This window comes from Phocoena sinus, chromosome 3 (assembly GCF_008692025.1).
Source record: "Phocoena sinus isolate mPhoSin1 chromosome 3, mPhoSin1.pri, whole genome shotgun sequence".
Lineage (NCBI taxonomy): Eukaryota > Metazoa > Chordata > Mammalia > Artiodactyla > Phocoenidae > Phocoena > Phocoena sinus.
Window position 1 is genome coordinate 6,987,824 of NC_045765.1, and position 62,687 is coordinate 7,050,510.

At 54.0% G+C, this 62,687-nt stretch overlaps 4 protein-coding genes, 2 non-coding genes and 1 pseudogene across 14 annotated transcripts; 4 read left to right on the forward strand and 3 right to left on the reverse strand.

Annotated features, from left to right (window-relative positions):
- Positions 1-19,974: 19,974 nt before the first annotated feature.
- On the forward strand, positions 19,975-24,514 carry SHFL (shiftless antiviral inhibitor of ribosomal frameshifting). The gene is made up of 8 exons (XM_032628916.1): positions 19,975-20,303; positions 20,771-20,894; positions 21,082-21,131; positions 22,482-22,520; positions 22,650-22,799; positions 23,280-23,383; positions 23,530-23,684; positions 24,217-24,514. Exons 1-8 carry the CDS (start codon positions 20,283-20,285, stop codon positions 24,435-24,437), a joined length of 864 nt encoding a protein of 287 aa, XP_032484807.1. The 5' UTR covers positions 19,975-20,282; the 3' UTR covers positions 24,438-24,514.
- ANGPTL6 (angiopoietin like 6) lies at positions 24,473-33,793 on the reverse strand. Of its 7 annotated transcripts, none has more exons than XM_032628910.1 (8): positions 33,713-33,748; positions 31,301-31,491; positions 28,185-28,450; positions 27,525-28,107; positions 26,526-26,703; positions 25,776-25,963; positions 25,425-25,695; positions 24,473-24,916 (listed from the first exon to the last, which is right to left on the reverse strand). In XM_032628910.1, exons 4-8 carry the CDS (start codon positions 28,098-28,100, stop codon positions 24,726-24,728), a joined length of 1,404 nt encoding a protein of 467 aa, XP_032484801.1. In that variant the 5' UTR covers positions 28,101-28,107; positions 28,185-28,450; positions 31,301-31,491; positions 33,713-33,748; the 3' UTR covers positions 24,473-24,725. The 7 variants fall into 7 exon arrangements, with proteins under 7 accessions (XP_032484801.1, XP_032484803.1, XP_032484799.1 ...); XM_032628912.1 differs by lacking the exon at positions 33,713-33,748 and adding an exon at positions 33,301-33,459 and having other exon boundaries at positions 28,185-28,330; positions 31,301-31,389; XM_032628908.1 differs by lacking the exon at positions 33,713-33,748 and adding an exon at positions 33,301-33,459.
- Positions 33,794-34,371: 578 nt separating this feature from the next.
- On the forward strand, positions 34,372-41,613 carry LOC116752180 (suppressor of SWI4 1 homolog). 2 transcript variants are annotated; one of them, XM_032628932.1, is made up of 13 exons: positions 34,372-34,469; positions 34,558-34,728; positions 35,217-35,318; positions 35,511-35,561; positions 35,669-35,839; positions 36,505-36,581; positions 36,781-36,888; positions 36,989-37,112; positions 37,205-37,283; positions 37,403-37,532; positions 37,606-37,772; positions 37,863-37,949; positions 40,281-41,613. In XM_032628932.1, the coding sequence occupies exons 1-13, from the start codon at positions 34,452-34,454 to the stop codon at positions 41,384-41,386; spliced, it is 2,391 nt and encodes a 796-aa protein (XP_032484823.1). In that variant the 5' UTR covers positions 34,372-34,451; the 3' UTR covers positions 41,387-41,613. The 2 variants fall into 2 exon arrangements, with proteins under 2 accessions (XP_032484823.1, XP_032484821.1); XM_032628930.1 differs by lacking the exons at positions 34,372-34,469; positions 34,558-34,728; positions 35,217-35,318; ... (7 more) ...; positions 37,606-37,772; positions 37,863-37,949 and adding an exon at positions 38,536-38,630.
- Positions 35,363-35,448, forward strand: LOC116752431. Its single transcript, XR_004349501.1, has one exon. It is a non-coding gene; the product is annotated as a small nucleolar RNA SNORD105 (small nucleolar RNA).
- On the forward strand, positions 36,624-36,701 carry LOC116752437. The gene has a single exon (XR_004349506.1). It is a non-coding gene; the product is annotated as a small nucleolar RNA U105B (small nucleolar RNA).
- A 79-nt stretch (positions 41,614-41,692) lies between the features above and the next one.
- EIF3G (eukaryotic translation initiation factor 3 subunit G) lies at positions 41,693-46,086 on the reverse strand. Of its 2 annotated transcripts, XM_032628999.1 has the most exons (11): positions 45,988-46,086; positions 45,802-45,848; positions 45,218-45,301; positions 45,018-45,106; positions 44,808-44,867; positions 43,715-43,819; positions 43,436-43,625; positions 42,603-42,710; positions 42,353-42,489; positions 42,160-42,266; positions 41,694-41,810 (listed from the first exon to the last, which is right to left on the reverse strand). In XM_032628999.1, exons 1-11 carry the CDS (start codon positions 46,005-46,007, stop codon positions 41,795-41,797), a joined length of 963 nt encoding a protein of 320 aa, XP_032484890.1. In that variant the 5' UTR covers positions 46,008-46,086; the 3' UTR covers positions 41,694-41,794. The 2 variants fall into 2 exon arrangements, with proteins under 2 accessions (XP_032484889.1, XP_032484890.1); XM_032628998.1 differs by having other exon boundaries at positions 41,693-42,489.
- Positions 46,087-59,419: 13,333 nt separating this feature from the next.
- LOC116751272 lies at positions 59,420-60,029 on the reverse strand (annotated as a pseudogene).
- Between the last annotated feature and the right edge of the window lie 2,658 nt (positions 60,030-62,687).

A 62,687-nucleotide genomic window follows, 5' to 3' on the forward strand; every position in this document is an offset into this window, starting at 1 on the left:
GGGCTGGACCAGGGAAGGGGCTGTGGAGATGATCAGAAATGGATTCCAGAGTTTCCAGTCTGGGGTACCAACAAGGAAGAGACAGGACTTTGCCACTGGGAGCTCACTGTCAGGGTAGGGGGAAACAAGTCTCACCAGTCCCAAGACTTTTAGGGACTAAAAGTGACCAAGACTTTGGTTTGGACCCCATTTCTTAATTGTAGTAGTAGCAGTAGTAGTAGTTATATGATAATGGTAGTAATACTATAGTAATAATAACTGACAGCTATCAAGCACTAATCAGGCATTATGTTAAATGCTTTACTTGTATTAACTCACTTAAAATTAACCAGCTGGGTTGGGAATATTACGATCCCCATTTACAGTTTAGGAAACCAAAGCACAGAGAGGTTAAACAACTTGCTCAAAGTCATAGCAGAGCCAGGACTTGAATCCAGGAAGCTGGCTCCAGAGGCTGTGTTACCCAGCCTCTAAATTCCTGCCTTCTCTCTGCAGATAATAAAAAGGGGGAAGCGACCTTTCAGCTCCGGATGGAAACAAGGTCAGGTCACCAGGATCGTGGACTGGGCAGGAGGAAGGACCCACTTGCTGGAATCCAGACTCCTTAGCAGCTCTCCCTATGTACTGAGTGGAGGGAGGGAACCAGCCACACTTGCCTCTCCATGCCTGCTCCCTCATCCCTACCTCTCCTCCTGCCCTCCCCTGCCTGTCCCCCATTCTGCCTCCTACCCCACCCTTCCATGTTTATCTACCATCCTGCTACCCCAACCCTGCCCCCCAGCTTTCCCTGTCCCAGAAAGGCGGGCTCCTGCACGGTGAACATGCACCATGACCCAGATGCCCAGGGCTAGCTCTGAACCCCATGACTCTCCCCTCTCTTCATCTTCTCCAGACATTCCAGCCCCCACCCCAGCCTGGCTCTGTCTCCCAAATACCCTCACCCAGGTCTGTCCCAGATTTTTAAAAAAATTGTATTGAGCGCCTAATTGGTGCCAGGCTCTGTTCTAGGAGCTGGGGGCACAGCTGTGAGCAAAAGGCATCTCCTCCCTGCCTGGTGGAGCTCACAGACTATCGGGGGAGAAAAACAATAACCGAATAATCACCCAGAGTCAATGCAAAATGACAACCATGATTAAATGTGGCAAAGGAGAGGTCCACGGAGCCACAGGAGGGCAAATTAGAGAATGATCTGGTGTGCGGGCTGGGGAAGGCTTCCCAGAGGGGGTGATGCATCCGCTGAAATTGCAAAGGCGACAGGATTTTTCAGGGCAAAGGTCCAGTGGCAGGCACGAGACTGACACTTCAGAGCAATCAATCAGAGGCCAGAGGGGAAGGTGAAGTGAAAGGATGAGGCCAGGTGTTTTGGTAAAGCAAAGAAGTTAAGCAAGGAAGCAACATACCAGATTTCTGTTTGCTAAAGCTGTATCCTCTTGGGGGTAGAGGAGTGACAGGCAGACACAGGAGAAGGCTACTGCCCTTGTCCAGGCAAGAGGTGATGACAGTGGGAGCGTGGGAGAGGGGCAAGGGGACAGTGGGAAGACTCTGGTGCTGTGAAATCCCCAGGTACCAGGGTCATCGAGAGGCCACAATGACCATCATGGAGGTCTCCCTGCTCACCGGCTTCTACCCCAACCAGGATGACCTCAAACAGGTAATGAGCAGGGCGGGGATGCCCTGGCAACATCCCACATTCCCCGAGTGGGTGCAGAACAGCATCTACCTGGGTCAAGACCCCCAGGTTAATGCCCCACAGTCCCTGCCCCAAGGTCAGCGGCCATGGTCACTTCTGGGGGACTCCCTGTATGACCTTAGCTAAATTCTTGCCCTGATTGTGCCTCAGTTTCCCCAACAGTGGGGCTGATTGGACAGGGGCCGGGAGCTCTGAGAGTTGCTTCACACTAACTGGAGCTCCCAGGGCTGGGTGCCTTGGAGGATCTCTGCCGACACGCATTCCTCACCCTCTGCCCCAGCTCACGAGCGACGTGGAGAGGTACGCCTTCCAGTATGAGACCAAGACGACCTCCAGCGACAGCACTGTTGTCCTCTACCTGGAGAAGGTGAGGAAGGCCAGGTGTCCTCTGCCAGAGGTCCGTGGGCAGCCGGATGGGCGGAGAAACCACAATCAGCACCCTGGTCAGTGTTGTCCGAGAGCCACGCCCTCTGAAGTCAGCTCCTCAGTATTCAGGGCCACGCGGTCAGTGGTTATGGCCAAGGCCCTGTGGTCAGTAGCCCATGCTCAGTGGCCCTGATCAGCTCAGACAGGACTTCCCTTCTCCAGCTCTCCCACGAGGCAGACACGATACTGGGCTTCCGCGTCCACAGGATGCTGCAGGCGGAGTTCCTGCAGGCTGCCCAGGTCATGGTCTACGACTACTACGAGCCTTGTGAGCAGGGGCCTTGGGGTGGAGGGATATCCCGGGAGGGTACAGAGCCTGAGACGAACTGGGCCAGAAAAAAAGGGAGGGGTGAGGGGCGGGGCCAAAAGGGGGGAATGGGCGTGGCAGAGGGGGTCCTTGGCTCCGTGGGAGGGGTGGCCAAGAGGGCGCCGGAAGGGACCCAAGGGGCGTGGTGATGAGGGGCGTGGCCTTCCTTGGTGGTTAAAGTGGGCCCGGGGAGAGGGGGGGCCCTGGAAGCGGGTGCGGCAGAGCTGAGAAGGGACTTGGCGTGGCCCGCTGGGTAAGGGTGGGCAAGAAGGGGGCAGCCTCTTTAAAGAGGAGGGCCCTGTTAAGGGGGTGGCTGGGCGGGTCAGGTGGGGCGGGGCCTGCTGGGAGCGGAGCCAGACGTGCACCCAGCCCCCAGGAGCACTGGCCCAAGCCAACCCCGGTCACTCGCCTCTTCTCACAGCCCAGAGGTGCAGCTCCTTCTACAACCTGCCCACAGAGGACGCTGCCTTGAAGAAGATCTGCCACAGAGACGTATGCAGATGTGCCGAGGGTGAGGTCATGGGGCTACGGAGGGCTGGGACTGCCAGGCTAGGGGTTCAAGAGCTTTTCATCACTTCCTGGGTGCCTTCTGGGCTGAGTTTAGACAGAGAGAGAGAGAGACAGAGAGATAGCAAGACAGAGACAAAGAGAGACAGAGAAAAGGAGACCCAGAGACAGAGAATGACACATACACTCAGGCACAGCCAAAGATCAGGCGAATCAGAGACACAGACACGGAGGGACACTCAGATGAGAGAAATAGAAAAGAAAAAGACCAAACGGAGAGACAGAGGAGGAGAGAGCACCCTACAGATCAGAAAGGCCAGACCCAGGGACCCAGCGGCTGCCGCCTGGGGCCGGATGGCGGTCAGATGGGAGGAAGGTCCCTCCGCCAGTGCAGCTAGAACAGCCGCCCCCCCCCCCAACCTTCCAGAACAGTGCCCATCCCCAAAGGACAGCGACCACCTGCAGCAGGATCAGCTCCAGGCAGCAGCCTGTGAGGTTGGCGTGGACTTTGGTGAGTGTGGGGAGGGGCAGGGGGCGGCCCACCTGCAGGCTGGACACCAACACGACACCCTCCTGGACCCCTCCCCCAGTGTACAAGGCCAGGCTGGAGTCTGTGGAGACCTCCGCCTCCAGCCCCTACATCTACTACAACATGCAGGTCCAAGCCATCATCAAGAGTGGTATGTCCAAGGTGGCAGAGGAGCGGGCGTGGGGGCCTACCCCAGGGGTCCCAATGCGGAGGAGGGCCAGGCCTATGCAAGCTCACACACTGGTTCTCCTCTCCTCCAGGCACGGACTCTGTCAAGCCCCTCACCATGAAGAAATTCGTCACTCACGCCACCTGCCATGACTCCCTGGGGCTGCAAGAACACAAGACATACCTCATCATGGGCCAGACATCAGACCTGTGGAAAGTCAAATCTGAGTGCGTGGGGGCCTCCTGCCGCCCTGGGGACTCAGGCCTGGGTCCCCTTCCCTACCCCAGTCCAGTCCTTGGTGTCAGAGTTTCTACTGCACCTGTCAACACGAGTCTTGGGTTTCAGGGCTGCCCTGAATGGAGGTGCAGGCTGTGCATGTCACAACTCCAGGGAACACCATTCATAAGGAGATGTTGTAAATGTAGTTGTAAATTTCCAACAGAGGGCAGGAAAGAGTCAGAGGAAGGGGAGCATTTTCTAATCCCCAGCAGTATGGGCTAGAGGTGGGGGGACCTGAGATGGCCTGGTGGAGTGGACGCTATAAGCTGTGGCTCTGAGAGTCTGTCAGGCAGGGCAGAGGGGCAAGTCAGAAAGGTCTCCACACCTTCAAGGCACCCGGCTCTCCTCACCATCCTGGCCACCTCTTGCCCACAGATACACCCATGTCCTGGGCAAGGAGACGTTCCTCATGCACTGGCCAGTGGATGGGGCAGTGGGCAAGAAGGAATTGCTGGACCAGCTGGAGGGGTTTTCAGAATATATGCGCACCCATGGCTGCGAGTCCTGAGACCCTGAGGCCTCTGCTGCTCTCAGGGGGTTGTCTCCAAGCATGCCCAGGTCCCTGGGCTTCACCGCAAATAAAGAGCAAGGAATATCATACTCAAACTCCAGACATGTGTTCCTGCCTCAGCATTCAGCAGGGGCCCTGCAGAACCTGCCCTGACATTGCTTGGACCTGCATCCTCCGTCTCACTCCTACTCCATTCCAATCACACTGGCCTTCTTTGTGTCCTTCCAACACCTGAGTTGATTCCCACCTCAGGGCCTTTGCACACACTGTCCCCTCCACCAGGTACACCTTCCTCCAGATATCTTTATGGATTGAACACTTCCCTTATTTGGACTCTGTTTTAATGTCACTTCCTCAAAGATACTTGCTTTGGGGACTTCCCTGGTGGTCCAGTGGTAAAGAATCCACCTTCCAACGCAGGGGATGTGGGTCCAATCCCTGGTCGGGGAACTAAGATCCCACATGCCGCGGGGCAACTAAGCCCACGTGCCTCAACTAGAGAGCCCGTGAGCCACAAAGTACAGAGCCCACGCTCTCTGGAGCCCGCGAGCCACAACTAGAGAGAGAAAAACCTGCACGCCACAAGTAGAGAGAAGCCGGCGTGCCGCAACAAAGAGCGTGCATGCCGCAACGAACATCCTGCATGCCGCAACGAAGACCTGATGCAGCCAAAAATAAAATTTAAAAAAAATTTTTTAAAAGATACTTGCTTTATAACATACCTAAAAATAGACCTCCTCCCACCACTCTCAGTAACACTTAAAAATGTATGTGATATTTACTGGTTTGATTGTTAGTTAACTGGGTATTTCTCCTGCCCCACAATATCAGCTCTTTAAGACCAGGGGCCATGTCTGGTCTTGTTCACTGCGGTACTCCCAGTTCCTAAACAGGGGCTGGTATATAGTAGGTGTTCAAGGAATGATTGTTGAATGAATGAATGTAGCACCCACGCTGCAGTTGGTCCTTATGTAAGCTTTGACCGGGAACCCCAGGCAACTGGAGAAAGGAGACAAGGGGCAGGAGAGGGTGAGTGAGTTTCATCAATGTGGCCTGGAGTGGGAGCGGGAGACTGCCGCTCCAAGGCAGCAGCCCGTGGGGGTTGAGGGAGTGCTGGAGGGACTGCAAGGCATCCAGGATGGCTTGAACTTGGGATGTCAAGGACGGGCTGAAGGTGAGAGGGAGAAAAAGAAAGATGGGGTTTTGAACACCAGGCTAGAGGGCTTGGTCATTACCAAGGGCAGTAGGGAGCCATGGACGGTGTTTGAGCAGGAGACGAATTGACCAGCTCTGAAGTGGAAAGGCCCAGTTGGCTGACGGGCAGAAACTGAGTTGATGGCAAGAAACCTGAAGAGGAGGTGGGGTTTGGGGCCACAGTATAGCATGGCAGCAGCTACCTGAATTCTAACTCTGCCTCCACCTCTTCCTGGCTGTGTGACATTAGCCCATTTACTCACCTCCTGTGCTTCGGTTTCCTCACCTCTAACATTACTTCCCTCAGAGAGTTCTTGTGAGTACCCAGCACATAGTAATTATTCAATAAACCTTCACTGGCCTAATTATCAATGAGCCAGACAAGAGGCCTTGGGGAGGGAGTAAAGCTGCTGGAATCCACACGACAATCAGAGAAGAAAGTCAGACCACAGCAACCCCTGCTCAGAACCCTCCCGGGTTCCCACTGCTCTGACACTGCAGCACGCAAGGCCCTGCAATGTGGCCCCGTCAACCTCCCTGACCCCAAGTCCCCCAGCTTCCCACTCACTCCACTCCAGCACACAGGCCGTCTTTCTTGGTTCCCAGAAACTCCAAGCTCTTTCTTGCCTCTGGGCCTTTGCATAAGCTGTTCCTTCTGCCCAAAACACTTTTCCCATGACTGCTTTCTCCTCACCCTTCAAGTCTCCCATCAGAGAGGCCTTCTCCAATCACCCTCACTAGATGAAATTGCATCCTTCCCTGAAGTTATCTCTGTCTGCAACCTGATTTTTTCCTTCCGACAAAACATCACAGTGCATAATGATAAACTAGATTCTTTACTTACATCTTTGCTGTCTGTCTCCCCTACTGGACTGGGAGCTCCAGGAGAGCAGGGAGGCTGTCTTGCTCACAGATATAATTGCAGCAGTTCAGTGAGGGCCTGGCACATAGTAGCTGTTCATTTTGCTGAATGAAGGACTGAATAAATAAAAGAATGAAAGTGAGAGAGAAGGAAAAGAGGGAGGGATAAAGGGAGAGAGAGAGGGCTTCCCTGGTGGCACACTGGTTGAGAGTCTGCCTGCCGATGCAGGGGACACGGGTTCGTGCCCCAGTCCGGGAAGATCCCACATGCCGCGGAGCGGCTGGGCCCGTGAGCCATGGCCACTGAGCCTGCGCGTCCGGAGCCTGTGTTCCGCAACGGGAGAGGCCACAACAGTGAGAGGCCCGCGTACCGCACAAAAAAAAAAAAAAAAAAAAAAAAAGGGAGAGAGAGAGATAAAAAGAAAGGAAGAGGGACTACTCTGGTGGCGCAGTGGTTAAGAATCCGCCTGCCAATGCAGGGGACACAGGTTCGAGCCCTGGTCCATGAAGATCCCACATGTCGCGGAGCAACTACGTCCGTGCGCCACAAGTACTGAGCCTGCACACCACAACTACTGAAGCTCGCATGCCTAGAGCCCGTGCTCCTCAACAAGAGAAGCCACCGCAATGAAAATCCCGTGCACTTCAACGAAGAGTAGCCCCTGCTCGCCACAACTAGAGAAAGCCCGCGCGCAGCAACGAAGACCCAACGTAGCCAAAAATAAATAATAAATAAATATTTTTTAGAAAGGGGGCTTCCCTGATGGCACAGTGGTTGAGAGTCTGCCTGCCGATGCAGGGGACACGGGTTCGTGCCCCGGTCCAGGAAGATCCCACATGCCGCGGAGCGGCTGGGCCCGTGAGCCATGGCCTCTGAGCCTGCGCGTCCGGAGCCTGTGCTCCGCAACAGGAGAGGCCACAACAGTGAGAGGTCCGTGTACCGCAAAAAAAAAAAAAAAAAAAAAAGGAAGAGAGTGATGGAGGGAGGGAAGGAGGAAGGAAGGAATGTAGAAAGGATGAAAGGAAAGATGTCAGGGAGGCTCTGGCTTGTCTTTTTTTATATATATAAATTTATTTATTTATTTTGGCTGCTTTGGGTCGTCGTTATTGCACCCGGGCTTTCTCTAGTTACGGCAAGCAGGAGCTACTCTTCGTTGTAGTGCGTGGTCTTCTCATTGTGGTGGTTTCTCTTGTTGCGGAGCACGGGCTCTAGGCGCGCGGGCTTCAGTAGTTGTGGCACGCAGGCTCAGTAGTTGTGGCTTGTGGGCTCTAGAGCACAGGCTCAGTAGTTGTGGCTCATGGGCTTAGTTGCTCCGCGGCATGTGGGATCTTCCCGGACCAGGGCTCGAACCCGTGTCCCCTTCATTGGCAGGTGGATTCTTAACCACTGTGCCACCAGGGAAGCCCTCTGGCTTGTTTTTGTACAGACCTTGATCTAAGAATGTTTTTTTACATTTTAGAAGGATTTTTAAAAAACAAAGAAGGATGTTTGACAGATACTGTACATGACCTGCAATGACTGAAATATTTATTATCTGGTCCTTTATGGGAAAAAAAAGTGTGCCTACCCCTGAATTAGTGCATTGGTTATCTATTGCTATGAAACAAATTACCCCCAAACTTAGGAGCTTAAACCACTAAATATTTATTATTTCACAATTTCTGTTAGGGAGCAACTTAGCTGCATAGTTTTGGTGCAGCAGTCTTTCATGAGGTTATAATCAAGATGTCAGCTGGACACAACATTGTTGACTATTGCATTTTGGGGGGGGGGGCTACACCACAGGGCTTGTGTGATCTTAGTTACCCGACCAGGGGTTGAACCCATGCCCCCTGCAGTGGAAGCACAGAGTCTTAACCGCTGTACCACCAGGGAAGTCCCTGGACACAACACTGTAAATCAACTATACTCCAATAAAAAAATTTTAAAAACAACAACAGTGTAAATCAACTATACTCCAATTAAAAAAAAAAAAAAGATGTCAGCTAGGGCTGCCATCATCTGAAGGTTTGATGGGCTGGAGAAGCCATCTCCAAAGTAGCTCACTCATACAACTGGCAAGTTGGCGATGGTTGTTAGTGGGAGGTCTCAGTTCCTCACCGTGTGGAACTCTCCTCAAGTCTCCCCAAAATATGGCAGCTGGCTTTCCCCAGAGTGAGTGATCCAAGAGAAAAAGCACAGGGGAAGCCACAGTGCCTTTTGCGACCTAGCCTCAGAAATCACTCACCATCATTTCTGCAACCTCCTATCAGTCACATGAGGACGCACTAGTCAGTGTGGGTGAGGGCTACACATGGCATGAGAAGCAACAGGCAGGGGTCACTGTAGGCCATCTTGCAGGCTGCCAACCACAAATAGTAAGTGGCAGAGCTTGGGATTTGAACCCAAACAATCTGGATCCAGAGTCTGTGCCCTCACCGCCACATACAGATGTCCTTCAATGGCAAAGGGTGGGAAAATTTTTTAAATAGACTTCATTGTTTAGGTCAGTTTTAGATTTACAGAAAAATTGAGACTATAGTACATGTATGAGAAACTTCTCATATACCCCTGCACAGTTTCCCCTCCTATAAACATCATCATCAGTATATTTGTTATAATTAGTAAACCAATATGGATACATTATTATTACATGAAGTCCACAGTTTAGATTTCCTTGGTTTTCACCTAATATCCTTTTTCTCTTCCAAGATCTCATCGAGGACATCATATTATATTTAGATGTCGTGTCTCCTTAGGCTTGACTTAACTGTGGCAATTTCTCAGACTTCTCCTTGTTTTTGATGTCCTTGACAGTTCTGAGGACTGGTCATGAATACTGTAGGATGACACTTTATTGGGATCTACCTGATGTTTTCCCAGGATTAGGCTTATCGGGTTACAGGCTGAGGGAGGTATATCACAGAAGTAAAATGCCATTTATTTTATTTTATTTTTTGGCTGTGCCGCGTGGCTTGTGGGATCTTTGTTCCCTGACCAGGGATCAAATCCCAGGCCCCCTGCAGTGGAAGTGCAGAGTCCTAACCACTGGTCCGCCAAGGAATTCCCCTAAAATGCCGTTTTAATCATATCATATCAAGGGTGTATATGATCAACGTGGTTTATGACTATTGATGTTGCTTTGATCAACCTGCTGAAGTACAGTTTATCAGGTTTCTCAACTGCAAAATTATTATCCCTGCTCCCTTTTCCATAATGTACTCTTTGAAAGGAAGTCTCTGTGCAGAGTCCATACAAAAGGGGCTGGGAGTTAAACTCCCCTTCCTCCAGGGCAGAGCATCTACACGGATTATGTGGAATTCACCGTGAGAAATTTGTCTCTTCTCCCCCCACTTATTAATTTATTCAATCCTTTATTTCTATCCGTATGGATTCATAAATAGTTATTTTATACTTCGGGTTATAATCCAATACTACTTGATTTTCATGAGCAAATCTCTCCAGTTTGACCATTGGGAGCTCTTGCAGTTGGCTGCTAGAAAATACATTTAAACTTTCATGGGCATTTACTAAATTAGATCCTAAGAGTTTGGGCAGTTTAGATTTCCACTCCACCATAGATTGAAGTTTTTATTTTTTGTGGAGGTGAAATTCACAGAACACACCATTAGCCATTTCAAAGTAGACAATTCAGTGGCGCTTGGTATCTTTACAATATGTGGAGTCTCCACCTCTCTCGAGTTTCGAAACTTTTTCATCACCCCAGAAGAACACCCTGTACCCATTATGTAATCATCCCCAACTTGCTCCTACCTCCCATCCACTGGTAACCACGAACCTGCTTTCTGTCTCCATGGATTTGCCCGTTCTGGATACATCATAAAAAAGGATTCATGCAATATGTGACTTTTGATGTCTGGCTTCTTTCAGTTAGCATAATGTTTTCAAGATTCCTCAAAGTTAATAGCATGTGACAGTTCTTTGTTTCTTTTATGGCTGAATAATATCCCACTGTGTGTGGGAGATACCACATTTTGGAGGTGGATTCTTTTTAATTCATTTTTTTAAATTTTTGGCTGAGTGGGGTCTTTGCTGCTGTGCGCGGGCTTTCTCTAGTTGCGGCGAGCGGGGGCTACTCTTCGTTGCGGTGTGCGGGCTTCTCATTGCGGTGGCTTCTTTTGTTGCGGAGCACGGGCTCTAGGCGCGCGGGCTTCAGTGGTTGTGGCGCACGGGCTTAGTTGCTCCGCGGCATGTGGGATCTTCCCAGACCAGGGCTCGAATCTGTGTCCCCTGCATTGGCAGGCGGATTCTTAACCACTGCACCACCAGGGAAGTCCTAAGCATAGCTTTTATATGCACTGGGAAACGAAAAAATTCATGTGACTCACTTTATTGTGATATTTGCTTTACTGCAGTGATCCTGAACCAAACCTGTAATATCTCCGAGGTATGCCTGTAATCCAAAAGAAGGCAGGAGAGGAAAAAAAAAAATAGAGAAGAATAAAGAAACAAAGGAGACCAACAGAAATAAACAATAAAATGGTAGGGAATTCCCTGGCGGTCCAGTGGCTAGGACTCAGTACCTTCAATGCCAGGGCCTGGGTTCGATGTCTGGTTGGGGCACTAAGATCCTATATGCTGCTCAGCACGGCCAAAATAATAATAATAATAATGATAAAATGGTAGACCTAAATTCAACCAAATCAAACTTTGAGATGATGACAGTCCCAGCAAACATCACGATTGCCACCTTGTGAGAAACCTTGACACAAAGGCACTTTGTTAAGTGATGCCCAGATTCCTGACTCAAGGAAACCACAAGATAATAGAGGTTTGTTGTTTCAGCCATTAAATATGGGGACAACTTGTTACGCAGCACTAGATAGCTAATACAGTGGCTACATTTGGAAAAGAGTGTGCCACCACATGGGTCCTGTCCAACATCTCTGGGCTGTTTAAGACCTCTCAATGAACCTATCTCCCTCCTTACTCTCCTCAGAGACCTGGTTTCACTGCCCTGCTCAAGCATGGCCAAGTTATATCGGTCACCCGATGGCCCATAATGAGTAGGTGAAGAAGGGAGGATTTGATCCCAGGACTGTCTCACTCCAGATCTTGAGTGCTTGGTCATGCATCTTGCTTCTCTAGATATGGTAGGAGACAAAAATGAGACATGTCTTAAGAATAATAACCAGTGGTCCAGTGGTTGGGACTCTGCACTTTCACTGCTGAGGGCCTGGGTTCAATCCCTGGTCGGGGAACTAGAATCCCACAAGCCATGCGGCACAGCCGAAAAACAAATGATAATCATAGTTTCCTTCTTGCTCTCCACATACCCGCCACTGTCTCCATTGTCTTGCAGCCACTAACAATAAACTTTCACATGACTCTCTGCCATTACAATGTCAGCTCCTTGCAGGAAAGGAATTTGTGTCTGTTTTCCTTGCTCCCAGAGCAATGCCAGGTGCTCAGCATTTATTGAATAGACAAGAACCAGTGTCTTCTCACTGCCTGGGCACCTCTACTAGGTCTGGGGTGGACACTGGAAAGTTGCCTTTTAGTAAGTCCCCAGTGAGGCCCTGATGCTCTGGAGAGTTTGAGAACTCCTAGTTCAGTTCTTCCCCCCTTCCCCACCCAACCTCAGGGCCAATAGCTTCTCATGCCACACATACCACCTCCTTGTGGAATACTGCCCACATGCTCCCTCCTCCCCCAACCTGGACATCTATAGGGAACGTTATGATTGCTTATTTTTTACTGGTGCCCCTGAGGCATCCTTGAAGGCAGAGTAGGTATATTCTGTGTCTCATTCTCTCACTTAATCCTACAATAGGCATGAGTGCTATGATCCCATTTTACAGATGAGCCAACAAAGGGCTTAAGTGGGGTCAGCCATGGGCAGAGAGGTATCTTGGGACTCTGGTCTTGAGATGGGCTGGGACCTGGGACCCTTTGCTGCAGTGCTTAAATCTGGACAAACCTCGAGCAACAAAATACAAAGAAACTATATGGGACGAAAAATAACTGCGTGCATGAGCAGTTGGGGAAAGTTATGGACAAAAAGATAGAAAAGACGAAAAAGACTCAACTGCCACTTCTGAAGAGCCTGGACCAAAAACAGGACATTGGGAGCAAAAGCGGGGTACTGAGCATGCCCCCTGCACACAACACCACCAAAGGGGTGGGCAAAACACCTAAGCCACCCCTCCAGCTCGACCCCTGGACACACCCTCACCCTCACTGCATATAAGAACAAGCGTCCCCCCTTCAGGGAGCAAGCAAGCAAGGGGACCTGTTGTTTGTTCTCGCTGCCCCGGCTGCTGCAGCAGGGGCCCCAATAAAGCCTTGCGTGAATTTTTTGTCTGGCCTCTAGTCCGTTTCTATTGATTGGGGAAGGCCAAGACCACTGGTCAGTATCAGTCTGAACCTGCATCTTGTAACAAGAGTCGAAACAAACATTTATTGAGCACCTATTACGTGAAGGCTCTGATCTAAGCACTTCACACACATGAATGCTTTTCTTCTCCCAGCAACTCTAGGAGATGAGGACTGTTTTCTTCCCATTTCCTAAATGACAAAAGGAAGGCACCCAAAGGGTGCATGTCTTCCTTGAGTACCTGGCAACAAAGTTTCTCTTTTGATTCTGAACTCTGTTTGGAAATCGGGATGTTTTTAAGTTACTGTTTTTCTTCAAATATCACCATCGTGAAGTCAGATAGAAAAATAAGTAGCTCAAAGGAAAAAGATCTTGAAGAATATATTGGGTTAGCCAAAAAGTTCATTTGGGTGTTCCCGTAAGATGTTATGGAAAAACCTGAAGAAACTTTTTGGCCAATCCAATACATCAAATTTAATGAGGCTTATCCTAGGTGCAGGGCAATGAGGAGTTACCATCCCTTCCTTTATTATTTTTGTTGTTGTTGTTGTTTTTAATCATACATGAAGATCTAGCAAAAAGATTCCCCAAAAGGCAGGCATATGGGAAAGAAAATGTGATGCCCCATCCAAATCCCCCCTCCCCCGCAAGGAACCAGAACTGTCCATGGTTTGCTTGCCCACCCTGTGTCCTCTTTCCTGCAGTTTATGGTCACCTCTATGGCCACAGGCAAAACTATAACTTAAGGTTTTATTTTCCTATGTATATAAAGACTTCCTCTTTCTAAAACAAATATTTCTTAGTGTTTAACTTTTTTTTTAAGAACAAGCACACTTAATTTTTGCAATCAGAAAAAAAAAAGGCAGAGTGTCCTGTGTTTTTAGGGGGGGCTATCCACAAATTTGAAATTTCAAAATGTGAAATATAAAGAAATGAAGTCACCTGGCCACCCCAGCTCCCAGAGCTAAGGGGACCTCATGAACTTTCCCGATACTTTCCCTGTGAACTTTCCAGAACGTGGGATCAATAATTAACTGTGGAAAAATAGTAATAATAATAATTAACTGTGGGTATTTCTGCTGCCAGGAGCAGACACGGGGCCACCAGGCCCAGGGCTGGAGCAGAGAACAGTTTTCCCACAGTTAATGCCTTAGGAAAAGCAACATAACCAAGGTGGTGTGGTCATAAAAATAGCTACATGCTCCTTGGAGGGTTACTATGTTTTGCATCCTCTAAATCCCATAAGAATATAATGCAAGCCATATATGTAATTTAAAATTTTCTAGCCGTCACATTAAAAAGGCAAAACAAAACCAGTGAAATTAATTATAATAATTTTATTTAGCCCAATATATCCAAAATACCATTTCAACATGAAATCAGTACAAAAAGTCAATGATGTGTTATTTCACATAAATCTTCAAAATCCAGCGTGCATTTGACGCTGATGGCACATCTGATTAGGACCTGCCACGTTTCAAGAGCTCAAATGCCACATGTGACCAGTGGCTACCCTTTCAGACAGCCCAGTTCTAAATGGTTTATCTATATTAACTTATGGAACCTTCACAATAACTCTATTCCCATTTCAGAGATGGGGAAACTGAGGCCCAGAAAGGCAAAGAAATTGCTCAAAGAGCTAGGAATGGACTCAAACCCAGACTATCTGGTTCCAACGTGTGCCCTCTTGACCTCTATACTTCTCATCGTCAATTCCAGCTGGAAGGAGCATTGCGGTCAGCTGGCCTGAGTTCAAGTCCTGACTGTGCCACCTATAAGCCAGGTGCCTGCATGATTTGCTTAATTGCTCTGAAATGCAGATTCCTCATCTGAAAAAGGGACACTGGCACCTAGCCAGAAGGCTGAGGGATGACTTGATAGCCTAAAGCCTGGAGGACACCCCACAGAGAGCCTGGCGCCCAGCTGGCCCCTGGGTACGCTCAGGCTCTTTTAGCCGCTGCGATTTCTCCACTCACCAAGTTCATTTGAGCAGAGTCCCAAACAAGCTACCCAACTTTTGCACATAATGCATTCTTGGAAACATGTTTGAATGTGACTTCACAAAACTTGAACAATAGATTTCTGCGCTGTAAAGGACATTCCATTTACTAAGGACTGCACAGATTATGAAATCCCAAATTACTTCTCACCTCTTAGGTGTCATTGTCAAAGATAGATATCCAGGGTTTCGTACATGTTATTTTAAAACGTAATTGGATTTGTCTTATTGTGTATTTTCTTGGTTCTCATTACAAAAGTTATGGATGCTTGTTGCAAAAAAAAAAAAACCCAAAAATTTGATTGTTAGAGAAATATGCCATGTGGAAAGTAAAGGTGTTGTGGAGATCCACATGCAGAAATGCACACAAATGGTTTGTGTGTGTGCCCAGGGAGGGTCATCAGCGAGGCCCCAGATGTCAAAGCATCAGAATACGAAAGTTGAAAGAGACAATTAAAATAGCACACAATCTTCTGAAATTTCATGGGCGCGGACACACACACAGGAATAATGAACTACGAGGATGAAAAAATTTTTTCTGTTATTAATAATAAAAAAACAAATACTGATCAACCATGCTAGAGAAAAGATAAATTATCTTTGTATTCTCTCTATAGAAAACATTACAAATCACTGTCATATGAAGAGTCAATTAAAGAGTACATAGCCATAGGACTTCCCTGGCGGCGCAGTGGTTAAGAATCTGCCTGCCAACGCAGGGGACATGGGTTCAAGCCCTGGTCTGGGAAGATCCCACATGCCGTGGAGCAACTAAGTCCGTGTGCCACTACTACTGGGCCTGCGCTCTAGAGCCCACGCGCTACGACTACTGAAGCCCGCACACCTAGAGCCCGTGCTCCTCAACAAGAGAAGCCACCGCAATGAGAAGCCTGCGCACCACAACGAAGAGTAGCCCCCACTCACCGCAACTAAAGAAATCCCACGCGCAGCAACTAAGACCCAACGCAGCGAAAAATTAAAAATATAAATAAATAAATGTATAAAAAAGAAGAGTACATATCCATAAAATGTGGGGGAAAAGTTTGGAGAGGCATGTCTGATAGCTAATTAATAAAAATATTTTGTTATTTAAAAAAATAGCACACAATGCTTTAGTAAGTGTTGCCGAGTTGCCCTCTCCAAAGGTTCTACCAAGGGATGCCCTTTCCAACCAACGGTTTGGAGATTTCCCATTTCCCAACATCTCCAATTCTGGGCATCCCCAAATTTCTTCATTTGGTTAAACTGAGGGGGGACTTCCCTGGCGGTCCAGTGGTTAAGACTCCTTGCTTCCACTGTAGTTGGCACGGGTTCTATCCCTAGTCAGGGAACTAAGACCCTGCATGCCACGCAGCATGGTCTAATTAATTAATTAATTAAACTGAGGGGGAAATTGACTAGGTTGCAAAAAGTACACACATGCTTCAATCAGGTCCATTTCCTCCACAATTAAACCTATGGTCACCCAGCATATGCCTCAAAAGGTTCAACTAAAGATCAAGATTTGCTGCTTTGGGCATGAGCTTCCCCTCCCTCCACTCTCCCCCCTGCTCGCTAAGCCGGAGCCATGGTGGCCTATAGATTTCTGCAATAGACCCTGCCCCATCCCACCTCAGGGCCTTTGCACTTGCTGCTCTTTCTGCCCTGCACCTCTTCACCTAGTTAGTTCCTATTCATCCTTTGGAGGGCCCCCCTTGAGCAGGTTCTTGAACCTGTCTTCCCTTTTGTAATAATATTACCCCCATTATAGGATTGCTATGAGGATCAAATGAGATACATAGTTCAAAACACTTGACACAGTGTTTCAGAAAGTGTTAAGATTTCAGTTCATTGGGACTTCTCTGAAGGTCCAGTGGTTAGGACTCAGAGCTTTCCTGCTGTGACCCACAGTTCAATCCCTGGTCAGGGAACTAAGATCCTGCAAGCCACGTGGAGCGGTCAAAAAAAAATTCAGTTCAAGAGGCACCTCCTCCATGAAGCCCTCCCTGACCACCCTACCCAGTTCAGGGTCCCACGTGTTGTCCTTTCTCATGGATCTCTCAATTTCTCTTTTTTGGTACATATCATAAATATAATTAAATAACTACTTGTGATATCATGTGCTTCATGTTTCTCTTTCCCATTAAGACCATGACTCCAGAAGGGCAGAAATGGTGCCAGACACCACGCCTGCCGGATAGGAGACACCTGATGCATGTCTGTCAAATTAATGAATGGATGGATCAAATGGGCTCCATCTTTGACTCAATTATACTAAAGTGTCAGAGGCTACACTTCTTATCACTGTTATCAGCACATCCATTTTCTCCCTTTCCACACCTTTTTATAAAGACAAAGGATAAAATGCAGAAATGTTCACACCACTCACTACAACCAAGCTACATCTGGCCAGACAGACCAAGATGGCCACAAAGCTCAAACAGAACTGTTGGTGGGTAGGTAGCGCCCCCATGTGTTCTCTGGGAATCTGTTTTTCTGATCATCTACAAATGCCAAAATTGAATACTCAGGTTGTATCTTTATTTGTCCTTCTGAATTGACTCTCACCCTTCTCCCCCTGCCCTGTGCCCTGACAGGCTAACTGCATGACTGGCTCCCTTACCTTCCTTGCCTGCTGGTGCAGCCAGTGAGAGGCTCCAGCAGGAGATGGGAGGGGAGGAGGGGAGAGAGGGCAGGGTCTTTATTCCCCTCTCCCTAAACATGGTCTGGATCTAGTGACTCAATTTTAACGCACAGGCTGTGGCGGCAGAAGTGATGCTACATGACTTTCAAGGTGAGGTCTTGGAGATATACAATTTCCACCTGGCTCTCCTTCTCTTGGGTTGCTTGCTCTGTGGAGGCCAGCTGCCAGGTTGGGCGTATCAAGCACAAACAGCCCAAGTAGGGAGGAATTGAGGCATCCCTCCAACAATCAGCACCCACCTGCCAGTCATGTGAGTGAGCCACCACAGAAGCAAGATCCTCCAGCCCCAGTCAAACTTTCAGATGGCTGCAGCCCCAGTCAACACCTTGACTACGACCTTATGGAAACCCTGAGCCAGAAAGCTCAGTAAAGCCATTGCTGGATTCCCGACCCACAAAAACCGTATGAACTGATAAGTGTTTATTGTTTTAAGCCAGAACATTTGGGGATAATTTGTTATGCAGCAACAGAGAACTACAACACCTGGTAACAAGAGTCCCAGGCTCCCACCTCTACCTGGAACTCTCTTCTCCCACATCCTTCAGGTCTCCACTCAGATGTTACTTCCTGCAGGCTTCCCTAAACTCCCTTTACCCATCTCCCTGCCCCAGTTCATTTTTCATCCTGGCATGTATTCTCTCCTATCCTATTACATATTTGTTTCTTGTCTGTCTCCCCCACTAGAATGCTAGCTTTACGTGGGCAGGGATCTTTGTTTTCTTTGATGCTGCGTCCACAGTGGAACAGTGCCTGGCACAGAGTAAGCTCTCACTGTGGTGGCCATTAGGATGAGAATCTAGCAGACCTGAGTTGTGCAGGGGCTGGATCAGACTCCCACCTGTTTCCTGCCTGCTCTGTGCCCACCCTGACCAAGGGGTGGGACGTAGCTGTGACCTCCCCCTCCACTGGGTAAGTAGTAATTGGCAACTATACTGGGAGAGCCCCTCCACGTCTCCCCACTTCCCTCAGGATAAAATCCCAGGTCCTCTGCGCTGCCTATACCACCCCCCGTTCCCTGCCTGAAATCCCACCACTCAGCACAAAGAACCATGAACTGTTTACATGCATCCCAGGGAGGGGTGCATAGACCCCACAAACAAAACTTTGGGGTTCAGGTAGAAAACATTAGAACATTTTTTTAATCGTTTTTTTAAAGTTTGCTAAGGAATATCATTATGTAATAAATACATTATTATAAAGTGATCTACAGAATCTCTTAGTATAACTGTATTTGTATATAATTTATAAACAAATATCCCTCTGGGGGTTGAGCTTCAACATTTTTACTGATAGAGGTGCATGTTGAAAAACAGTTTCAGGGGCTTCCCTGGTGGCGCAGTGGTTGAGAGTCCGCCTGCCGACGTAGGGGACGTGGGTTCGTGCCCCGGTCCGAGAGGATCCCACGTGCCGCGGAGCGACTGGGTCCGTGGGCCGTGGCCGCTGAGCCTTTGCGTCCGGAGCCTGTGCTCCGCAACGGGAGAGCCCACAACAGTGAGAGGCCCGCGTACCACAAAAAAAAAAAAAAAAAAAAAATAGAAAGAAAGAAAAACAGTTTTAGGAGTCATTTATCCTAATGCAATTTTGCCACCCCCAGAGGACATTTGGCAACGTCTGGAGACATTTTCAGCTGTCATGACTGGGGCAGGGGTGCCACTGGCATCTAGTGGGTTGAGGCCAGGGATGCTGCTAAACATCCTACGATGCACACGGCAGGCCCCCACCACAGAGAACCATCCAGCCCAAAATGCCAATATTGCTGAGGTTGAGAAGCCCTGGCCTAAAGCGCTAGACTCTCTTGATTCTGGGGGTTTTGCACGGCTAGCTGCTTCCTTCCCCCACTCCATTCTTCACCTGCTGAGACTTCACACTTCCAGGACTCCTCCAAGAAGACATTTCTGATGCGGCAAGGCTGGGACAGAGCCCCTCCCCCGCTTGCTGGGTTAAAATTGTCCTGGCCCCCCCCCCCGGGGTTCTCAATCTTACGTTTTACAGTGCAAATCCCCTGGAACCCCTAGACAGCCCGATTCTGCAGAACGGCTAGGGACCAGGAATCAGTATTTTTAGCAAGCACCTCCTCCTTCCCGCCAACTGCCTGCCCCTTCATATTTTGCACATAGTAGGTGGCCCAGGGACTAGTTGAATGTCTACAGCATGCCAGGAGCTACTAAGTGCTCTACCCGGGGACTCGAATCCTGGCACACGCACGCGCGCGGACACGCGCGCACACACACACACACACTCCAGGATGTAGCCACTATCATCATCCCCATCTTACAGAGGAGTAAACTGAGGTTCAGAGAGGGGACGTGGCGAGGTAAGAGGCTCAAAGTGAGAAAGGGGTCCAGGTCCTAATTAGCGCCTGATTCCTGGGGGAGAGGAGGGGACAGAGCGATGGACTGGGGGAGCACGAGCTAGCGGGGGCCGGGAAACACACCGCGGCCTTCAGATGCGGCCCCGCCCCCACGAGGGACGTGAAGACGCGGACCCCGCGCAGCGTGGGGACATGTGACCGACTGCAGAGGCCGCGCCGCCTCCCCCGCCCGAGGTCTGCGCGCTCCGCCGCAGGGTGCAGATCGGGGGCGCCCGCCTGGGTTTGGGGCGCAAGAGCAGAGGTGGAGCCAGGGCGGAGCCAGCGCGCCCCGTCCCCCCTCTTTCCAATCGAAAGCGAAACGGAGGGCTGGAAAGGAAGGGCGGAGCCGGCCTGGAGGCCCCGCCCCCTGCCCTGAGAGGCAGCTGGACAGACGGGCGCGCCCAGGTAGGGGGGCGCTGAGCTCCCAGTGCGGACCGTCGCGGGGACCGGCGCCGCCACCATGTCTCAGGAAGGTGTGGAGGTAGGAGAAGGCTACAACTGGGCCGGGGGCCCGCGAGAGATGCTGGGGAGGAGCCGGGGGACGCGGAGGGGGCTTCGCAGTTCCTGGGGACTCCATCCGAAACCTAGACCTTCCCCCAGGCTGGCACTCGTCCCCCTCAGAAAGGAGAGTGACCGCCACATGCCCCAGAGCGAAATGCGGCCTCCTCGAGGAAAAGCGGGGGCTGCTGGGTCAAGGGTCAGAGGCCAGGGGTTACCTGGCCGGCCTCCTCCCTTAGCCTGGGACGTTCGCCTTAGTCCGCTCCCTCCCCCAGTGCCCTGTGGGGACTTTGGCTTTTTCCAGGAAATGCAGTAGAGGGATTGGGGGGGTGGGGTGCGGAGGCTAAAACCAAGGGTCAAGTTCAGGCCGTGAAAAAGGATGCCTAGGGATGGGGGAGGGGCAATCGCGCCTCTCCTTCCTCCATCTGAGCCCCTGTCTCCCCACCCCAGCTGGAGAAGAGCGTCCGGCGCCTCCGGGAGAAGTTTCATGGGAAGGTATCCTCCAAGAAGGCGGGGACTCTGATGAGGAAGTTTGGCAGCGACCATACCGGAGTGGGGCGCTCCATCGTGTACGGTGAGCAGGCGGGGGTCCTGCCTGCAGGGGGTTCCGCTGGGGAGCGGGGAGGGGGTGTGGTCTCTGCTGAGGGTAGGAAGAGGCGATGAGATAATCTCTTTGGGGGGTGGTCTGTATCGGGTTCGGGCCCTGAAACTCCCACAAGATCTTTCAAAGGCCTTTCACTTACACTTACTCTCCCCACCAGGGGTAAAGCAGAAAGATGGACAGGAACTGAGTAATGACCTGGATGCCCAGGTAAACTGCGCCCTCCCCTCAAAAGATGTGGTAAGGGGAGGGAGAACAGAAGGGTCAGGCTCATCCATGGTGAGCCCCCTCTGTGCCTTGACAGTCCACAACTCATGGTCTAGCCTCATTCACTTATGCACCTCTCAGTCGTGTATCTGGCCAGGGAGCCTGCACACAGTAGATGCTCATTACATGCTGACTGTATTAAATGGAAGAGAGAGACAAGAAACTAAGCAGTGAAACGAATCAGGATTGTCGTTATAGAGGAGCCAAAGAGATCAGGGAAAGCTTCCTGGAGGAGGTGGTACCAAGTTCTTCAAGACTAAGGAGGAGTGACCTCTGGGAAGGGGAGGGGTTGGAGAGGGTCTTCCTGGAAGAGGGGTGGCATGACAAAAGGAACATACAGACAGGCTGGGATGAGCAGGAGAACAGAGAGGAGAGAGGGGCAGGGGAGCCCATGTGAATGAATGAATGAATGAATGAAAGGCTTTGCATGGCCACTTTGCCCCTTAGATGGCTTTGGTGGCTGGCGTACCGGTTGGCCTGCCTGAAACACCCAGCACAGAGTTGTTAAAGAGTATAATAAAGTACGTATTATACCCTTAACATTTATATACATATAATGAGTATGATAAAAATAGCAAAGAGTATCATTGATTGAGCACTTCCCCTGTGGCAGGACTCCAGGAATATTACCTGTTGACTTACTTCATTGCCACAGGTCCTGTGAGACAGGTCCTATTACTTATCACGTTCATTTTACAGATGAGAAAATTGAGACACAGGGTGATGACGTCACTCACCCGGTTCCTGCTGAATGCAGGTGGCAGCTGGGATTTGAACCCAGGCCACCAAGAGTCAGAACCTGGGCTCTTAGATGTCCCTCATTAGGAGGAGTGGCTTGGCCACACCCCCACAGCTGGAAGTGATGAAGCCAGGGTTTCAACCTGCATCCATCTGAATCCGGAGCTCAAGCACTTAACCTAAAGCAGCATGGCCTCAAAGAGGTGACCTCTCACAATGCCAGCAAGTGTGTGGCATTCATTGGCAGGAAGGGAGCATGGGGTCCGCCATGCTCACTCAGGGTAATCTCAGGCAAGCCCTCTCCCGGCGCTGGGCCTCAGTATCCCCGTGTGAGCAATGGGGATGACAGGTGTGCCCACCTCCCAGGGTTGCTATAAGGACCACTGAGGTCACACATCCTGCCCTCAGGAAGTGCATGCTGCTCAATCAACTCCTCCTGAGTTAGGGACACTCTACTCTTATATGGGGCCAGAACCCTCCCCGTGCAGAAGCCCCACCCCCAGAAAAGAGGCGTGAACCACATCTCCAGTTTCTGCCCCTGGTGTTTCCACCCAGGACCCCCCAGAGGACATGAAGCAGGACCGGGACATCCAGGTGAGTCCAGGATGTGGGACAGGGAGGTAAGCAGGGAGGACATCCATTGGGGTGTTCATAGGTGAGGAGGAGGGACATTGTAGGGGCAGGAAGGGGAGAAGAGGGCTGACCACCCTCTCCATTCTGCAGGCGGTGGCGACCTCGCTCCTGCCACTAACAGAAGCCAACCTACGCATGTTCCAACGTGCCCAGGAAGACCTCATCCCTGCCGTGGACCGGCAGTTCGCCTGCTCCTCCTGTGACCATGTCTGGTGGCGCCGCGTGCCCCAGCGGAAGGAGGTGATAACCCAACCTCTGACCTTGGTTCTGTCCCGGCTCCACTCCAAAGCCCCACTCTCAGTGTCCAAACCTCTGACCCAAGAACATCAGCCTCTGAGAGCCCAACCCCGGACCTGCAACCTCAGAGATCAACCCCAATCTCAGACCCTAACCCCAACCCACTGAGCTGGACTTTTCAACTTGACATTCAACTTGAGAAGCTCAACTCTTATGCCGGAGCCTGACCTCTGACTACACAGTTTGACAGCTACCACAGAAATCAAACCTGACTCCCAAACCACAACCCCAAATCTGGCTTCTGAACCCCCTGACCAGTGGTATGCTTCTGGTAAATGCCTAATAACCGGCTCTCGTGGGGCAGAGGCACCCCCAGATTTACAGTGTTTGCCAATTTCCATAGTGTAAATCTCGATCTGGCTAACATCAGGCTATCACTGCTCACCTCTGACAGCGAGCCTGCCCCTCTCTCCGCACCCCCAGGTGTCCAGATGCAGGAAATGCCGGAAGCGCTACGAGCCGGTGCCCAGTGATAAGATGTGGGGCGTGGCTGAGTTCCACTGCCCGAGATGTCGGCACAACTTCCGGTGAGGGCACAACTTCCGGTGAGGGCGCTGACCCCACCCCCACCTCCCATCCTCGGCCCTGCCCCACCCCAGCCCTGCCCCACCCTGCCCTGGCCCCACCCTGGCCCAGCTGGCCCTTGGACCCTCACGGCCCTGCCCGCCCCCAGGGGCTGGGCACAGATGGGGTCCCGGTCCCCCTGCTACGGGTGCGGCTTCCCCGTGGATCTGACACGGATCCTCCCTCCACGCTGGGACCGGGACACAGATCGCCGCAGCACCCACACCCACTCCTGCTCAGCTGAGGACTGCTACAATCGGCGAGGTGAGGGCCTGGCGTGTCCCCATGGCCCACCCCCCCATTCCGGGCATACATCTCTGAGCCTTTAAGAACCAAGGTCTCTGCCTGCTTCTTCCGCATACCTCCTAAGGCCTCAGTCCTGGAGGCCTTTTCATCTCCCACTGCAACGGCCCCTCCTTCCACATCTTCCACAGGCCTCCAGCCTCCTCACCTCCGGGTCACTCAGGACCCCTGCCCCTCCTAACACCCACCTCCCATGGCGTCATCCACCTTCCATGTCTCCTCACATAAAGTTCTGTGGTTTCACTCTGGTGGCCCACACCCCAGTGTCCTGTGGACTCTGCCCCTGTGGTCTCTGTGTTCTTGGCTCCTGTTGTGTCCTCTGTAGTCTCAGGTGATGCCCATGTCCCTGGGTCTCCTGTGGCTTCAACACCTGTGACTTTCACCTCTGAATTTCCTGTAGCTCTGGCCCCAGAGCCTGTAGCCTCAGCCCCTCCCCTCCCCAGAGCCCCCCGTGGCCTCAAGCCCCACGACCTCAGAACCTCTCCCTCCCCAGAGCCCCACGTGCCTGGGACGTCCTGCGCACACCCCAAGAGTCGGAAGCAGAACCACCTGCCTAAAGTCCTGCACCCCAGCAACCTCCACATCAGCAGTGGCTCCACTGTGGCCACCTGCCTGAGCCAGGGGGGACTCCTGGAAGACCTGGACAACCTCATTCTGGAGGACCTGAAGGAGGAGGAGGAAGAGGAGGAGGACGAGGGCGGGCACGGGGAGTGACCCCTGCCAGGTGCAGATGCAAACCAGACACGGTCTGTGCATATTTTGTGTTGTTATAAAATACGAGCTCAAACGGAGATCTAAATGCCCTTGGGGAGCCGTCTGGGTCCAAGATGCTGGCAGGGGGATTCCTGGGTCCTGTTTTCAGGGTCCTGGGGAGCAGATCCACAACGAGAAGAGGTCTGTGGGACGCGGCACACACTGAGTCACAAAGGAGGTGTGGCCAGGACAACTTGGGCTCCTGCGGACACACATCCCCTGTGACCTGGGGGACAGATGAACAGATGGTCACAGCCTCAGGGGCCTGATCAGCATGGCAGCCTTCTTGAGAGAGTAAGCCCCACCACGAAACTCGGCCCAGTAAACGCCGTCCTGGTAACGGCTACGGTAGTGGCCACCACGATGCCACACACCATTGAGGTTGGAGTGGGCACAGGCATGATACCACCAGCCTCCCCGCTGGTACAGGGCGCAGTTACCTGAGGGAAGAGAGAATCCATGTCTTCTCACCAGAATAAAAGCCTCCACCAGCACCTCATTAGTACAAGGCTTTTGCCAGGCATCCTCTGTCCCCATACCTTCTTCAGAGTAATAGCCTTAATTCCTTCCTTATCCCCTTACCAAAGTATAAGTCACATTTTCGCCATCCTTTCTGCAAACTAGGAGCTTTACCTCTCATTCCTTTATCAGGGAAAACAACCTTCTCTACTTCCTTTCTAGAATAAGAGTCCTAGTTCTCATACCTCCCCCTATTCCCCCCACCCCCCACCACCACCTTTCACAAAGGCAGGAGTCCTGACTCTTACTGCCTCATCAGAGAATGAATCTGGACTCCGCACCCCCTCACCAGAATAAGAGTCCTGTCCTCCACTCTCCTGTTTATCCTGATCCTTACCAGAGGAAAGTCTTACCCCACCCCCTTTCATTTCCTCACTAACAGTCTCCTACTCCCTCCCCACCACCACCACCAGAATGAGAGCTCTTTACCAGAATAGGAGTCTCGGTCCCTATCCACGGTGCTGAAAGGCTTGTCATTGTGCCAGGATAGAGAGTCTCCAGCATCTCCGTGGTAATGGCCAAGCCGTAGGCGGTAGTGGTCACTCTCAGGCTCCAGGGAAAAACCATCATAGTGGGCACGTGCCCCGCGACCTCCCCAGTCCTCGAGGAGCACCAGTAGCTCATGGTCCCCATGGCTGGTCAGCTGATGCACAGGTTCAAGGCCCAGCCAGTATTCCCCATCAGGCTGCCCAAAGCCCACCTGGCAGGGCAGGAAAGTCAGGGAGTCAGCAGCAGGTCCCCTTCCCCTGCCCAGCCTTGCCCCCACCCACCTGTGCTCACCTTGTAGTGCTGCCAGGTAGTGAAGAAGTTGACGGAGCCATCTTGCCGCCTCTGAATCACAGTCCAGCCTCCACCTTCCAGCTGTTGCTCACACCATGCTGACAACACATGCCGGCCCACTCGTAGCTCATACACTCCGCTCTGTCCATGGCCTGCCTGGCGGGCCTCTGCACAATCCCGCCATGGGCCTGCGGGCACAGGGATATGGGACAGGCACAACCTGGACCAGTCAACCCTTTACTGGAGTAAGAGTCCTGATTCTCACTGGTCCCCTTACCAGAACAGTCGAACTGCCTCTCCTATCCCCTCTCCAGAATAAGAGCCCCAATACCCCTTTTCTTACCTAAATAAGACTCTAAGTCATTCTTCTCTCACTAAAGCAAATGTGGAGCCTGGGATTCTTAAATTCTCCTTCTATGGTCTCCTCATCAGAATAGAGGTCTTGAACATGGCCCTCTGAATTCCCTCAAATTCTCACCAAAGTGAGAATTCAAAGTCCTGAATCCCCTGCCCTCTTGTCAAAGTAAGAGTACCTCTCTTATTTTCACACCATAGTAAGAATTTTGGTGTTTATCAAAGTAAGAGCCATATCTCCCTGCTCCATTATCAGGATAAAAGCATCATTTCCTCCAGGCCCCCCAGCATGAGAGGAATCTGGCATTAAAGTCCTGACTCATATTTCCCTCTATTCATGCTGCACGGGGAATCTCCTGGCTCCTCACACCCCCAACAGCCCCGCCCTTGTCTTACCTGCTGGCTTGGTAGGGACAGCAGGGTGCCCTGAGGGCACAGGAGAGGCCAAGGGCCCCTGCTGTCTCAGGGTCTGGTCTCTCTGGGATTCTGGGGCTGAGTTCATCCTCCTGCTGGTGTCATTGGTGCCACCTACCAGACTGACTGGAACCACAGGCACCAGGGGCGGTGGCAGGACCTGGGGTAACCAAGAGAGTTAGATGTGATTGCACTAACCCTTATCCCAGGACGCTCTGGGCTCGTAAATCTCCTAGCACCCAGATGGGAAGATCAAGCAGGGGCGTGTGTTGATCTTCCCAAGCCTAGCTCTAGTAGTCAAGAAGAAACAGAGCTGGGCTTAAACTCCTGGTCTGGTGTTAATAGCTTAACCGATCTGTGCCTTCAAACTTTTCGGTGAAGTAGGGATAATATGAGTACATCCAATATTATTAACTTACTGAATCCTCCCAACAACCCTGTAAGTTAGGTACTGTCACAAAGCAACAATTGCTTATTCAAAACCTAAGGTGAGACATAGTCCAGAATTTAGAATAATATAGCAGGAGTTAGAAACAGTAATGCAGGGTCTACCTTTATATTACCTAACACCCCCAACGAGGTCTTTGGTCTTTATCACATATTAATAATATGCTTGATTATAGGATCCTATGGGTATTCATATTAGGTAGATAAGTAAAGACTTGAAGTAGCTACCAGTTGCGTTTTGACCCAAATGAGTTACTGGGGAAGAGGTAGGGGTCCGTTTTTGGAGCTTTTTGTATTTCGGAACTGAGAATCGTGGGGTTGGGACTTCCCTGGCGGTCCAGTGGTTAAGATTCGGTGCTTCCACTGCAGGGGGCACGGGTTCGATCCCTGGTCGGGGAACGAAGATCCCGCATGCCCCGCAGCGGGGCCAAAAAAAAAAAAAAAAAAAGGGCATGGGGTTTCAGGGGGCCCATCTACTGAAGATGCTCACAAGAAGTGGCTGCTATTTGGGAAGGGAGATAGTTTCAGAGTTACCTGCTGCTGCCCGCCCGCACTCCCCGGGCACAGGCGTTCCAGGCGGGAGATGAGGCCACTCTGCTGGCTGACCAGCTGTGCCAGCTCGCGGAACTTGACGTCCAGCTGGTGGAAGCGGGCGGCTGCGCGCTGCGCCTCGGCCGAGGCGTTCAGCACACGCTCCCCAAGCAGCGCCAGCGCGGCGGCAGGCTCCGCCCCCAGGCCTAGCCCCGCCCCCGGGCCCGCCTCGTGCTGCAGCTGCGCGCGCAGCTGGCCCAGGCGCGCGCTGAGGCCACGGCTCTCCTTGCGCAGCGCGCGCACCTCGCCGGCTACAGCGCCGTCGGCCGTCGCCAGCCGCTGAAGTTCGCGCAGCAGCTCCTCGTGGCGGCCCACTCGCACGCGCAGTGCCGCCACGTCGCTGGCGTTCACGGCCTCCGGAGTTGGGCGCGGAGCCGCCGGCCCGCTCCAGCACACGGCACCTGTGAACTTCTGCGGGGGCAGCACGAAGGTGTAGGTGCAGCGCGGGGCGGCTGCGCGCTCCCACCAAGCGTCCAGCAAGAGCAGCAGCTGCATCGTGAGCAGCCGGGGTGCCGACATGGCGGACCTGCAGGCAGAGGGTGAACGGGAAGGAGGGGGCCCCGGAACCCAGGCTCGACCCCCGACACACAAGCTGGGCCATACCTATGTGGTCCCACGTGGGAATGCACAGGTGTACACCTGCGTAGATCAGGGTCCACACACGCCCGCCTCCATCCCTTTCCCAGTCCCGAGGCTGGAGATACGCCAATAGAATCCAGCTCTGGCCTCCCCACTGAGTTCCAGGCGCCCTGCGGGTCAGTGTGTCTCGTCCATTCATTCAGCAAGCATTCTCTGAGTGCTAACTGTGTGCTGGCCTCAGTTCTACGCGCTGGGAATACAGTTGGGAACAAAACACAAAAATCCCTGCCCTGGTGAGCAAGGACCAAATAAACTTAGAATTAATTGAGTGTATTAGACAGCCCTAGGTACTAAAGATAAAAGGTACTTTTAGTAAAAGACAGAGGGGAATTCCCTGGGTGTCCAGTGGTTAAGACTCCCGGCTTCCATTGCAAAGGGCCGGGGTTCGATCCCTAGTCTGGGAACTAAGATCCCGCAACCTGCACGGCGCGGCCAAAGAAACAAACAACTACAAAAAAAAAAAAAACAACCAGTAAAAGACAGAGATTTGGGGATATGTGCAGGGGCAATTTGAGAGGAGGGAAGACTGGAAGAGGTGACAGTTTTGAACAAAGACCTAAAAGAGGTGAGGGAGGAAACCATGGGGGTATCTGGGAGAAAAGAGGTCCCTGGCAGGGGGAATAGAAAGTGCAAAGGCCCTGAGGTTGGACCATGCCTGATGTATTAAAGGAACCTGGAGGAGACTGGAGCAGAAGCCATGGGGAAACAGGTGGCGGGGGGGTGGGGTGGGGGGGGGGCGGGTGAGGGGAGATGAGCAGAAAGTCTCACTAACTCAGTCTAGTAGCGGACACCCTATTTCCCATGTCCTCAGACCAAAACTCCAGAGTCATTCATGTCTCTTCATGGCAGATGGAACCCATCAGCCAGGCCTATCAGCTGTTGTGTTTAGACCCTGAATTCCTCCACATTCCCCCCCATTCTCACTCCCTCCCATGATCCCAGCTCAATACACCATCTGGATTTCCTTAGAGCAGCTGCCTGCCAGGTCTCCAGGCTTCCATCCTCAACCTCTGCTCTGTTTCTCCCACAGTGGCCAGAGGATACCCGTGAACACCCAAGTCAGGTCACGTCCCTCCTCCTCTGCTCAGGACCTCTGTGGCTTCCTCCTCACTCCGAGGAAAAGCCCAAGTCCTCCCTGCAGCCCACAAGGCCCTGCATGCTCTGCCCAGGCCCCTCCCTGCCCTCCCCTCCTCCCATTCACCCTCCCACCCACCGCGCTCACTCTGCTTCAGGCACCCTGGCCTGGCTGTTCCTCAGACACACAAGGGACCCTCCAGCCTCAGAGCCTTTGCACTTGCTGTTTCCGCAGCCTGGAATATTCTTCCCTGAATTTATCACAGCTCCCTGTCTCTCCTTATTCAGGTCTCAGCTCAGTTGTCTCCTCCTCAGAAGCCCTCTTTGAGGGACTTCCCTGGTGGCACAGTGGTTAAGAATCTGCCTGCCAATGCAGCGGACACGGGTTCAGTCTCTGGTCTGGGAAGATCCCACATGCCTCAGAGCAACGAAGCCCGTGTGCCACAGCTACTGAGCCTGTGCTCTAGAGCGTGGGAGCCACAACTACCGAGCCCGCGTGCCACAACTACTGAAGCCCATGCTCCTGGAGCCCGTGCTCTGCAACAAAAGAAGCCACCGCAATGAGAAGCCCGCGCACCACAACGAAGAGTAGCCCCCGCTCACCGCAACTAGATAAAGCCCGCATGCAGCAAAGACGACCCAACACAGCCAAAAATAAATTTAAAAAAAAAGAAGAAGCCCTCTTTGACTACCCCATTTAGAGTTGCCCCTGCTTGGGCACGCCCTAGCACAGTCCATCTATTTCATTTTAGCATTTATCACTCTGCAATCGCCTTGTCTGTTTGCCATTGTTTATGATCTGAATTCCTCCACCAAAACATAAGCTCCCAGAGGCTGAGCCTGGGTTTTGTTCACTGCTCTGTCCGCAGTGCCTAAAACAGTGCCAGGCGTCACACACACCCCGCAACACCCACATGCCCCAGGTCTGCCCACACACCCCGCCCCCGCCAGGTGTTCCCTGGCTCCCACAGGTGAGCTGTATACTTGTGGCCACCAACCCGCGGCCCTGCAGGATCCACACGCGGGCCTCCATTGTCTTCATTCCTGGGGTTCACACACTTGCAGGCTGTCTGATGGGGAAACACATCCCTCCCACATGCACATGCCAACATTAAGAAAATGTTCTACATGTCCACATGCTGGCCCTGTCCGCGCCAAGATCCACCATATTCCAAACCCACACATCCTGGTGGCCACACAGGCGCATGTCCTGCAGGCTTCATTGTCACACACATTGCCTTGTTCACACACTCTACAAGCATTCCTTGAGCACCTGTTGTGTGTCAGGAGCTGTTCCAGGAGATGGGGACACAGCTGTGACCAACACAGACAAAACCCCTGCCCTTGTGGAGCAGGTTGGGAAAACAGATGTAAGTGCTTAGTAGAAAAACAGGGAAGGGGGTGGGAGACCTGGACTGCGGGTGCATTTTAAATAGAGGAGTCAGACATTACTGAGAAGATGACACTTGAGTGAAGACCTGAAGGAAGAGAGAGAAAGGGAAGAGCATTCAGGCAGAGGGAACAGCAAGTGCAAAGGCCCTGAGGTTGAACCTTACTTGATATTCCCAAGAAATAGCAGGGAAGCCTGTAAGGCTGCAACAGAATGAGTGAGGCGGAGAGCAGGAGGAAGTGATGGGGGCAAAGTGTGCAGGGCCTTGTGAACCTTGAGGAGGATTTGGGGTTTTACTCTGAGTCATGTGGGAATCATGGAGGGTTCTGTGCTGGAGAAAGGCATATTCACTACTGTACTCACACCCCAAGCACTAGCTACCAAGGGCAGAGCAGGGTCCTCTCATTGCCGCCCGCCGCCCAAAGACATCAGGCCCTCCACAACAGGGATGGACCAAACCCGTTTGAACTAGAGTGTGTGTAACACCCACTGCCTTCCAGGATCTCAGCCTGGAGTAAAGAGGAGGTCTGGGGAGTCCCCCAGCCAAACCAAGGCCCAGGTTTCCCAACAGACAGATTCAGCCTCCACCTGCCCTCCCACCCTCCTGCGCTCTCACCTCTCACGACCAAGACCCTGAGTTCAGCAAGGCCCGCAGCAGACACAAGAAGTCCGAGGAGGAGCTGAAGGTCCAGCAGGGCCTCTGAACTGGAGAAGGGGAGAGGCTGGTGGGAGAGCAGGCGGGAGGAGGCTTGGTAACCACCCAGAGCCTGGGACTAGAGCGGTGATGCTGAGCCCAGGAGCTCCAAACTGTAAATATTTAGCATTTCCCATGTGAGAACTGAGGCAGAATTGCCAGACCCTCCTGCCCAGGCCACCAGAGCCTGATAACACAGTTCAGTGCCCTGGACATTCCCCCCACAGCACAGCACAGAGCATGGGAGGCTGCAGGCCCAGGGAGGCTGGGTGGATCCCAGCCTCAGACATAGACAGGCAGACACACACACACACACACACACACACACACACACTCACACACACCACAGAGAACAACAGTAGCGAATATCAGCGGCACCTGCAGCCTGTCAGGCATGACTCTAAACTCTACATTTTGTATCTCATTTAATCCTAGCAACCAGAGCTGGTTTCTGTATGTAACCACATTTTACAGCAGAGAACGGAGCCTCAGAGAGGGTGAGCAACTTGCCTGTAGTCACACAGCCAAAGAAAGGATCGGCAATGGTATTCGGCCCAGGTAACATGGCTCCAAAACTCACACACATATACCACAACAGTCATACACACACCTCTGTGTGTGCACATAACAGTAGAGCACAAAGACACACGGATACCCAATGAGACATGCAAACCACTGCACAAAGCAGCAAAGATAGACAGATGGAATCTGTGTGTGTATATGTGTATGTGTGTGTGTCTGTGGATTTTCCCGGCACAGACAATTACAACAACATAACTGGAGGGAATTCCCTGGGGGTCCAGTGGTTAGGACTCAGCGCTTTCACTGCTGGGGCCCAGGTTCGATCCCTAGTCTGGGAACTAAGATCCCACAAGCCGCGTGGTGCAGTCAAAAAAAATAAATAAATAAAGACACAACTGGAAATAGCACAGATTTAGGAAGCAACTATGTGTTCAAAATGTGGTCACAGGACTTCCCTGGTGGTGCAGTGGTTAAGAATCCGCCTGCCAATGCGGGGGACATGGGTTCGAGCCCTGGTCCAGGAAGATGCCACAGAGCAACTACGCCCGTGCGCCACAACAAGTGAGCCTGTGCTCTAGAGCCCTCGAGCCACAGCTACTGATCCCACGTGCCACAACTACTGAAGCCTGCGCACCTAGAGCCCGTGCTCCACAACAAGAGAAGCCATCACAATGAGAAGCCCGTTCACCGCAACAAAGAGTAGCTCCCACTCGCTGCATCTAGAGAAAGCCTGCGTGCAGCAACGAAGACCCAACGCAGCCAAAAATTAATTAATTAATTAATAATAATAATAATCTACCTGCCAATGCATGGGATACAGGTTCGATCCCTGGTCCAGGCAGATCCCACGTGCCGTGGAGCAACTAAGCCCGTGCGCCACAACTACTGAGCCTGCGCTCTAGAGACCGCGAGCCACAGCTACTGAGCCCACGTGCCACAACTACTAAAGCCCGTGCACCTAGAGCCCGTGCTCCGCAACAAAGAGAAGCCACCACCATGAGAAGCCCGCGAAACGCAACAAAGAGTAGCCCCCGCTCACGCAACTAGACAAAGCCCACACGCAGCAACGAAGACCCAACGCAGCCAAAAATAAATAAATTAATTTAAAAAACAACAACAAAAACTAAAAACAAAATACGGTCACACACGCACACACCACGACTTAAAGGAAAATACCCCGTGGGCTGAGCGTGTCTGTAAATTTGCATCAAGCATGTACACACCCAGGTACACATGGTCACACGCTGGCAAGCGCAGAGACACAAACCAGGCACACGGCGAGCCCCTGATACCCGCCCACAGCCCAGCGCAAGTTTCCATTTATCTCCCACACACACTCTCACATCCTCACACAGGTCAGGTCCTGCAGGGCCGAAAACAGACAGAACAAAGTGACTCACGTAGAGCCCCCACCAGGCTAGGGTCTCCGACTTGTAAGAAGGCCTCCCCGACTAGCAGTCTCCTCCCATTTCCTACAGTCCTGAACTCGTAACCCGAGTGGCCTCCCGGGCTGAAGGAGGAAATGGTCGTCCCAGATCTGAGAGAGGCTGCCAGGCTGGGCTCCCGGCCTGGGCTGGCGCCCCCCCCCACACCCCGCCACGCTGGGCCCCCTCCAGCTTCCCCCACTGGCAGCAGAGAGAGAAGAAACCTCCTAAGTCAAGGAGAGGGGATGACAGGAGGGAGAGAGAGTCAGAGAGACAGAGAAGGAGAAACGTCTGGGAGATCGGGAGAGAGATGGGAGATGGGGATAGAGATGAGAAGAGAGAAATGGGGATAGGGACAGACAGAGAGAGGAGAAAGATGGAAACTTACAGATGATGGAGACAATTTTGGGCAAGTTCAAAGCTGGGGAGAGGGAGACAGAGACAAATGGAACAGGGAGAGAGATGTTAGGGGATCTCTTCCCCCCACCCGAAGGTTCTGGGGAAGAAGCCAGAGGCCTGAGGCCAAGGCTGGGGCTTTGAGCGGAAACTGGGAGGGGGTGAATTATTCACGAAGCTACCGCCTTGCTCTGAATTTCCAGAAGGTGATGTGGAATTTCCATCCCTCAGCCCGTCCGCAGACAGGGCCCCCGCGGGGGACAGCTGGTCCTCAGGACCTGGGGCCTAAATGAGTACCTGCCAAGGTGCTATCCCCTTTTCGGGTCCCCAAGTGCCTGGCGCCAGTGTGCCAAGTACTGTGCATACATCATCGCTCTTAATTCGCGGGTCAGAGAGGAAATGATGATCATCCTCACTTTGGGATACTTTAGGAGCCTTGGAGTGGAGAACGTGTGCCTCAAAATCGCACAGCTGGTGGAAATGGCCGAGGCGGGATTCGAACCCATGGCTCATTTCGAACCGTGCCCCCCCCCCCCCCCGGTTTCCACAGAGACAGGCACCAGGTGTCTCCATAGCAACCCCTCCGAGGTTTCCCGCGACCTGGTGCGCAAGCCCATGTGGTGACGTCATCACGCAGCGGCGCCTCACGTAGTCGCCTCGCCGGCGCCGGAAGTGAGCTGTGCGGCGCCGGAAGCAGCCAGCAGAAGAGGCCTCGAGGAAGAGACGGTGGCATGGGGCAGTCGGGGCGGGTGAGGCGCGGCGGCCGGGAAAGCGGGCAGCGCGGGTGGGGTCCCGGCGGTGGCCGCAGTGCTCACCTCTTGCCTCTCGCCCCCGCAGTCCCGGCACCAGAAGCGGGCGCGCGCCCAGGCGCACCTCCGCAACCTCGAGGCCTATGCCGCACAGCCGCACTCTTTCGTGTTCTCTCGGGGCCGCGCGGGTCGCAGCGTACGGCAGCTCAGCCTGGACTTGCGGCGGGTCATGGAGCCGCTCACCGCCACCCGCCTGCAGGTCTGCATCGCCCAGCCCATCTCCACCCGCTGTGGGCCCCGTCTTCTGTGGGGATGGCTCCATCCTCGAAACCGCGCGAGGCCTCAGTCTCCCTGGCTGGAGAAAGGAGCCCTTATGGGGACCATCGTAGCTGCCTCTCAGGGCTTTGAGTGGCAGCAGCGAGGGCGAGCAGATGAACCGCGCGCAGCTTGCCTGGGTGCCTAGGACTGGTGGTTAAGAGGGGACTCAGGAATCAGCAAAGCTGGCTTCTCTCAAAAGCCTCGATCAAGTTACTTAACCTGTCTGGGCCTCAGCCGGCTGTCGAGGGACAGAGGCGGTGCTCAGATTCAAGTCTGACTGGCTCTAGAGGCCAAGAGCATTCCACTCTTCTCTCCTCCCCCCTTCTTCCAAGGGTTAAATGCAAGAAAGGGCATAACAGCTTAAGCGTATAGGCTTTGTTCAGTAAGGGGATATCAGTGATCACCCCTTTTTCTTTTTGTCGTTTCCAGATTCGGAAGAAAAACTCTCTGAAAGATTGTGTGGCAGTGGCTGGGCCCCTTGGGGTCACACACTTCCTGATCTTGAGCAAAACGGAGACCAGTGTCTACTTTGTGAGTGGATGCTCTCACCCCTCACTCCCCCACCCCCTCCTCCTCCCCCAGCTCTCATGATGACCCCTTGTGCCTCTGAGCTGCCGTGATTCTGGCTTCAAAGTAAACGCTCTGAAGAGATGGGCAGAGGTTCCCATTCCCCCTGCTCTCTAGTTGGACACCTTGACCCTCACTGATCCTTTTTTTCTGTAGAAGCTGATACGCCTCCCGGGAGGCCCTACCTTAACCTTCCGGATCAACAAGGTAAGGACTAGAGGTGGTATGAGGCCTCCGAGGGGTAGGAGCTGGGTTTGGGGATTGCCCCAGCCACGTGTGCTTGGCAGTTATCCACTCGTCACCCTGTCCTGCAGTACACCTTGGTGCGTGATGTGGTTTCTTCGCTGCGACGTCACCGCATGCACGAGCAGCAGTTTGCCCACCCTCCTCTCCTGGTGCTCAACAGCTTCGGCCCCCACGGCATGCACGTGAAGCTCATGGCCACCATGTTCCAGAACCTGTTCCCCTCCATCAACGTGCACAAGGTGGGCTGGGCCAGGCAACAGTTAACCACGCACAGGCCCTTGGGTTGATTGCCCAGTCTTCACCTCCTAGCATGGAGGCTGAGAGCTCCGGGTTCTGAGGTCGAATCCCACTCATGGCGTTCTGTGACACTGCGCGAGAGGCTCCCCCCGTGAGCTGCCATCCCATCTGGCAGGTGGAAAACTATGCCCGTAGTGCCTTATTTCCTAAATGCGCGTTGAGTGCCGGTCTGAGTAGAGTAGCGTGTGTTGTGGCTCCATTTCACAGAGGGGGAAACTGAGGCTGACAGGTGAGGTCACTAGTCTCAGGTCAGATGCGAGGGAGGAGGCGGGACCAGGTTTTAAACTTTGTCTGGCAGCAGGGCCCCTGCTTCTAATCCGTGGCACCAATGGATCTCAGATTAGCCTTGTTAGATGCCAGTCAGCAGGAAGTCCGGTGTCGACAGCCTCAGTGGGCCTCGGACCCAGGATTTCTAGCCAGCGTCCAGGTAGCCCGTGGACACCAATTGCAGCCCCATCCATCCCTGCAGTGCTCTCAGCACTCTGTGCCCTTCTACTGTGAGGTTTCAGGAGTGCAGCCATAGCCGGGGCTTGGCGTGGGCTCCAGCACACAGTGGGGCCTGGGTGCAGCTCACGCGGTGCCATGCCTTCTCTTCTCTCCCTTCCAGGTGAACCTGAACACCATCAAGCGCTGCCTTCTCATCAACTACAACCCTGACTCCCAGGAGCTGGATTTCCGCCATTAGTGAGTCTGGGGTGGGGTGGGGTGGGGTGGCGGGTGTGGCCCCGCGCTGCAGCTGATGACAGCACTGCTGCTGAGCCTCTGATTGCTTAGTTTCAAAGGACACGCCCCGATGGACCGTGGAAAGGGTTGGTGGGGGGTGGAGCTGGCCCGCGACCCCATGGCTTCTGACCCCTGTTCTCCCTCGCTCTGACCCCCGCAGTAGCATCAGGGTTGTCCCTGTGGGTGCAAGTCGTGGGATGAAGAAACTTCTTCAGGAGAAGTTCCCCAACATGAGTCGCTTACAGGACGTCAGTGAGCTGCTGGCCACGTGAGGAGGGCTCAGGGTGGGGGCAGGGGGCCACCGCACGCCAGCGGGCCCCAGAGCTGTCCCAGGATTCCCTGCTGAGCCCCGTGTGTGCCCCACACAGGGGCGCAGGGCTGTCCGAGAGTGAAGCGGAGCCGGACGGCGAGCACAACATCACGGTGCTGCCCCAGGCCGTGGCAGGGCGCGGCAACATGCAGGCCCAGCAGAGCGCTGTGCGGCTCACCGAGGTGAGGCCCCGCCCAGGCAGGCCCGGTGGCTTCCCCCAGTCTCAAGGAGGGACTGACACACACTCCCCCAACCCCCTCCCCCATTCCTCCAGATCGGGCCTCGGATGACACTGCAGCTCATCAAGATCCAGGAGGGTGTAGGAGAAGGGAATGTGCTGTTCCACAGTTTTGGTGAGGACGGGGCTGGAGGGGCACCGGGGTCTGAGGCCTGATCGAAGGTGGGTCTCAAGGTGCTGGGGGGCTCACCTGGATCTTGGTGAAGGCCTCAGTGGCTGTCTCTTCCCATTTAGTGCACAAAACAGAGGAGGAACTGCAGGCCACCCTGGCAGCCAAGGAGGAGAAGCTGCGGCTCAAGGCCCAGAGGCAGGACCAGCAGGCCCAGAACGTTCAGCGCAAGCGAGAGCAGCGAGAGGCCCACAGGTGTGTGGTCGCCAGGCGGATAAGGCGGGGTCCTGGGCGCAGGCTGCCACGTTGACCAGTGTTCCTCCTCCAGGAAGAAGAGCCTGGCGGGCATGAAGCGGGCACGGGCAGAGGCTGATGGGGACAGCGATGCAGAGGACCCCGGGGCCCCTGCAGAGGCAGAGGGGGTCAGCCAGCAAGAGGAAGAGGAGGATGAGGCCGAGTATTTCCGCCAGGCTGTGGGCGAGGAGCCTGATGAGGGTGTGTGGCAGGCAGGGGTCAGTGTAGCTGGGCACCATGGGCTTGTCTGTCCCTGTGCCCTGGTGGCCCTGACACAGTCTCTTCCCACAGACATGTTCCCAAAGGCAGCCAAGTGGAGGCGGCCTGCCGGGCCCCCAGGCAAGAAGCGACGGGTAAAGGAACGGAAGCCTGACCGAGGCAGTGACCGGAGGCCTCCAAAGGCCAAGGGCAGACACCCGGGGGCCCAGGCCAAGGTGGGACCCAGAGGGGCTGCCCGGGACCACAGGCGAGGCCGACCGTGGCCACCTAAGAGAGTAGCCTGAGGCCAAGCCTGGGCGGCAGGTGGAATGCCCCAGATTGGGGCCTGAGAAGTGCTGCCCTGGGCTCCCCACCTCCTGGGCCTCCAGGTGCAGCCCTCGGTTTCCTTTCATAAAGGAGAACTGTTTTCCTAATCTCCGCCTCTAATAAACTGATTTCTCATGAGTCTTAGTCTGCGCTTGAAATGGGGGGCCTGGTTTCTGCCCGAAGCCTGGGCCCATTTCCCCGACCCTGGGCAGTGGGAAGTGCAGGGCCTTGTTTCACAGGCAAGGGTGATGGGCAGATTTGACCCTGCTTTGGTGCCTTGGGGTCCTGGGCCCCTAGCAAGGGCCCCCACAAGCAGATGGGCCAGCTCTGGAGGATTGTGTGTCATGAGGAAGGAAACCGGGGGTGGAAGTGAGGCGTGTGCCCAGACCAGCTCTGCAGGCTGAAGGAGGTGCTGCTGGCAAGGGGAGGGGCCAGCAGCGCTGCTGGTAGCTCAGCAAAGGACCGTGTGCAGCACAGCACACGGGCTGCAGACCCAGAGGCAGGCCATGCGGGCCACGGCCACCACCACCTCAGGTGAGGAGCCAGCACTGCTGGGATGGTTGAGCCAGGCACACATCCAGGGCCATGGGGGTGGAGGCGGCCGGCTCCTGGAGGGCAGAGGGGAGAAGGGGTTTAGAATCACGTCTGGACCGACTTCCTCCCAGGGCGGGGGGATGGGATAGGAAGGCAGAAGTGAGAGTGGGGTAGCCGACCGGGTCAGGGAAGGGGTACATGCACCTCGCACAGAGCTCCTGGCCAGCCTGCTGGACCAACTGGGAACAGGCCAATTCTCAGGTTGGAAAGTTGAGGCTGAGTGGGGCGTGTAAAGGGTCAACTGCAGAGCTCAGCTTCCCCCCACACTGCTCAGTCCCAGGTGCTGTTCTGGGCACTGGGAAGCCAGTAGCAGGGCACTGCCCCACCCTCAGGAGGGAACATTCTGGGGATTTTTCTTACAGTGATCGGATGGAGTGACAAGCTGTGGCAAAAATATAAGCAGGGTAGGGGACCAAGGGTGCAGTCACAACGTTAGGGTGATCTCAGGTCCTCTCTCAGGACCAGACCAGGAGGAGGTGAGTGGGACAGCCTTAAGGATGCCTGTTGCCTGTGACAGCCAGTGCAAAGGCCCTGAGGCAGGCTGTGCCTTAAGGAACAGCCAGGACACTACGGTCCCAGGGAGCTGGGAGTGGGAAATGAGAGAGCCGGTGGGGTGGGAGGGATAGCTCCTGCAGGGCCTTGTGCGAAAAGGTGAGCGCTGGCTTTTCTTCCATGTGAGGAGGAAGCCGGGGAGGGCTGGGAGGATAGGGATGTGACCTGTCTCAGGTGCCCTTTGGAGGATGTGAGAGAACAGATGGGTGAGGGCCAGAGCAGGGAGACCCGAGTGCAGCCAACAGGTAGATGGTGGGGGCTGGACTTGGGTGACACTAAGGGGGTGACAGACTGACAGATCGGACTGGGAGTTGTGTAGTGGGGTGGGACACTCCCCTGGGCTCCCTCTCCTCCACCGCAGGCCCCAATGGCTCTGGGTGGTCACTGCCAGGTTACATGCGTCCCTGGTTCTTTTCCTTTACTTTTATTATTATTTATTTATTTGGCTGCATTGGGTCTTCATTGCTGCGTGCGGGCTTTCTCTAGTTGCGGCGAGTGGGGGCCACTCTTCGTTGCGGTGGGCGGGCTTCTCATTGCGGTGGCTTCTCTTGTTGCAGAGCACCAGCTCTAGGCACACAGGCTCAGTAGTTGTGGCTCGCAGGCTCTAGAGCGCAGGCTCAGTAGTTGTGCACAGGCTTAGTTGCTCAGTGGCATGTGGGATCTCCCCAGACCAGGGCTCGAACCTGTGTCCCCTGCATTGGCAGGTGGATTCTTAACCACTGCGCCACCAGGGAAGCCCGCGTTCCTGCTTCTTGCTCCAGCTGGTTCTTGATGGTGCGGGACACAGAGAGAGGCTGAATGAAGGACTCTGTGCTTCTATCCGCTCTGGGCCTCTGGGCCTCTTCGTACAGATTCCCTCTGTACGAAGGAGCTGTGGTTGGCCCCCCGCTCCTGGGTGTGGAAAAGTACTCAGCGGAGTATGCCCCGCAAAGGGCTCCCGGCGCACAGCCGGTGTGGGTGTCACAGTGTTTCCGACTCTGAAGGCGGCGGGAACCATGGTCAGGGACAGGGCTGATGCAGCAACGCTCTCTGCCCCAGGTCCCACATACTGCCCAGCCAACTTCTCAGCAGCTGCTGACCACATCCTCAGCGGTTTCCAGGAAGACTTTCTGTGGCCCATGCTGGTGGCTGTGTTTCTGGTGGCCTTGGCTGGCAACAGCCTGGCCCTGTACCGCTTCTGCACCCAGGACCATCGCCCTTGGCACCCAGCCGTGATCTTCTCAGCCCAGCTGGCAGTCAGCGACCTGCTCTATGCCCTGACGCTGCCCCCGCTGGCCGCCTACTTCTACCCACCCAAACACTGGAGCTACGGGGAGACTGCCTGCCGCCTGGAGCGCTTCCTCTTCACCTGCAACCTGCTGGGCGGCGTCATCTTCATCACCTGCATCAGCCTCAACCGCTACCTGGGCATTGCCCACCCCTTCTTCACCCACAGCCAACTGCGGCCCAAGCACGCCTGGGCCATCAGCGCCGCTGGCTGGGCACTGGCGGCCCTGCTGGCCGCACCCATGCTCAGCTTCTCCCACCTGAGTGGGCCACAGCAGGAAGGCAAGTGCACTGTGGACAGGCCCGATGCCTGCATCAAGTGCCTGGGGACAGCGGATGACAAGCAGCTTGAGGCCTACAGGGTCTACAGCCTGGCGCTCGTGGCTCTGGGCTGCGGCCTGCCGCTGCTGCTCAGCCTGGTGGCCTACGGCGCCCTCGGGCAGGCCGTGCTGCAGAGCCACGGCATGACAGCGGCCAACAAGATGCGCGTCATGGTGCTGGTGGCCAGTGGCATTGCCCTCTACGCTAGTTCCTACGTGCCCTACTACGTCACAGGGGTGCTCAACGTGTATGCCCGGCAGCGCTGGAGAGCCCTCTGCCCAGGCTTTGCAAGTGTGGCCCAGGCAAAGGCGGCGCTGGGCTGGAGGACGTACGTGGCCCATCAGGTAACACGGGGCCTCGTTCCCCTGGCCATCTGCATACACCCGCTGCTCTACATGGCTGTGGTGCCCAGCCTGGACTGCTGCCGCCGACGCTGCCCTGGCTGCGGGCAGGGGCAGGCCCCAGAGAACACGGAGTGCTCCGGCCAAGCCCTGCCCCTCAATGTCACAGCCACCCCCAAAACCTCGGGGCCCCAGTCCCCTGAGTTGAGCCCGTGACCTGGCCCATCTTCAGCCCCCTCCTCATCACGAGACACTGGGACCCAGCAGCAGAATGGAGGCTGAGAGCACAGCACGCCCCTGGCTCTGATCCCCCAAGAGGCCCTGAGCCAAAACTTCCTCCCCAAGGAAAGGCCTGCAGTGGGACCAGGGAGCGCCCAAGCCAGAGCAGCAGGAATTGCCACCCGCAGCAGTAACCCCGGGCAGGGCCAGGGAGCAAACCCACAACGGGATGGGGGGGTGGGGGGGGCCTGGCCCCGCCCACCACAGTGTGAGTGACATCTGCGAATAAACGGAACAGCACAGGGTGATGGAGATCTTTTATTGCCCTCGGAGGCCCCTGCTTCCGGAGGCTGCCCTCTGTCACTGAAGGATCCCGGGGCTGGGGGCCGAGCGGCAGCAGCCGGCTTAGTTGGTTGATGGCCTAGAGAGAGAAACACGAGGTGGCTGAGGATGGGAAGTATGGGGGCTTCCGACCCCTAAGGGAATCCCAAGAGCACACCCTACACCCACACCACAGGGAACCCAACGGGGATGAGGGGGACAGGGCAGGATGAGACTGGGTGGCGGCGCAGAGCACACGACGAGCCAGACCGGCGGGAAGGCCCCGCCGCGCATGGGCTGTGCGCCCCTCCGTGAGAGGAGAAGGACAGTAAATGACCTGCGCCCCAGGACAGCCTTTGTGGCTGTTAACCTGGCCTGGGGCCTGCAGTCAGCCTGAGCGTCTGTGGGCCGCGACGCCGTAGGGGGGCGGGGGAAGGCAGGGGTCTCACTTGGCCCACTCGACGTTGAGGATGAGGTGGTCGTAGCCGAAGCCGGACACCCCGGCAATGGCGCGAGCGGCGTCCTCGCGGCGGTGGAAGCTGATGAAGGCAAAGCCCTGGGGGAGGGGGTGGGGTCAGGGACGCTCAAGGCACAACTGGGACCTATGGAGGACCCCTCCCCACCCCCTGGCCGCCAGCCCACCTTGGACTGGCCGGTGGTCTTGTCCTTTGCCAGGTAGATGCGGGAGATGGAGCCGAAGGGCCGGAAGAGCTCCTGCAGGTCGGTCTCACGAGTGTCCTCGGACAGGTTGGTGACGCGGATGGTGGCGTTGTCGTCGGCTGGGCGGGCAAGGAGAGGCATCTGTAAGGGGCCGGCCCCGCCCGCGGGATAATCACAGGGTGCAGGGAGGTGCCCGCCCGCCGGCCCAGTGCCAGGGTGCTCGCCACCTCACCTCTGCGGTTGGGCTGCATGGATTCCCCGCGGCGGCTGGCTCCATCCCGCAGGCTCGGAGGTACATACTTCCCCGTCTTGTTCTGAGTGGCCTGCACAGGCTCCAGCTCTGGAGACCAAAAGCAAGGCCCAGTCAGGCCTCCCCGGCACAGACCTGCCCCAGGATGCTGGCGGCTCCAGCCACGGCCCCGCCCAAGCACCACTGTCAAACCACAGGTGATCGGTTGATTCTTTCAAGGCCTCGTGGTCACGACTTAAAGGTCACATGCAGGAAGCTGACACCATCTCAACACCCGGCCGGCAGCACAGAAAGAGCGAGAGAACCCACAGGGGTTGACAGCAATGTCCAGCCTCACAACACATGGGAAGACAGGTACACAGGGTTAGGGACAGGCCCCAGGTACCTGCCCCCGGTCAGGCGACAAGTGGCTGCTCACCTGGGTGAGTCTGCTCCTTGGTGTGGGCATACAAACACGGCGCACCCAAGTCAGGAAACTCACAGACACATCCGGGGAACAACCGTCTCCCCACCACTCATGGTGTATGTAGTCACACACGTGGCCGTGCCCACGAGCGGCTCTCACGGCCCCCAGTGAGAAGAGTCAGGTGACATCACCAGCAGTCAGAGCACCCACCTGCCAGTCTCTCTCACACAAACAAACGTGGCCTGTGGTCACAGCCTTGCAGTGCGGACGCTGTTGTGTGGGAGACGACAGCCCCAGCAGTGGCGGTCCCATTCAGACGCCAGGTGACGACCCACGACTCTCCCAGAGGCGCACACAATCCCCGTCCTCCACCCCACAGCCTGCCAGCCGCATCCCCGGGCCCTGGCACCTCCGGGCAGCTTCTCCTTCTCGCCAGTGGACAGGCCCAGCTGCTCGGCCAGCTCCTTCTGCATGGGCCCCAGAGTGTCTTTGTAGGGGCAGCGGGTGGTCCAGTGGTCGCCCTTGCAGATGCGGCAGGACACGATCTTCTGGCCCTTGAGCTTGTTCATCGGGTCCTCCTCTTCCTGGCAGTTCAGATCCTGGTGGGGCAGGTCAGAGCAGCTCAGACTGGGCTGGCACAACCCCGACACCACCACCGCCCTGGCCACCAGCCTCTTGGCCCACTTACCTCTTTGCTGGTGATGAATGTCATGGATACATCATCGCTGACGGTGGTGGTGGCCACATTGGGCCCTGGTGGGTCAAACTCTGAGTTCCCAAACTTCTTCCAGTTCTGAGCTCAGGGCGGGATAGGGGACAGGTTAGGGCAAGGACAAATGCGACCCCCTCCACTGGCACCCTAGACTTACAAGCGCCACCTCCAGGGTGTCTGAGCCTTGAACCCCACTCACCACCCTCCCCAAATGCTCCTCAAAGCAGTGGTGATGACAGTTCCTGTTCCCTGAGTGCCTGCCAGGCCCTAGCTTCCCACCAGCTCCAGGAGGCAAGGGCAGCTCTCAGCCCCATGTTCCAGATGAGAGAACTGAGGCTCAGGGGGGAAACAGCTCCACAGCCAACAGCTCCTGGTGGGGGCCGTGCAGGTAGCGGACCAGCCCCCACCATGAAGTGATGCTCAGGGGTGTGCAGGGTCACCCAGACTTCCAGGGGCCTTGAGCTAATTAAACAACCTGAACCTCAACTTCCTCCCCTATAAAAAAGGGACCACAATGCTCCCCACACCTCCCCGGAACGCTCCGGGGACTGAATGAGAAAATACTTCCTGCAAAGCACCTGGGTCTAACACAGAGAAAGTACGCTGGGAATTGTGCCAAATGTATTTATCGCTATCACTTCTTCTGCTGTGACAGCCACCTGAGGGGAAGGCTTGGCTCTGTTCCTCCTGGTGGACAACCCAAGAGGAATAAGAATCAAGCCCACCCACTGCTGCACCTGCTGGACTTTTCAGGGCCCCCCACAGACTGCAAACAGGCCTCAGTTCTGCTCCAGTAAAACAAGTACAAACAGTTAAACCCCACTTCTAAAAATAAAGGTACTGGGGAAAAGCATTCCTATTTTTCTCTGAGTCAACCCTGGAGGTGCCCCCAAGACAGGGGAAGAAGGGTCTTACCTTCCTCCCCCTTCTTTTTTTTTTTTATTCTTTTCTATTTTTGGCCGCACTACGCGGCATGTGGGCTCTTAGTTCCCCGACCGGTGATTGAAGCCAGGCGTCCTGCAGTGGACGCGCAGAGCCCTAACCGCTGGACTGCCAGGGAAGTCCTTACCTTCCTTCTTGCCACAGCCTTTGAGGCCTTCCGGGTCTCAATTCTGAAGGTGCGAACAATCTGTAGACAGAAAGGGAGACGTGTGGGCTTCCAGCTCCTCAAGGTTCCTGGGGCCAGGGGATCTTCCTCATCAATGCACCCAACACACATCATTCTCTCCTTGTCCAAGTGCCCCCAAGCAAAGGGCACCCACCTCTTCCCCAGCCTCACCTTGAACTTCTTGCCATCCTCATCTATCTTGTACTCAGTCAGTGTCTTGATGTTTCCATTGATGACCTCCTTGGGAGACGGCAGTGGAGCTGAGAGAGGGGAAGACACAAGAGGAACTGAGCCCTGGGGAACGGGGACCAGGCAGGAAGGCGGCTGGGGAGAAGAGGCAGCCCAGGGACGGAGAGGAGTCTGTCACTCACCTCCCGGCAATAGTTCAGGCTCTGGGCTGGTATCCCCGGTGGCCAGAGGGATCCCCTTGAGGAGCTCGCTGGTGACACATTTGTCTGTGAAAGGGAGTGTAAGGAACAGGGATTAGATAGAGAGGCAAGAGCTCCCAAACCGAAATGGAGGGAGCTTTGGGATGATGTCCGCACCAAGAGTTGAGAAAGGCGGGACCAAGGGCAGACGACTGGCCAGGAAGTGTCCTGGGATAGCCGTCCAGGGACACGAAGCTGGCTGTAGCAACTTCCAGCAATGGCAAGCATAGGGGATCCCTGGCACCCGGGCGCTAGTACAAAGGCAGGAGGGAGGCTGTTACAACTTCCTCCCCGGAGAATGGGAGCAGCTGTGCTGGGACCAAGGATTTGGGCGGTGGCATGGGAGGAAGAGGTGAACGTCTGGAATTGGAGATAGGCTGGCCCGGATAAGGATGGCGCGGGGCAGGGGCTGGCCGTGAGGGGAGATGCAGGGTCAGACGGCGGTGCCAGGGTGGGGGACTGGAACAGGCAGCAGTGACGGCCTGGAGGGCTGGCTGTGGTGATCGGGGGCGACAGGGCAGACTCACCGTCCTCTCCCTCCTCTTCCACCTGATCGGCCCAACTGGGCTTCGAACTGCGGGGACAAGTTGGCCAGGAGGAGGGCTGGGTGAGGCGCGGCCCGGCTCCCGCGGCCTCGGCGCACCCAGGATCCATAATACCCCCTAGAACGCCCAGTCCGCCTCCCAAGCCTCCCTCCATGACCCCTGACTCACTCAAAGTCTCCGGTCGGCATTGGAACACCTTCTCCACGCAGCCCAAGCCTGGGCCAAAGACCGGAAGTGAGAGGAGCACGAGACTTCCGATTCCGCTGCCTAGAGCAGCCCAACCGCTGTGCCCCACAGCGCCCCCGTACGGACGGAGGTAGAGGCGCCGGCTGTGTGAGAGGCTGGGCGCTGGTACCCTGCTAGGTAGCTAAATAGGAGCGTATCTCATTTACGTTTTTTAAAAAATTAAAAATTAATAATAACAACAAAGCTCAGTTATTGAGCTTTCACTGTTTGCAGGAACTGTGGGGAGAAATTATTATTTCCATTTTGCAGCTGAAGAAACCAAGGCTCGTCTTCCTTGTCTGGAAAGAGATTTCCTGATTCAAATTATCAAGATGTCGTGGCTCCCTCAACCATTCTTCCTCCTTTAGTAACTTTTTTTTCAGCTGCGCCACGGGTGTTACAGGATCTTAGTTCCCCAACCAGGGATCAAAACCGGGTCCCCTGAAGTGGAAGCGCAGAGTCCTAACCACTGGACCACCAGGGAGTTCACAGTAACATTCTTGGCTCCCTGGAATGATCTTTTCCATTTACTTGTTTACTGTCCAGCTCTCCCTCTAGAGCATGCATTCTCAATGGGAGTGATATGGCTCCCAAGAGGGCCAAAACTAATTCTTGGGTGGGGAAAACAAAACAAAACAGAACAAAAAAACCTTAGACATGACAATGGCTTGTGGCCCTCCAAAGCCAACCCTCCCTGACAAAATCTTATTCCTAAACATTTAATTTCTGCTGTTAGGGAGAAATTAAATGTAATTAGATTAAAACTGCTTTAAATTAAAGATAATTCTATTTTTCTCCTATAGAGAGGCAATAATGAAAAAAATAGTAAAAACTGCTGTAGACTGCTGCAGAAAGCAGACATCTGCCTGTTTCATTCATCTCTGGGTCCCCAGCACCCACAGGGTGTCTGAACTTAGTGCTCAATTAATGGGCATTTGGGATGGGGTAGGAACCATATTATAAAGGACTTTTAAAACTAGACTAAAGAGCATAGGCTGCGGGGTGTGGGTGAGGTCACTGACATGTTTTGAGTGGTGACCCAATGTGACCAGATTTTCTTGTGAGAAAGGTTATTTTGGAAGCCTGTAGAGGATAGAGTGGAAAGGAATAAATTAGCAGGAGTCCAGGAAGGAGGCTGGGAAAGTAAGTAAGTAAAGAGGATGGTTGGGAATTCCCTGGCATGCAGTGGTTAGGACTTCAAGCTTCCATTGCAGAGGTCACAGGTTCGATCCCTAGTTGTAGAACTAAGCCATGCAGCGCCACCAAAAAAAAAAAAAAAAAAAGACAGACAGAAAGAGAGTGTCCACACAGAAGAAACTATTATAAAGTTTGTACAGAGAGCCTATAAACATTGTGCAAACTCACTCAAGTTTACTCCAAGGAATGCAAAATCCAAACAATGTAGCAGATGGGCAAAACGGTAAAAGATGTATCTTACCCAATGTTAGCAAAGATGTAGAGAAAAAGACACTCCCACACTTTGTTATTCCGTGAAATTATGCAAATTCTTTGGATGGAATATTGACAACATCTGCTAAAACTTAAATGCACATATGTATTTTCCTTTGAACTAGCTAATAACTCAACCTGTGAGAAAAACTTGTAAATGTATGCAAAGATGTGAGAATAAGCTATCTGGGCAGTATTGTTTATGATAACAAAAACTAGCAACGCCTATCTGTCCGTTCATGGGGTTGTTTAAATAGATTAAGACATGCTATGCTGTAATCTATTAAATGCTATGCAGTCTTTAAGGAAGTAGATCCCTTTGTGGTCATGTTTAAAAATATATCTGAGGGGGCTTCCCTGGTGGTGCAGTGGTTGAGAGTCTGCCTTCCAATGCAGGGGACACGGGTTGGAGCCCTGGTCTGGGAAGATCCCACATGCCGCGGAGCAACTGGGCCCGTGAGCCACAACTACTGAGCCTGCGCGTCTGGAGCCTGTGCTCTGCAACAAGAGAGGCCGAGGTAGTGAGAGGCCCGCGCACCGCGATGAAGAGTGGCCCCCACTCGCCGCAACTAGAGAAAGCCCTCGCACAGAAACGAAGACCCAACACAGCCAAAAATAAATAAATAAATTTATTTAAAAAAAATATATATATATATATCTGAGGGACTTCCCTGGTGGTCAAGCGGTTAAGACTCCACGCTTCCAGTGCGGGGCACACACGTTCGATCCCTGGTCAGGGAATTAAGATCCCACATGCCAGCACAGTGCGGCCAAAATATATATATATATATATATATATATATATATATATATATATATATATATATATATGGTAAGGAGAGAAAGCAAGATATAAAATGGCAAATGCTATAGGAAACAATTTTGTAAATTTTGTAAATCTTTAATAGCACATATATATGTAAATATATGCAAACTATTTTTGGAAAAGTAATATCAAACTGTTGCTAAGGGATGCTTTGAGAGGAAGCCATTAGGAAAGAAAAGCTTATTTTCGGATTTTTCTGTTGTATTTAAAATTTTTATCATGTGATGTTTTTTGGTTTAAATACAAACATATACATAACTATAAAATTATACTTCGTATATTAATATATAGCACACATTCATGTAATACATGCGAGATGTAACATATAAATGTATTTTAATATGTTTTTCATATCCAGGAACTTGCACTTCTTCTTCCAGGACTGGCCCAAGGAAATACACATCCAAGTGCACTAAATCATCTGTAAGAAAGTGTCCAGCACAGTGTGGCTTAAAGGATTGGAAAATTGAAAGCTGCACAACCATCATGATTAAGGGATTAGCTAAATGTCGCCCCACTCATATGAGCACCACCCCTTGAGGGAAAACTGTGCCCGTTTCTGGCTGCCCGGAAGGACGTTAACCACTAAACACTGATGCTTCTGGGTGTTTCAGTTTGGCCTCATCTTTACAGGCATACTTCGTTTCATTGCGCTTTGCAGAATTTTTTTTACCAGTTGAACGTTTGTGGGAACCCTGTGTTGTCAGATAATGGTTAGCATTTTTAGCAATATTTTTAAATTAAGGGTTTTTAAAAATATTTATTTGGCTGCATCAGGTCTTAGTTGCGGCACACGGGATCTTCCTCGCTGCGGCACACGGGATCTTCCTCGCTGCGGTGCGCGGGCTTCTCTCTAGTTGTGGCACAAGGGCTCTAAAGCACATGGGCTCAGTAGTTGTGGCGCCAGGCCTTAACTGTCCCATACATAGCATGTGGGACAACCAGGGATCGAACCTGCGTGCCTTGTATTGGAAGGCAGATTTCTAACCACTAGATCACCAGGGAAGTCCCTAAGATTTTTTTTTTTAGACATAATGCTATCGTGGACTTAATAGACTACAGTACAGTGTAAATGTGACTTTTATATGTACTGGAAAACCAAAGAAAAAATGGCGACTCATGATATTCTCTTTATTGATTGATCCATTGATTTTTTTTTTTTTTTTTTTTTTTTTTTGCAGTACGCGGGCCTCTCACTGTTGTGGCCTCTCCCGTTGCAGAGCACGGGCTCCGGACGCGCAGGCTCAGCGGCCATGGCTCACGGGCCCAGCCGCTCCACGGCATGTGGGATCTTCCCGGACCGGGGCACGAACCCGTGTCCCCTGCATCGGCAGGCAGACTCTCAACCACTGCGCCACCAGGGAAGCCCCCATTGATTGATTTTGATATTTGCTTTACTGCAGTGGTTCACGACCAAATCTGCAATATCTCTGAGGTATGCATGTACTTCCTTTTCAGTATTCTTTCTGTATGGAATACTTTTTCTTTTCTCTTTCTTTTTTATTTTCTTTTTTTGGCTGCACCGTGCGGCATGCGGGATCTTAGTTCCCCGACCAAGGATCGAACCCGTGCCCCCTGAAGTGGAAGCGTGGAGTCTTAACCACTGGACCACCAGGGAAGTCCCTGGAGCACTTTTTCTTAAACATCAAGTGTGTATTATTTTTTTCTAAAAATCAGGAATTTTCCAAGGAATAATAAAAGGGGGCCCAGGGAAGCATAGGGCAGTGGGGAGAAGCCTGAGTCCAAGACTGAATGGAAAAACGTCCCCGAGCCCTTCTTTTGGTCCTTTTCATGGCACAGACATTCTTTCCACATCCAGAATCTCCACAGGACAGCAGCCAAGACAAGGGCAGAAGCAACCCCTGCAAAAGGCATAAGGAGGAGAGTGTGGACATGCAGGGTGTGCCATCCCTTGGAAATTCAGCAGCAGCTTCGGGGGTTCACTGGATGTCACACGTGGAATTCCACTTCTCAGTATTCTTCATAAGAGCCACAAATACACGTCCACAAAAGGCCACGCATTAGAGTATGTACATAGCAGATTTATTCACAATGGCCAAAACTGGGAACAATTTGTATTAGTTTCTGCCATAACAAAATACCACAGATTGAATGGCTTATAAACAACAGAATTTTATTTTCTCACAGTTCTGGAGGCTGGGGATCTGAGATCAAAATGTCGTTCTGAGGCCTCTCTCCCTGGCTTGTGGATGGCTGTTTTCGCCCTGTGCCTTCACATCCTCCTTATAAGGACACCAGTCATATTGGTTTGGGCCCACCCTAATGACCTCATTTTACTTATATATATATATATATATATATATATATTTTTTTTTTTTTTTTTTTTTTTTTTTTTTTTTGCGGGCCTCTCACTGCCGTGGCTCCTCCCATCGCGGAGCACAGGCTCCGGACGCACAGGCTCAGCGGCCATGGCCCACGGCTCCAGCCGCTCTGCGGCATGTGGGATCTTCCCGGACCGGGACACGAACCCACGTCCCCTACATCGGCAGGTGGACTCTCAACCACTGCGCCACCAGGGAAGCCCTACTTATCTATTTTTTAAAATATAGTTAAGTACAGTTGATTTACAGTATTATGTTAATTTCAGGTGTACAGCAAAGAGAGAGGGAGAGAGGGAGGAAGAGAGGGAGAGGGGCAGAGGAGGGGGGCTCCCTCCCCCTCCCATCCTCTCCCCACTGCTTTCTCTTCTTTCTGCTTCAACAACCACCAGGCGCCTTTTAGATCAGCCCTGAAGTCAACGTTGATGCTTGGACGGCCTGACCTCCCCGCTGACCTCCAGCCCGGGACCACCGCTGGGAGTTGAAGTCTGTGGGGCCCTGGGCGGCGGGCTGCACAGGCACCTCCTCCGATGCCCAATCTCTCCTCATTTACGAGGCAGCTGCCAGCTACCCTCCCTGACTCCCCAAGAATTTGAACCTTTTTAATATGTGTCGATAATGCCATGAGCTACTATTTAACTTTTCCACGAGGACCCATCTCCCGAAATGCAGTGGTTTTCAGCCTTGGCTGCACTAGAGAGCCCCCAGGGAAGGGAGAGAAGTCTCTTCCTCTCTCCCTCTCCGTCTCCCTTTGGGGTGATGCCTGATGAGCTCAGATGCGCAGATGGCCCCCCCATCCCCTCTCTGTGCCTTGCAATCCGGCTGGGCCTTCTCGCTGTGGCCCGGGCACGGCCTTGATATTCAGACATCGGGTCCTGCATGGACACTTGTGTTTGGTCCATACCGCGTGTGGCTGCAGTCTGTGCTTCTCCCGTTTCGCATCTTCAGTAGATGGGGGCTGTGCATGGGCCCTTCATCCTCCCCGCAGACACCACTGGTGCTCGCTCGGCCTTGCGGGGGATGCGGGGGAGCACGGGGGACAGTCCTGGGTCCCCACCTTCTTGGGCTGCACACAGGCCACTTTGGTCCTGTGGGGGCTGGGGGCTCCCAGGAGAACCCCACCGCAGAACCGGAGAGGTGGCCCCCGAGAAGGTGGCGTACGCCTGGGGCCGGGCCTCATCAGTGAGCCACGGGCCACCTGCAGCAACAGGTGTCTCACCGTCCAGGGGCTGGGTGTTTGGGCGCCGTGGGGTTGAGCTGCTGTCTGCACGGCAGCCGAGTTTGTATTGTTGAGCCCGGGGAGGCCCCTTGGTGACTCCTGGAGAGCCTGGCCGCATTTCTTCCTGCCCTTGGCCTTAGAGCCCATCACGGTTCATGCCCTTTCTGGTTCCAAAAGGACCTGTGTTAATAAAGACCACGTGTTAGGACAGCACCAAAGTGTCTAGCGGGATTGGCTGTGCCCGCTAGTGGCCTGAGAGCCCTGCCCGCCTGCAGAGACTTGGCCCGGGGCCCGCGGGGAGGGCGTGGCCCACGGTCCCCAGCGCCTTCCGTCTCTGGGTTCCAGGAGAACTGCGTGATCCTCAGGGAGCTGGTGAGGCTGCAGGCCCTGAAGTCCCACCTGCTGGGGTTCCGCACGCATGCCGACTCCGTGCTGGAGATGAACGTGGACAAGACCAGCCAGGTGGTGGCCACTGTCCTAGGTAACCCCGCCTCCCCCTGAGTCCCAGTGGGACGGGGTCAGGCGGACCTTGACCGGACACGGTGCTGCCTGAGACCCCACTGTGTCAGCCCTTGGGGGTCACCTTCCCGGACCCTTCATTCTTCCTTGAGGGGCTGGGGGGCCGCCCCAGGGACGTAGCCAAGCCTCTCCCCTCTGCCCACAGGTGAGCTGACCCAGAAGCTGAAGCCCCTCGGGGAGCCAGGAGCAGTGGCCGTGATCCTGGAGCTAAAGAAGGCCGAGTGCCAGAGGCGGGGCCTGCACTTTGACGGGGCCCAGCAACGCCTGGGACCTGCGCTACTACATGAACCAGGGGGAGGAGACGCGCTACCACGTGGACCAGTACCTGTTCAGTGAGTCCTTCCCCATGCAGGTGGTCACGCGTGGGCTGCTGGGCGTCTCCCAGGAGCTGCTGGGGCTGACCTTCGACCTGGAGGAGGGCGCCAACGTGTGGCACGAAGGCGTGAGGCTCTACACGGTCCGGGATGCGGCCTCAGGCAAGGTCCTCCATCGGCAAGTTCTACCTGGACCTCTACCCTTGGTGCGTGCGTGGGGGAACCTGTCGGCCGTGGGCTGGGGCTCCTCTGCGGAAGCTGGGCCTCACCCCGCGTCCCTCCCCAGGGAAGGGAAGTCCGAGTTTGTATTGTTTGTTTGTTTGTTTAATATTTATTTATTTGGCTGCATCGGGTCTTAGTTGCGGGACACAGTCTTCTCTCTAGTGGTGGCACGCAGGCTCCAGAGCGCCCGGACTTGGTTGCCCCTCGGCACGTGGGATCTCAGTTCTCGGATCAGGGATCAAACCCGTGTCTCCAATACTCGGTCTCCAGTTTTGAGCTCTCTTTCTCCTTTCTTGATTGAGCTGGCCTCTGAAAGGTTGGAAATAGATTCATTGGTGGTTTGTGTAAGGTTGCTGATTTGAGGCATAGCTGAAGGTTCCTTTGCGGTTGGCTGGGGCGATTTATGGGGAATATTTGAGGGGTTGGCTGGGGAAGAGGACACCATACTGGCTGTCGAAGTGGACAGAGGCGAAGTCGCTCTGGAAGCATGAGTTGTCTGCAGGCCATCCGCTATGTCTTCTGCCTGTACCTTCCTCGTCAACTTTGAAGGTCGGGTGAATATGCCCTTTAAAGGCTCACACTGGAAATACCGAATTCCTGCCACTGAACCATCGTTCTTGCCTGTGGGTTCATCTAAAATGATCCCGGCCCATTGGCCTGGTGCAAACTGGGTTTCTCCCAGGAACTGGATAAATCCAGGCTTATTCCCATTCACCCAAACTCACTCCCCAACTCGAAAATCACCCACAAACTCCTCTTGTGTCTCAGCAGACGGCCTGCTTCAGCCTGCAGCCGGGCTGCCTGCAGCAGGATGGGAGCCACCAGATCGCCATCGCGGCCACGGTGGCCAAGTTCACCAAGCCCACGCGACCCGCCCTCCCCGCTGCAGCACAGTGAGCTGGAGACCTACTTCCACGAGTTCCGGCACGTGATGCACCAGCTCTGCTCCCAGGTGGGTGCGGGCGCGGGGCTGCAGGCAGGGGGCGGGGAGGGCCCAGGGCGCGTGTGGTCCTCAGGCAGGCCCTCGCCAAGGGATTCTTCCGCTGATGTCACCCCTCATGTGGCAACGCCCTTAGGGTCAGCTTCCATCGTCAAACCCCACGCACTGGTGCATAAACAATGGAAATGTATGTCCTCGAGGCTCTGGAGGCTGGAAGACCCAGATCAAGGTGTCAGGGCTAGTTCCCTACATGTTAAATACATGTACTCAAGAGTTACCTTTAAAAAAGACAAAAGAAAGGAACGTTGCCTGCAAGTCTGGTGACAGCCGGTGATGAGAACCAGAGGGAAGGCTCTGGGGCCAGGAGCACCGCACCCTGTGAGGCCCTGGGGCTGCTGCCAGTCTCGATGGAGGCTCAGCAAGTCCCAGTGACTTCCCCACAGGGGGCCCCCAGCTGAGTGGCCAGGCCCAGGACCCACTGCTCTCTCAGTCTTCCTGCGGTCAGCCCCTCGTCCTGAGAGCGATGTTCTCACAGGCTGCACCGGAGCGCGTGGGGACAGTTTACTGAGCTGTGAAGCCGTCACTACTGCCATGTTTTGGACCATTTCCATCACCCCAAAAATGTCCCTCATGCCGTTAGCTATCACTCCTTCCCCTCGCCAGCCCCTGACAACCAGGAACCCACTCTCTGACTCTGGATCTACCTGTTCTGGACGTTTCCCATCAGTGGAGTCGCACACTGTGTGTCCTTCTGTGTCTGGCTTCTCTCGCTGAGCATCGTGTCCTCAAGGTCCATCCACGTGGCAGCGAGTGTCAGGGCTTCACCCCTCTGCGTGGCTGAGGGACGTCCCCGTGTGTGGAGGGACCTCTTATTACTAGTATGTTTATGAACAGAAGGTTTTGACTTTGAAGTTCAGTCTACTAACTGTTTTCTTGCACCTTTTGTGTCCTATGGAAGAAATCCTTCTCTAACCCGAGGCACTAAGAGTTTCTTCTAAATTTTCTGCCTAGAAGTTTTGTAGTCAAGCTTTTCATTTTTTTGTTGTCCACTGTGGTGGAGTGTTGTCTGTGGTGTGAGGCTGGGGGTCACCCTCTGTCACCACGTTGTCACCACCGATCCCCACGCGGCCACATGTGATATGCGTTTCTGTTTAGAGACACCTGGTCTGATAGCAGTTGTTGATTCACTCACTGCGGGGTTGTAACCCTCGCCTAAAGGAAACTCATCTAACAAACGCACTGTCCCCGTGAGCACGTCACCACCCTCCTGCACTTGGGACACCGGCCAACACTTCAGCTCTATGCTCGGAGCCGTGTTGAGCAGGGAAATCACCCTGAAAACACAAAAATGCAAACATCGGGGCATTCAGCAGACCGAGAGAAGGACGCTTGTTTGCAGTTGGGGCTGGAACCGGAAGTTGGGGGTCGAGTGACCCAGGAGTGAGGAGGCAGCGTCTGCCCTGCTCCCTGGGGCCTGGGAAGGACATGCCGGGGTCACTGGGCTCATGTGGACCCACACCTGCTGGGCCTGGGTTCCAGCCGCACTGCGTCAGGCGCCCTGTCTTCAGGAAGAATTTCAGGTACAAGAGGAACAACGAGCACCTGCCAACGGCCGCCATCCAGATCCTCTGTGTCTGCGCCTTTGCCTCCTGGGCGCGGGGCTTTGGCTGGAGACTGTTGGCTCCGTGGGTGGGGAGGAGGCGCGGTGACCCGCAGGACGGCTGGCTCTCTGCCTCACTGTGTCCCGGGCAGGTCTGGGGTCCAGGGTAGGGCCCTCCTGCAGCTCCACAGGCCGCTTTGCAGGCTGAGTTCGCCACGGGGAGTGGGGCTTTGTGGAGGCACCTTCGCAGATGCTGGAGAACGGGGCGTGGGTGGTGGAGCCGCTGCTCAGGATGTCCCAGCACCACTGCACGGGCAGCGCCGTCCCCCAGGAGCTGCTGGACAAGCTCACCAAGTCCAGCAGGCCAACCCAGGTGCGGCCAGGCCGAGGGAAGGGAAGGGGGCTCCCGGACTGCCCGGCTGGAAAGCGTGGCCTGGACACAGAGCCAGCGCCCAGCCCCGTCTCCTTCCTCCTGCACGGAGGCTGGGGGGCGATGGGAGGCTGACGAGCGTGGCGTCCGCCTTCACCCCCTCCCTCCTCTCTGGGCTGAGCCCTGCGGCCCCGTGGGGTCCCAGTGGGCCCAGTCCCCCAGGACCCGTCCCTTCAGGTCCTCCCAGCTGCCTGATACCCCTCTGCCCTCAGCGTGGACCCCAGAGACCTCAGCTCTTCCCACCCCTGGTCCAGCCGGACGGGGTCCCTGCGGCGCCCTGGACAGGCAGGCGATGGGCAGCCCGGCCCCTCCCGGGTGGCAGCCCCGTGGGGTGGGGAGGGGGCCGGGCACGGTGAGCCACCCATGGTCGAGCGCGTCACCTCGGTGGGGGGCGTGTGGCGCCGTGGCTGCACGCGTCTTGACCTCTGGGATCAGACCCAGCTCTGCCACCAACCAGCTGGGTCCCCGGAGGCCGGTCACTGGACCCCGTTGTCCCTGTTCACCCTCTGCAACGTGCGTGCCCCGAGGACCCCCACAGGTGGTCGTGAGCGCTGACCGAGTCGGTTTGTGTGGAGGACAGAGAACAGTGAGGCCAGCAGATGAGGAAAGAGCTTGTCACTCGCGGTTCTGGGCAGGGGCCCGCCTCGTCACCTAGGGCCTCCCGGGAGCACGAGGGTTCAGCAGCAAGGAGGGGAGGGGTGGCTGGGGACTGGAGCCTGAGGTGTGGGTCCCCGGTAGGATCAGCTCAGGATCGGCTAGAATGACCCGGGGCTCCGGGCCTACCTGGTGTGACGAGCGCAGAGGGACGGTGGCCCCGAGTGTGGGAGCCCCGTACAGAAGGGGCTGGGGTGCAGCCCTGCGCTGGCTGGTTTGCGTCAAAAGTCAAAGACACGGTTAACACTTAACGCGGGTATCAGGCTCAACCCAGGGTTCAGCCACAGTTCTTGTTACTCAACACAAATGCTGTCCTGCTTTGGCCGGTTCTGTGCCTTGTGGTGGAGGAAAGGAAACCGGGACTCCGAGGACTGTGGGACTCCAGTCTCCAGGATGGGCCGAGGGCGGGGGCCCCGAAGTCCTCCGGAGCGGCAGGCGCACGGAGCTTCGAGGCTGGGGGAGGCGAGGGTGTGGACCGTGGGGCTGCGCAGACTGCCTTGGCACCTGAGAACCACTGGCCGGAGGGACCACGGGACGCCCGTGAAGGGGGGACGCCCAGGAGAGGCGGCCTGCTGGCGCGGGGCGGGGTCCTGAGTGCCGCCCCGCCCTCCCAGGGCGCCCTGTGCTCCTGCCCAGCAGTGGCCGGTGGGGCCGTGAGGCTGCAGGGAGGCCAGTGCCCGGCACGGCGCCTGCTGCCCACAGAGGCCCGGTGTCCCTCGGGCTGCTTCTGAGCCAGGCGTGCCCGACGAGCCCCTCCTCCTGGCAGAGCCAGGGGACACGCTCCCCCAGCGCCCCTCCTTTCCTCTGACAGGCACGTCTGCTCAGCCCGGGAGCGGGAGCGGGGCGGGCGCGCTGAGTCCTGGGCTGGGCAGGGCGCGCAGCCTGGGCAGGTCCTCGAGGCGCCCCGCCTGCTGCTGGCCCGGCAGGGGCCCCGGGGAACCGGCACCTTCTCCTGCACCCCACGTCGCTCCCTTCCCCAGGCTGGTCCATTTCTACCTGTTTCTGCAAACCAGATAGACCCTGAAGGGGCAGAAACTTAGCTCCGTTGAAATGGCTGAAGCTTAGACTGCCACCTTGGGGTAACTCCTGAGGAGGGTCCTAACAGTTAGGACCCGAGGCCCTTTCTCTCCCATCTCCCTCCTCTCATCCGCCTTTTCTCCCTTAACCCCCCTCCGTGCCCCCGTCCCCCGATCTCACGGCCGTCTTCTTCCTTCAGAAAATCAGGAGCATCAAGAAGAAGCTGAGTCTCCTGTGCATCGATTTCAACAAGAACCTGAACGGGGACACGACCTTCCTGCCATTCACGCGCGAGGAGTTGGGTGCGTGCGGGCCCCGCGCGGGGGTGGAGAGGCGTCCGTGTGCCCCTGACCCCCGGGAGGGCCTTCTTCTCCTGAGGTGCTCAGACTGTTTGGGTCCCAAGGTTCTGGATCCTTCCTAGGGGAATGTGGCCGTCTGTCTACCGAGATTCTGCCCCGAAAGGGAGTTGTCCCTCGAGACTCCGCCCCACCCTGCTCTCTGTGATGTTTCTTTAATCTCACAGGGTCCTCCCCCACCTGACCCGGCGTGGGGTCTTGAAGGGCTGGGGCTTGGGCAGCTTTTTCAGCTTCTGCCCTCATCCCCGAATGCTTTATTTTGAAAACTGCCCACCTGTAGGGAAGTGGCAAGAATAGTACCAGGGAGATCCCGTGTGCTCCTCGGGCCCGGCCTCCCTATGTGGATGCCATGTGTGCTGTTCCTGCGCCGGGGCCTCCGGACACATCGCCAGGAGCAAGGGCGCCTCCTGAGTCCCCGGGTGCAGTCCCCCCCTCGGGAAGCGTGAAGCTGTCCCCCAGCCGTCCCGATGGCGGTCTTTTTAAAAAATTAATTAATTTATGTATTTTTGGCTGCGTTGGGTCTTCGTTGCTGCACGCGGGCTTTCTCTAGTTGCGGCGAGCAGGGGCTGCTCTTCGTTGTGGTGCACGGGCTTCTCATTGCGGTGGCTTCTTTTGTTTCGGAGCACGGGCTCTAGGTGTCCGGGCTTCAGTAGTTTTGGCACGTGGGCTCAGTAGTTGCGAATTCCAGGATCTAGAGCACAGTCTCAGTAGTTGTGGTGCACGGGCTTAGTTGCTCTGCAGCACGTGGGATCTTCCCGGACCAGGGCTCGAGACCCTGTCCCCTGCATTGGCAGGAGGATTCTTTGCTTTGTTTGTTTTTTGTAACCAAAACATTAATCCCAAGGATTCTCACACAACATGTTACAAATGACAGCATGAAAAAAAAAAAATCTTGTACAGTAACTCAAAAGTTCAGCTCTACAATGGACCCTTAAACGGGCAGGACATTGGTATCTTGAATAGTCTCAAATTTCCAAATAATATTACAAAGAGCTATGTATTCATGTACAGCAATCACAGAGGGGACTTATGACCTAACTCAAAGGTAAACTAACTTCCTTGAAACTTCTTAGATTCTAAACTCACTGGACAACCTCTTCTCCAGTGTGAAGACTAGTGGAATTCTTAAACCTCTAATCTAAGGTAAGGGTGCGGCTTTCATTTCTACCTGCTGGCTTGTGTTCACAGCACCTTTTAAAGACTGCTTGCTTAACTACAGCTGCATACCATATCCCAGCTACAGAAAGTCTTTTCAGTGTTTGCCAGTTTTGTTTCCATCATATTAAACATCACACTTGAGCTGGGCAGGAGTTAGAGTTTTATTATCAGTCTAGGCAAGACCAAAAATTCAAAGCAAATTCAATTTTGCTTAAGGGAACATTGTAAAGAAACAATTCTTCATATTACATGCCTCATATGATCCATTTCAAACCATAGAGAATTACACCTTTATGTGTCACTGTTCCAAGAGACAAACAAATGTGAACAGCTAAAACATTTTAAAAGTGCACCAAGCTTCGGAAGTCTCAAACGAAACTTGAATTTTCTGTACCTACTCCTGTCAAATGAAGTTATTTCCTGTGCACCACTCCTCTTGCAAAGTGGTCTTCTATTTCCTTTCATTTGACCTGGATCGGCTAGGAGACCTAGAGAAAGATCAGGACAGCTTGTGATTTCTCTCCCAGGACAGTGATCTCTCTCTTCTCCTATCTCTAGAAAGGGACCTGCTCCGGCTGCAGGAGAAGCTTCTCCGTCTTGGAGATCTGTGGCGAGATGGAGGAATCCTCTGATAATCATATCGAGGGCGACGACCCCAAGAAGGAGGCGGCCACGATTTCGACTTCTCTTTTCCGCATTCGACAGGTCCACTCTTAATAGGCAGCCAGGTAATGTTCTCCCATCTTGTTCTCGGACAGCATCGGCTGCATCTGGGGGATCTTCAAATTCAACTAAAGTGAAGTCGGTAGGGTATCTAGCTACCCACACACTTCGGAGTGGTCCATAATAGCCTACAGCTCGTTCTAATTCAGTCTTGTTACCGTCGTTTCCAAGATTCCCTACATAAACTTTACACTCCAACGGACAGGAATCACGATGCATTTTGAGATCTCGGGTTAGAAATGCAGAGGCTCAAATCCACACACCCCTGGCGGGGTCTTCCCGGTCCCCTCCCGCCTGGCACCCGCAGATGCTCTCTCACACCCGTCATCCATGAAATGGCCTGGCAGGCGGATTCTTAACCACTGCGCCACCAGGGAAGTCCCCCCACCCCACCCCCGCCATGGCAGTCTTTATGTTTCTGGCCCCATCTGGCTCGAGCCAGGCCTCAGGCATTGCGTTTAGTTCCTGTCTCTACAGGCTCCTTCCCAGTTGATCGGGTCCTCAGCCTTTTACAAACTTGCTTCCATCTTGCCCCCGTGGACAGTTTTGCAAACTCCAGGCCAGGTGGGCATCGGCCTGTGAGCTCTGCCCGGGGTTCAGACGGGGCTTGAGCATCCTCACCGGTTCTGTGTAACAGGCTGCTGCATAAAATGTGACACCTCGTTTGCCTCTGGGCGGCTAGATCTCGGGGACAGCCACGGATGCACGCTGACCCAGGCAGATGCTTCAGGTCCATCACGCCAACTTCTGCTGCCCTAACTTCTGTTCCCCAAGCCGCTGTCCCAGGCAGCAAGACCCACGTGGCTCCTGGGTTTCACGGGCCACAGGGTGATCCCGGGCCTCTGGAATCTGGCGGCTGAATCTGCTTGCACAAGCTGTCCTGTGGGGCTGCTTTTCCCCCTGTGTCGAGTCCAGGGGCCCTGCTGTCATGGCCCGGCCTCCCGGGCGAGAGGGTGAACCCCAGCTCCCTGGAACAGACATTCAGAGCCCCGGTGACCGGTCTCACGGGGCTGGGGCGGCGGCTGGACATGTGTGGCCAGCCTGGTGGTGTTTGGCCCCGTCTGCAGTTCCAGTTCCAGCTGAGAAAGAGCCTCGCTGTGTTATTTTCTCCTGGTTGTGTGAGGATCCCCGGTGTCATTTGACAGAAATGTAGATGGTGTGTTCTTTCTCTGATTTCTCCCTGCTTCCTCTACTCCCTCCCTCTCTGTCCCGCCCTCTCCTGCCTCCCTCTGTCTCTCCCTCTCCCTCCCTCCCTCCCTCCCGGAGAGGGAGAGACAGGGAGGGAGGGAGGATTTATTATATCCTATAATATGGTTTATTATAGGATATTGAATATAGTTCCCTGTTGTATCTATTTTATATATAGTACTTTGCATCTGCTAATCCCAAACTCCTAATTTATCCCTCCCCTACCCCCTTTCCCCTTTGGTAACCATAAATTTGTGTTCTATACCCGTGAATCTGTTTTTGTTTTGTAAGTTCATTTGTATCACAGTTTGGATCCCACATGTAAGTGATACCTTATGGTACTTCTCTTTCTTCACTTAGTATGATAATCTCTAGGTCCATCCATGCTGCTGCAAATCCTAATGACCTCATTTTAATTCAATCACTTCTTTAAAGACTCTATCTCCAAATACACTCACATTCGGAGGTACTGGGGGTTAGGGCTTCAACGTATGAATTTCGGGGGGACACAGTTCAAGTCATAACACGACTCAAAAGTCCATCAACGAATGCATGGACAAAAAACTGTGTTCCATCTCTACAATGGAGTACAACATAGCAATAAAGAGGGGCAAATGACATTGATGCACGGTGACACGGATGCATGTCACAGACACAAAAGAATAGATACCATATGATTCCATTGGTGTGAAATTCTCAAATAGGCGAAACTAATGCTTAGTAACAGAAATCAGAACTGTGACCATCTCTTAATGGGGGTGGGACCCACTTGAGAGGGGTTCCAGGCAGGTGATGGGAATTTTCTGCATCTTGATCTGGGCGGTTGATGACACAGACAAATACACACGTAAAAACTCCAGCTACCCTTAAAAAAAAAGGGTCAGATCCTTTAAAAAGATCCAGGTGCACATGTAAGATCTTTGCATTTTAATAATAAAATCTGGAGAGGAACAAAGCAAAGATCAGAGTCACTCCATCCCGATTCTCTGATTTATTTTGATTGTAGCAGTTCTCACTCTTTCAAATCCCCTTGTTCGTTGTGGAGTTTGCCTGCCTGCCTTGTTCTTGAGACAGGCAGGGGCGGCATCGGTCTGTCTTATTGCTACATGCATGCCCAGCCCCGGAGCCAGGACTGTAACAGTCAGCGGTAGATCAGTGGTTGTGTGACGATGTCTGTGTAAGTTTTTGATTAGTAGTTGCAAACGACTGCATGTCAGTGTGGACAAAGCTGACAGGCACATTACACATGTTGCGTGATCATGGTCACTGTGGTGATGATGGGGTGTTAGAAAGGCTTCCTCATGACACAAAAAGAGGAAACAAGTGCTGACCATTCGTTTTGGCTGTCGTGGAATTCAGTGTCTTTTTTTCTATAGCTTGCTTTTTAAAAACTGCAAACATGCTTGAGGGAGAAAAGCAGGTTGCAGATAGATATGTGTGGTAGAATAGATTAACCTAATGTTTCTGAACACACAGAGAATAACTGAGTTTAGGGACATGTGATAACTGTGGGAAAACCTGGACAGGAAGGAGACAGACCAACACATTCATAGTGGTTGTGTCTGGGGAAGTAGCAGATGGGGATCCGAGAGGCACACAAATGGGCTTCCGCTGTGCCTTGAATATTTATTTCATTTAAAAAAAGACCAAAAAAAAACCCCCTTCTGTTGTGGAAAACAGTATGACAGG

What these genes read in the sequence shown, in the direction of transcription:
- SHFL (XM_032628916.1), top strand. Translation starts at nt 20,283, where the DNA reads ATGTCTCAGGAAGGTGTGGAG. An exon ending in GTAATGACCTGGATGCCCAG is followed by an intron (nt 21,132 to 22,481) that starts GTAAACTGCGCC and finishes GTTTCCACCCAG; the next exon opens with GACCCCCCAGAGGACATGAA. An exon ending in AGCAGGACCGGGACATCCAG is followed by an intron (nt 22,521 to 22,649) that starts GTGAGTCCAGGA and finishes TCCATTCTGCAG; the next exon opens with GCGGTGGCGACCTCGCTCCT.
- ANGPTL6 (XM_032628913.1), bottom strand. Translation starts at nt 28,100, where the DNA reads ATGTCGGCACCCCGGCTGCTCACGATGCAGCTGCTGCTCTTGCTGGAC. An exon ending in TGTCCCTACCAAGCCAGCAG is followed by an intron (nt 25,964 to 26,525) that starts GTAAGACAAGGG and finishes CTGTGCCCGCAG; the next exon opens with GCCCATGGCGGGATTGTGCA. An exon ending in CTACCTGGCAGCACTACAAG is followed by an intron (nt 25,696 to 25,775) that starts GTGAGCACAGGT and finishes CTGCCCTGCCAG; the next exon opens with GTGGGCTTTGGGCAGCCTGA.
- LOC116752180 (XM_032628932.1), top strand. An exon ending in CGGAGACCAGTGTCTACTTT is followed by an intron (nt 35,319 to 35,510) that starts GTGAGTGGATGC and finishes TTTTTTCTGTAG; the next exon opens with AAGCTGATACGCCTCCCGGG. An exon ending in CCTCCATCAACGTGCACAAG is followed by an intron (nt 35,840 to 36,504) that starts GTGGGCTGGGCC and finishes TCTCCCTTCCAG; the next exon opens with GTGAACCTGAACACCATCAA.
- EIF3G (XM_032628998.1), bottom strand. Translation starts at nt 46,007, where the DNA reads ATGCCGACCGGAGACTTTGA. An exon ending in AGGATGGCAAGAAGTTCAAG is followed by an intron (nt 44,868 to 45,017) that starts GTGAGGCTGGGG and finishes TTCTGTCTACAG; the next exon opens with ATTGTTCGCACCTTCAGAAT. An exon ending in GAAGGAGAAGCTGCCCGGAG is followed by an intron (nt 42,711 to 43,435) that starts GTGCCAGGGCCC and finishes TTTGGTCTCCAG; the next exon opens with AGCTGGAGCCTGTGCAGGCC.